At 40.2% G+C, this 71,329-nt stretch overlaps 3 protein-coding genes across 7 annotated transcripts; 2 read left to right on the forward strand and 1 right to left on the reverse strand.

The window, feature by feature from the left end:
* Positions 1–6,777: 6,777 nt before the first annotated feature.
* On the forward strand, positions 6,778–20,512 carry LOC127382975 (arylsulfatase D-like). The gene is made up of 11 exons (XM_051615239.1): positions 6,778–6,914; positions 8,226–8,347; positions 9,301–9,423; positions 11,160–11,583; positions 12,498–12,634; positions 12,842–12,976; positions 14,787–14,949; positions 15,608–15,729; positions 16,362–16,721; positions 18,043–18,164; positions 20,453–20,512. The coding sequence occupies exons 1-11, from the start codon at positions 6,778–6,780 to the stop codon at positions 20,510–20,512; spliced, it is 1,905 nt and encodes a 634-aa protein (XP_051471199.1).
* On the forward strand, positions 19,513–39,330 carry LOC127391258 (arylsulfatase H-like). Of its 3 annotated transcripts, XM_051633802.1 has the most exons (12): positions 19,513–19,626; positions 19,789–19,894; positions 22,048–22,117; positions 23,109–23,249; positions 24,093–24,214; positions 25,100–25,222; positions 26,758–27,181; positions 28,225–28,361; positions 30,429–30,563; positions 31,398–31,560; positions 32,655–32,776; positions 38,411–39,330. In XM_051633802.1, exons 3-12 carry the CDS (start codon positions 22,065–22,067, stop codon positions 38,779–38,781), a joined length of 1,791 nt encoding a protein of 596 aa, XP_051489762.1. In that variant the 5' UTR covers positions 19,513–19,626; positions 19,789–19,894; positions 22,048–22,064; the 3' UTR covers positions 38,782–39,330. The 3 variants fall into 3 exon arrangements, with proteins under 3 accessions (XP_051489762.1, XP_051489753.1, XP_051489769.1); XM_051633793.1 differs by lacking the exon at positions 19,789–19,894 and having other exon boundaries at positions 19,513–19,715; XM_051633809.1 differs by lacking the exon at positions 19,789–19,894.
* Positions 39,331–45,509: 6,179 nt separating this feature from the next.
* Positions 45,510–60,960, reverse strand: GYG2 (glycogenin 2). 3 transcript variants are annotated; one of them, XM_051633837.1, is made up of 9 exons: positions 60,916–60,960; positions 55,323–55,464; positions 53,767–53,941; positions 52,939–53,101; positions 52,244–52,370; positions 51,135–51,357; positions 49,887–50,027; positions 47,735–47,845; positions 45,510–45,916 (listed from the first exon to the last, which is right to left on the reverse strand). In XM_051633837.1, the coding sequence occupies exons 1-9, from the start codon at positions 60,920–60,922 to the stop codon at positions 45,755–45,757; spliced, it is 1,251 nt and encodes a 416-aa protein (XP_051489797.1). In that variant the 5' UTR covers positions 60,923–60,960; the 3' UTR covers positions 45,510–45,754. The 3 variants fall into 3 exon arrangements, with proteins under 3 accessions (XP_051489797.1, XP_051489806.1, XP_051489814.1); XM_051633854.1 differs by having other exon boundaries at positions 45,833–45,916; positions 47,735–47,859; XM_051633846.1 differs by lacking the exon at positions 47,735–47,845.
* Between the last annotated feature and the right edge of the window lie 10,369 nt (positions 60,961–71,329).

Consider the following 71,329-nt stretch of genomic DNA (forward strand, 5'->3'; position numbering starts at 1 on the left):
TGGGACTCTTCAAATACTGATACAACTAATAAATAAATGTCATTTCAACCTTATTAGTACCTGTGAGGCAGCAAAGACATGGCTAACAATGAGCTCCCTTCAGAAAGTACTTTTTCTTGGCACTTGCAGGCTTTTCCTGCAACTGAAAATAAAGCTCCTGCAAATACCAATGTTTAGGCTCTGTGCAACTGGCCCATCCATATCTTTTGGATGACTGTGGGTGCTGAATTTCAAGTTGGTCACTCTGCTCATACCTGAGTGTTGAGGATCCACATGACATTTAAAGTGATTATGTCAATCAGCTTGCCAAAAAAATTGGCTTGAAGGAATAACAATAAACAAATAAACCCCAAGCTAAAGGTATTAAAGTCACAAAAATGCCAAAATAACCTACCATGCTTTCATCCACAGGGTGGTTCTCCACATGACACCACGTAGCTCACAGTCTCATTGCCCATGATTTATGATCTTCCTCTCCGTTATCACTACAGCTCTTTCTATATTGGCCTTGGCTGCTCCAGGAGTTGTATTTCCAAAGTTCTTACTCAACACCTGCTACCCGGAGCAGCAGGTGGGATGAAAAGCCTTTGACCAGATTGTTAAAGGCAGCCGATACCCACTAATTACTCTTATACAAATACACAAACAGTGCTTTTGAAAACCCCTCTTTAGAAGCAAAGATCAGGAAGCCTGGGACGAAGAGGAAAGCAAGAGTAAAATTCCTCCAGTGAGTGAGCATGGAGTAAGTAAAAGATTAGTGTTTTTAGCAATAATAATAACAACAACAACAATTTTCTAAAAATGTTTTTCCTCGAGGAGGACTTTTTCCTCCCTCTCTTACACAAAGCTTTCAAGCAGGGGCTGAGTGAGCTGCTGCCCACCACGGAGCTCTGGTGTAAGGGGTGTTAGAGTATGTGGTGGGGGGAGGAGGATTATAGTAATTCACAGTCTGTTTTCCTTCCTTAGTTTTTCAAACCAAACACCCACTTTTCAGAAAAAGAGGTGGTGAATGGCAGGTATTCCGCTGCTATTATTGTTATTACTATTATAATTGTTGCATTACGACAGGATACAGAAAGCATAATTTGCCTCCAGACTGCTTCCATGTGATCATCACCATTTCTCTAGCAGCCGTGCTCCTAGTTGCCACTCTTTACCTTGTTTGTCTGCCTTGTTTCTTTCTTCAGTTTCCCACCGGTGTGCATTAGTCTTGTCCTGACTGGAAGGAAAGCTATATGTTTCTAGAGGAGTACTTTGAAGCCAGAAGGCACAATTAGATCATTTAGACCAGAGAGTGCTAATCATGATGAGAAAATGCCCTAGCCAAGGTAAAGCCTGAAGCCAGACCATCCCCTTCTGCTGTTGCTCTGAAGGCAGGGTGCTACTGAGCAGTAGCCAGCCCAGAACAGAGTAACTATAATAAATTTTAAAAATTAGAGTTGGCTGCCACAACAGTTTTGGTTACTGAAAATCATAGAATGGTTTGGGTTGGAAGGGACCTTAAAGATCCTCTAGTTCCAAGACCCCTGCCATGGGCAGGGACACTTTCCACTACACCAGGTTGCTCAACCCATGACACTAAATGGTAATACAGTGCTCTAACCATGGTAACAGATGCCAAGTACTAATATTATTCAGGTCAGTAAGAACTAAATCCCCCTAATGAACACTGTTGTTGATTCCCTGAGAGTGCAGAATGCATAAGGAAAAAGACAAACCACTGAGAATCTCCTGGTATTTGGCTTTTACCTTCCTTTCAAGGACATCCCATATTTTACTGTTGATGAACAACATCTGTCTTTGGCTCATCAGCTGCAAGTGCTGAGCAAGTGATTGTGTTCACACCAGCTGGGAGCTTTTTCTTCTTTGTTTCATTCCTTCTTAACTTGTTCTGTCTCTCCTCCTGAACGTCTGGATGTCTAGAAGCTATGGGAGAGAAGGAGGAAAGGGACAGCAAGGAGGAGCAGTATATTGTATATGGTATGTTGAATGTGTTTCTGCCAGAAAGCTGAAATTAGCATTTTTAATTACATTTTAATGTGTTGCATATGTATGTATAACCTGTTGTGTAGTATATTTTTATAGAAGGTGGAAAGCAAGTGTTTATTTTCAGCTAGCAGCTAAGCAGCAGCAATCCTCCACATGTTATTTGAAAACCCTTGTCTTATCACTTATAAATCCTTTTTGTTACATTTAAATAGGTTATAAAGGGTTTGGTTTTCGTTTTTGTGTTTTGTTTTCTTTGCTTCAGTGTGCAAATAATTTCAGTGTCTGAAGTTAGACAAATAAAACAAGAACAAAGCAAATTCTTTTGTGGCTGATTACTGACTTCTAGCTTAACTCATAATTGCCTATTACAATTTTTTTTCTTGGAGCTGTACCTCTCCTAACATTTTTAAGAATGCAAAGTTCCTTTCAACTTTGGTGGATTCTGAGAGCAAGTAGTGGTGTGGCTAGTCCTCTTGGGATGAGGTTGAAGCATGGGATACACTTGGCTTCAATAAATATTTTGGCCACAGGCAGATACTTTTGGAGTGGAAGTTTGTCTTTTTTTCTTCTGTGTAAGACTTCAAGAAGGATAGACTCTTATCTGGGAATGTATTCAATAAGTGAAATATTTGAAGGATGGGGGAACTGCCTGGAGCCAAGGGGGCAAGAAGGGGCTAATACTCTAGCAGTTTCAGGCTTGAGCTTGCTTTCTGTACATCAAAGCTGAAAAAAATATATGGGGTCTGCACAAGGCATCTGGCTAGAAAAATCTATATAATGCTATTTGGTGTTGTTACAGATCCATTTGAGCTAGGTCCACTTAAACCAAGCAAAAGCGTCTTTTGCTAAATCTCTTCAAGTGACTGTTGAGGCAGCTGCAGGCTTTGTGGCATTCCTGAAATGTTGAATGAATTGTATTGTGAGTTGATTAAGCTTTCATTAATGGCTTACAAATTAGGAGAAAGAAGGGGTAGTGCAGTCATGTGTAGAATCAGCTGCAGAAGACATTAAGTTTTGGATAAGGTTTACAGACAACTGAAATGGTTTAACTAAGGAGAATACATCCACATGAAGTTGTGCTGGCTGCTTCCTGCTGTTCATAGCTCTGAAGGATTTTGACCACGTTTTGCAGAACTGTTTAGACTGAATTATCATAGAGTCCTACGACTTTTTATGTGGACATACTAGGCTGAATAACTGATGCTGTGTGCTTCTGGTTGTAATTGAAGTAATAGTGTTTTTAGTTAATAATGACATTTGAGAACTCATTAGTTGTAATTAAGTAGTAGCAGTAGTGATAAGACTGTATTTACTACCAGCTTGAAAATAATACATTCAGACTTTGGGGAATTCACAGTTGCCTCCAGTGATGCTTTTTTCTGTTGAGAATAACTTAGTATCATCACATATTTTCAGAGTCCCCTTTGTCCATGCAAAGGCTACTCAGTATATAGAACTAGTATTTTAAGATTGCTTTGGTATTATATGAACCAGAAGAAATTTTATAGCGGGGAGGCTTATTAGTGTGAGAACTAAGCACCCTGAAAATTTAAAAGGAATCTTTTGATGAGAAGCAGTTTTTTAAGCTGAGGGTCATTTTCTTCAGGTTATTTGACTCTTTGGGTAAGAGTCTTAAAACTACCTTTAACTGAGTTCCTTTAGGTAGCTTAGAAAAGATGTCTCATGAAGTGGCTGCTGGGGAAGATACTGTGGAGTCTGTATCAGATTGTTGCTCTGATTGTGTCTACAGTGAACTGTTATATTTTATCTGACTGCCTGTTATGGAGAGTCCCAGAACTTGTGTTTCTTTATTATTCTTTTCTTTCTTCTTTTTAAGGCACACAACCATGGTTATATTGCACTATGCTTGGAATCGTGATTGAATAATAAATCAACTTACCTGCAGAAAATGTATGCTCTATTTGTATGACTTCATCTCCCAAATACTGCCTCTGTCTCAGGAAAACTGATAAGCTAACACCTGTGTTTTCTTCTTGTGAATTTATGCACTAACTAATCTTTTACTGTCTTGTTCTTGATAGAGATCTTGTTCTCTCAAAATAAAACATCTTTTCCTATTCTTGAATAATTTACATGTGGTTTTCTGCTCCCTCTCCAATTCTTAAACTTCACTTTGAAAACAGTTCAGTTCTCCTCAGTACACAGTTTGATCCCATCAAAACTCATGTATTTGAGGTAAAATAATCTCACTAGTCTCTCCTTTGTAAAGAGCCATAGGGAGTGATTGAGTTCTTCCTCTCTTCCAGAGTCACACTGGTGAACATGCTCAATTTGTTGCTTACTACAAACTTAACTTCTTTGCAGGATCCCTGCCTGCCAGGAGATGGTTGCACCACTACCTTGCGCAGCCGTTGCTGCTGTTCTATTCAGGTCAACAGATATCTGGCTCCTCCCTGCACATGCTTGTTTTTACTTGACAGAATTTAAATGGCTTTGTTTGAATCAGCTCACCCTTTTTTTCCCAAGCAATCCTGGGCCCAAGTTAATTACTTTTTCTGATCGCTTATATCTTTGTATATATCTATACAGTTTTGTATCTTCATCACTCCCTTCTTTACTGCAATGTAGGAAATTCAACACCATTTAGAATAATGTTTATCATTGTTCTCCCTCCCCCCCTTTTTTTTTTTTTTTTTTTATTCTCCAAGACTGTGAGTCCCATGCTGTTCTACAGTTGTGGCTCCCTTTGTACATGCTCTTGGAGAAGTAGTCTAAAGTGCCAGACATTAACACAGATATAACTTAACTGTGAAATCATGTCGAAAGAGCAGATTTCTTGAATGGAAGAGGGCTCAACTATGGTGCAAAACCTTCTTAAGTCTTGTAAATGAAAGTTACATTCATTAGGCAGACATAAAAGAATTTTATAATAGTAGCTGCTAAATTATTTCTAGGACCATTTTAGCTGCATACTTATTTAATGTCTTTATGTTTATAGACGGTGGCATCACTCTCCCAAGTGGAAGTTTCTGGCATCATTTAGCATTATAATTTCCAGAAATAGCTTTCTAGGTAATTCAGAAAAGGTTTATGTGTGTACGTATGTATGTACCTTTAAGCATGTTTTATGTTCTACTTTCTTTCAACCCTATTGCTTTCAAGATTTATTGGTGTTCAGTTACTATTCTTTCAGTCTTCCTCCATGTATTGCTGAAAGATGATAATTTTGAGTTCTAAGCATGGCTGGTTTATAATGTACAGTAATGCTACATAACAACTTAGGATATGGACTTGGAACTATAAGCAGTAGTTTACCTGATATGGAATTTGTCCTTGACCCTATCTCAATCCACAAGCAGGATTAAAACAGGGATCAGCAAATATGCAACACTTTACCACCACGAGGAAACAAAGTGCTAGGATGGGGCTGCAAACATTAGTAAAAACAGGTTTCAGATTTTTTCTTTTTCTTCTCCTTTTCTTAATGTAGCAGAAAGAGGTGGTGAGCACTCCTCTTGTCCCCAGCTTGGAAAGAAGAGTGCCTGAGTGACTGAGATAGGCTACTGGGTGCTGCTTATTACCAGGCTCTTTTAGAGACCTCCCCTCTTCAGCTCTAAATGGATGCGTTAGTGCTCTGAAAGGATTCATTATACCAGTCTAATGCTCAGTAACCCCTAGAAGGTATAACATTGTCAAACAGAAAATTATCCTTTACTTAAAATGAGCAATCCAAGTGTTGAGATGGAAATTGCCTACAGTGCTCCTAAAGCTAGGCTTCACCACAGTGCTGTAAATCACTGTTGTAACCCAGCAGTAGAAGATACAAACAAAACCCCAGCTGGAACTTTGTTCTTGGATGATTAAGTTCCTGTAACCGCAGGTTACTTATTTACAACTGGGAGTTTACAGTCATGTTTACAGAAAGTCCCGTGTGTTGTGTTTGCCTGTTAGATGTGTTGGTTACTTGTTCATTCAACGATGTGGTTTTGTACACAAGATCTTCACACAGAAACTGCAAATACTGAAATTTGCAGCAGCTTTCTCAGCAAGTGCTAGAGGCTTGATGCTGCCCGATGTCCTGCAAAATTAGTACATGTTGCAGTAATAACTCTGTCCAAGTGAAAAAGTCAATCCAGATTAAATTTGAACACTACTGGCTGGCAATAATTAATTGGAAGAACATGCATTTTCAAATGTTGTAGATATATACGTAAAAAGTATGGTACGTATGTGTAAAAATGTAATTTCTGTTTCCTTCAGGTATTAAATACAGTTGTTGCTGGTATGGGGCCTGGTTGGCATTTTAGAATGCCAGAAGACAGGATGGCTTCAAGTTAAAGTATACTTGAGTTGGAGGGGACAATTTAAGCTTTTCCACTTCTGTTCCAAGTGTAATTAAAAGCTTTATTCACTGGTGACAAGAGTTATTTTGGAACATAACCTGAATTTTCATAGAATTTATGGAATTTAGAAACACTAATTTTTCTCAGCTCTTTGAAGTTTTTGATACATTTTGAAATCTGTGCAGCTGATTCAAGATGAGAATTCCTGGGAAAATAAATATCAGCCCTCACTTATGTCCTTGCCTCTTGGGATGTGGAAAGGCTACTACAGCCTCTTTGACTACATTGATCTGGATGGTAAAGACAAAATAAATTAAACCAGTAATACTGTTCTTCCAGCTAAACGTGGGACTGAGAAAGGACTTTTCCCCTATTTTGTGTTTCATGCTTCAGATCTGCTGCCCGAGAGTTCCCATCGCTGCCTAACCCTTACAAGTCCAATGTGTAAAAGGATATTTTGTTGTCTTTCAGAACATACCTCTTAATGGCACTGACATCGTATTTATTCTGGAACATGTTTGCCTCAAGTGCAGCTGTGGACTCTAAACCAAACATACTTCTGTTTCTGGCTGATGATCTTGGCATTGGAGATATAGGTTGTTATGGAAACAATACCATAAGGTAAAAGATCTCTCAGTACAGCACTTATAATGTTGTAGAACACTTATCCTCAGTAATTTAGCCTAATTATAAAATAAGAAATGTTCTTAATCTAAGGCTCCATTAATTGTGCATTTAAGTATTTGTTTGTATATATATATATATGCATATAGGATTGGGACCTAAGAAACAGTGTCCAGTGACAGAAAAAAAAAAACACCTGTATTTTAATTTGGGGTTTTTAAAATTTCTTTCTGGGAATTCGTGTGTCCCCCTCCATGTGCTAACTCTCCAGCCACTTGTTTTAGTCTTAAAGTAACTGTTTTCCCTCCTTCTCGTGCACAAATGCTTCAATTCCTTTCCATGCACAGTAAAGTCTTGCTCTGTCCACACAGTGCTCTTCCAGGATCTCTCATCCACTTGCTTGTCATATCCTCCAAAACACTCCGATCCAGACTGGTGAACTAACCCACATAATTTATTATAGGGTTATGTTCCTTCAAATATTAGTGATTACATTCCTTCAAAACTAAAAGGACAAAGCAGAACTGAATGGGCACTGGGAACACATCTTACAAGCCTCAACTTGTGTTCTCCAAGGGAAGCATAGAGATTTTGTCAGCATGCTCTGGGTGAATCTCCCTCACATGATGTTGGTGGGATTGTACAGAGAAATGTGAATGTGCTTGTGGAACTCCCCTGTCCTCTGCTGGTGGTGAAGATGGAAGGGAAGCCTCTTTCAATTTTTGTGGTGTTGTAGTCCATTATTCTGGGAGAGCTAGACTCCCATACAAATGTAACTATGTAAAAATAACACTATAGCGTTATTATTATATTATAATAGCATTATTATATTATTATATTTCATAATACATTATGAAATACACGGGATGTGTTAAAAACATGGAACAGAAAGTCTTGGTTAAAAGAGCTTCAGATAACCTCTGAGATTCACTGGCTCAATGAATTTTGAAATTCAGGGGCTAAATGTGTTGGCAAAGTGATCTCTTGTCAGTTTTAGAATTCTTTCAATTTCAGGTTTGTTTGGGTTTGTTTGTTGTTTTTTGGTTTTGTTTTTTTTTTTTCAACCTAAACAGTACAAACAACAACTAGGTTTCTTATATGGCTTTGTCCTGAGAGATGGATTCTCCAGTGACTACAACCCCCTTCACCTGCTGTGTCAAACTTGTTACTATATCAGTCCTGGAGCATGTAAAGTAGGCATTTTTAAATATTTTGAGGGGCTGTGCAAAAGATTTAACTCTTCTTGGCAATTTCTTAAGAACAGTTTCAGATTACCTCGCTTCTATTAAACTTGGAAATGTTTTTTAGGACCCCAAACATTGACCGCCTGGCAAGAGAAGGGGTGAAACTTACTCAGCACATCGCTGCAGCATCTCTTTGCACTCCAAGCAGAGCGGCTTTCCTCACTGGCAGATATCCCATCAGATCAGGTTGGGTCCACTTTGAATTACAAATTTCTGTGCATGATGCTGAGGTACTACAATAGCCCATGAATATTGGAATAAGAGAATTCAGTTATTTCCTCAGCCTGAGACAGGAAATACATTGCTAAAGGTTCAAATTTTCTGTAAATAACTTCTGAAGGGGAAGCACTGCCTTGCCAGCTGACAGAGCTTTAGCCTGACTTTATAGGATTTGGGAGTTGTATACGATGAAAATATGTATGTAGAAGTGCCAACAGCACTGATATCTGTCACTTCCTTAGAGCAATGCAGGCTGGGGTAAACGGATGGAATTTCTCTTGGTGATAGTTAGAGATAAGGGGTTGAAACAGGGCTGCCAAGAGAAATGAGCAAGTTCAATGTCAACATAGTGCAGAAAGTCACAACACTCTGGTGAAAATGGATTGCTGGATCCATTCCCCACCTACCTAAGGTGCCTTTGGGAGGACCTTATAGATGTCCATCTCTCATCAGGCATTCTATAGGAAAATTAGGTGCCTACTTTGAAAGTTAACTGCAAAATCAGTGTGTATGCTGGGTGAATTGTACTTCGCCTAACATGATGCAACATTCCTGTGATGCAGGGCAATGCAACTGTCATCACGCAGTTTAGATGAAGACAGGAGAGGCTAAATTACCAGTTACTCAGAAAGGCAGGAAATAAAACCTACTATGTGCTGTCACCAGTGATTTATTATCGGTTTGATGGTAAAACTGGTGTCAGGCAGTATTCTTTTGGAAAAATAACTCTTGACTACTTGGAGTCCTTAAGACACACTATTGATAATGTGATGTGACTGCCTACAAGATATGCTCAGTTTTGTGTCTTGTGAGAAACTCTAGCTTCAGGCTGAACTCCTGAGGCAGAGGATGGCAGAAACAGTCTGTCCTCTGCTGGCAGAGAGCAAAAAGCCCACAGGAATGACTGGTGTTTCTTTCAGGGATGGCATCCAGCAACAGGTACCGGGCACTGCAGTGGATTGCTGGGTCAGGAGGGCTCCCTGCTAATGAAACAACGTTCGCCAGGCTGCTGCAGCAACAAGGCTACACCACTGGACTGATCGGTGAGGGAAGGTGTTTTAGCATGACCTTGCAGGATAAACTAGTTATATGAAGAGAGTTTAGTGATTGTGTTTGCCCAGAATGGTCTGATAATCATAGGAATGGATCTTCTCCAAAACATTGAAATTGGGGGGAGGGGCAGAAATCCTCATATTTACAAGATTATATAAAATACTACAATCTAAAGATTCTTACGGCAATGGCAATACCTGCACCCAAACCAGGAAGAATTAAAACCTGTCTCATGATTATAATGGGTGAGCATTTATTTTACTTGGCCTAAGATTTTACAGTGGTTGGTCCACTGTGAGAGTTTTGTTAACATAGAGATTGTTCCAAAAAAACAATATATTTAAGTATTTAATCTGCCTCTAGGAGGCAAGGGACAGGGAAAAAAGAATACAGGGAAAGAAAGGAATAAAGTTTGCATCTATGGAGAAGATGATTAAACACAAGCATCTCACAGATGGGATGGTGAGGTCCCACAGATGCATGAAACAGTGGCTGTTTCCTCAGATTAAGCCAAAAATACAAAGGTGTCAGGGAAACACTGCCCCAGACCAGCTTCCTGTCTGTGACTTTGATCAGGCCTCAACATTTTTAACATTCATCATTCTTTTGCCAAATATCTCTAAAATCAATTGGTAAAGTCTCTCTTTTTCACTTCTATTTGGTTTTATTACTGTCAAGTGACAGGCACTCCTGCAGTGGATCCCTTCACATAAATGGGTCAGCACTGTGTACCCTTAAAGTCAGGGGGCTAGGACTAGGTCTACCAAATACATTGCCATCTCCAAATACTGGAAAGAGATGAGACTGCACTGTATCACAAGATTACAAAGTGTAGTCTTCCTGGCTGAGTCTGTAATTATTTCACAATTACATAACCTGACAAACCTCAGGGTCCTTTGATCCAGCCTGTGTTCTAAGCACTCAGAAGCTTCTGTCTATTTGCTCTATTTTGGGCAGCAATAGAGTGGAAGTTTGGTTTACAGTCTCTTCTCCTTTTCCTATGAAGTAGGGATGTGCCTAAGAAATCATCTCCCTGAGTCTGCTGATCAAGGTATCTGTTAATGTTGGCCAAAAGTGTACTGGATCTTCCAGTAAATTTGTAATGTTATGTTAAAATGAAGTTGCAAGTAAACAACTGAAAGCTAGGAAGGTAATGTATTAAAGTAGTCAGTGAGATAGAGTACTTTAATTCCCTGATCCTCATGGAAAGGTAATGGAATCCCATCCTTATGTGACCCTTAGCTGCGTAGCTCAGCATTTTGCTAGTTTCTTTGTTTATCCCATGACCATTTGGGGAGCACCCATTACACGTTCACCTGATCAGGTATTGGCTTCACCCAGCATGGTTGTGCATGAGGAGAATGGGTCGTTACTCTGTTGAAAAGTTGGAGTAACTCACCTAATTCCCAAACAGATGGTGCTTATGGTTTAGGTTAGATGTTAGGAAGAAATTCTTTACCGTGAGGGTGGTGAGACACTGGAACAGATTGCCCAGAGAAGCTGCGAATGCCCAATCCCTGAAAGTGTTTAAAGACAGGTTGGACGGGGCTTGGAGCAACCTGATCTAGTGGGAGGTGTCCCTGCCCATGGCAGGGGTTGGAACTAAGTGATCTTTAAGGTCCCTTCCAACCCAAGTCATTCTATGTTTCTATGATACTATCTTGGGGTCCTATTGAATTGTTTACCTTTTAATGTTCTTCTTTCTTTCACGCTTTAAAACCTTCAGGAAAGTGGCATCAAGGTGTGAATTGTGAATCCTTCAATGATCACTGTCACCATCCTCTGAATCATGGATTTGACTATTTTTACGGTATGCCTTTGACACTTCGAAACAACTGTCAAGTAAACAAACCTCCAGGGCTGGATGCTGCCCTTGAAGCTAAGCTTTGGCTTTACAGTCAGGTTATTACCCTTGCTGTGCTTACTCTCACTGCTGGAAAACTAACTGGTTTGATTTCCATCTCCTGGAAGATAATTGCCTGTTTTACTTTGGTGGGTGCCCTTCTCTTAATTTCTTGGTACTCCAGTTATGGCTTTGTGCGGTATTGGGACTGTCTCCTGATGAGGAACCACGATGTCACCGAGCAGCCGATGTGCTTAGAGAGGACTGCTTCCCTCATGCTGAAGGAGGCAGTGTCATTTATCAAAAGGTAAACGATTGTCTCTAGTTTTCTTTAAAGGAATCAGGATGTTCTGAACACTTGGAATAGAGTATTTTTCTTCAGTGTCTATGGCTGTATCATGCTTTGAAACTGATATCCAAGTTCCCTATTTAGAGACTCGATGCACTTACACTTTAATTGCAACTGTTTCACATTGGAAGATACAGTAAATAAGACAGATTTTAACCAAATGACATGACTATTTCACTGTCTACTGTAATCTGTAATCACCATATTTACTCCAAGATGAACCAGCTAATTTTTACACTTCAGTCTAAAAGCCTCATTTGTGGTCTTTTTCATAAGCCCTAGAAAACACCTAGAAAAAACATGTGATGCACAGAATTATTTCATGTGAAAATATCAGAAAGCTTTATATAACATCTTTTTTTTATTGAGAGGGATGCAAAAAAGATAATTAATTTTCTATAATCAAGTTCTGCCTGCACAGCCTTGTATAATATTTCTGTGCACCAAGTGCCTTTCCATAAAACAGGGAAAGTAACTATTCTTTTTTTATAGTTTGTGAAAACTAATATACTGAAATTTTAAGTGGACATCTTAGAAAACCTACATGAATATTCAAGTAAATATGAGACTCTATTTAGTTATTAGCATTTAGTTAAAAAAGCATCAGAATTAAGCATCTTGATTAGCTTAAGCAATGTGAAAATCCTATACCTGTTTACATGTTGGAATTTGAAAATAATCTGTCTTAAAAGGATTTTTCTTGCTCATAATTAATAAAAAAAAAAACAACCTACCAATTGTGATAATTGGGGATGCACTGGATGTGGCTACAGTTTAGACCCAATGTGTGTGTCTGTGCATTGATGAATATGAAACTTTCCAAAATTCCAAGCACACAACAAAAAATTGAATTAATTTGGTTTCTTTTTAAGAAACAGGCATGGGCCATTCCTCCTCTTTGTTTCCTTTTTACATGTTCACACGCCCCTCTTTACTACGGCAAAATTTCTTGGTAAGAGCCATCATGGTTTATATGGAGACAATGTAGAAGAAATGGACTGGATGGTGGGTAAGTATTCTTCATAAAGGATTTGTTTCAGACACATACACCTGTGTATTTTAAAGCAGGAAAACTAAAAAGGCCAAAATACCCACAGGAATGTAAGCTATTAAAAACTTCCTATAGGACATTGTAAAATATTATTGAAACATCACAAATGTGGCTTCATCTTTCTAATCGGTTAATAGAAGCCTTGTCCCTCTTCTTAAATTTAAGGCAAAATTCTGGATTCGCTTGACAAAGAAGGTTTGAAAAATCATACATTAACCTACTTTGCCTCTGATCATGGAGGACACTTGGAGGCTCAGGATGGATCTGCCCAGCTAGGTGGCTGGAATGGTATTTATAAAGGTAGGAAAAGGACTATGACTTTACATGAATGTTAGATTTAGAAACAATGAATTTGCCTGGCTGAAGCTATCAAGGCTGGAATGAGTTATATTTTCAGCTTATAATATAGGTGACATACAGAGGTGCTTTAATCTTAAAGTCACCCTTTCTTTCAGTGAAGTGCAAGCATTATTACACATCTCCTTGACAAAGGTATTGTCTAGCTTGATACCTGTAAATTGTTTGGTGTTTTCAAGTAAAAGGCAATGGAAAAAAAAATGTGATAGTTCCCTATATTGAGTTTTTTCTCTTTCAGGCTTTTTTTCTCTCTCCACAATAGGACTGTTTCCTGATGCACCTGGAGATTTTTTTTCTCATTATATTCCACAAATCATTGCTGCCCAGCTAATCAATATAGAATAGAGTAAGGGCACAGTGTATCGTGACTTGCATCAACAATTTATTTCCTGAATGTTTTATATTCCATGCAAAATCAGTAATAAAATCCAAATAGCCTTGGTGGCCTAAATAGGATCTTGCTCTTTACCTTCCTCTTGTTCCTTTCTTCTGTGAATAATTTTTCAACCTGCTGAGCAGTGTAGTGGCTTTTTTCAGGCCAAAATAATATGTATCCATTGCATTTTCTCTCATATACCCGAAGAGCCCTGTGTCATCAGACCACTTCATCCTGTGACCTGTCATGAACATGTGACAGTATGTGTCAAGGCTTGGTCTCTGTTATCACCAGTGAACCATCCACCTCTTGTACAAACTTTTTCTGTTTTTATTTTCCTAAAACAGGTTTCTTCCATTTCAAAACCTTCTTGAGCTGTTCCACAGGGTATAGTAGAAGTCAAAGACATGGAATTTGGCTCCCGTGAGGTGGATGCTCCACTGCTGAGCAATGGAGGTTGCTGACCCTTATGAAAGGGAAGGGCTCTTGGCTAGTCTATTCATCCTCTATCTCACTCCCTGCTTTTTCTTGCATCTGTTTGTGAATGATAACTGATCTAACAAAGACAATGGTTTTTTCCATATTGAATATATGAATAAAACATGTTTCTGCTCAGGGAGTTAGGTAAATATTTTCTTCATACACATGGCACCAGGATTCTTCATTAGTTTAGTTTCTGTTAGTAGCAAGTTGAGAAAAGATGTTTTCCTGCCATTTGAAGTAAAAGGTATATGGTACAATTTCATATGTTCAGATTTTCTGCTTTCGAGTTAAGGGATGTTGCATTGAGCATCGGGAGAGTCAGGTCCAAATCTCAATCTCAGAAAAGGAAAAGATGCACAAGTCATAAGGAAATATAAGTGTTAAGGACTCAGATTTTGAAGGGACCCCATGGCTATAAAGAGAATATTTTTCTTCTGTATACTAAAATGGGATTCTAATTAGTAAGTCTTGCCTACTTTTAAAGAACCTCACAAGACTCACAGTCTCATGAGTTCTTGCAATTTCCATTTCCAATTTCCTACTACGTTCCTTTGCTAGGAAGCTCTTCAGTAACACAGGTGAATGCAGACAACTCATAAAATGAAGAATAAGAAAAGGTTGAAGCTGCTTTATTGTTGCTAAATATAGGTTTTCAAAGGTAGACTTGCTATTCCTAGCCTCACTTGCGTTAAAATAGAGATTGCCTCCTCCTAGCTTTCTAGGTTTGGATGAGTTGTATGTAATATTTTGAGGCCTTCTAAAGTATGCAAATGAAGAGTCTAATGTGTTGGATAAGCAGTGTATTACTGCATCTTTTTCTGTACATTTGAATGCAACAAGCCAATGAAGAGTGTTTGCCGCTGAACTGCCGTATGTCGATTCATTTCACTGCAGGGGGAAAAGGCATGGGAGGCTGGGAAGGAGGAATCCGTGTGCCAGGAGTATTTAGGTGGCCAGGAGTGTTGCCTGCAGGCACAGTCATTGATGAGCCTACGAGTCTTATGGATATTTATCCCACACTTGTACATTTGGCTGGAGGAATATTGCCACGGGACAGGTATGGAGATGTTTTCTACAACAGAGATTGCTAGGAGAGCTAAACACTAAAAATGCACTGTGTATCTTACAATCCTTGGAGATCCCACAAATATTTCTTAGTCTTAAGCCTTCTCTGAGACTTTAAACTAGTGACCAAACACTCTCAGAGGTGCTCATGGCCGTAGGTGTTGTTCCTGCCAAAGACCAGGTGCTAGTTTGAAAACCAGGTTCAGCCTCATTCAGGAAAGGCAGTTTGAAGTGATTTTGGTACTGACTGACTTGACTTATGGACACTTACAAACACCTCCTGAAGTCCCATAAATAAACTCATCTTTGCTCAGCAGATTTCTTTATGGTACTTTGAAAATTGCAAAATGTAAACAACTACGAGATTGGTATTGATTACCTGAATAAATTACTTTTATCCACTAGGCCAAGCTCTAGATAGTGTTTATGTATTGCTAAGTGGAGTGAGTTGACCCAGCTATTGAAAAAATTTAATAATTATCTCGGGATTTAAATATTGGCTTGGCAATCTCCTGGCTGCTCTAAATTATGACCAAATTATTCTATATGCTGTCTCAGGCACTGGTACAGCCAATGCAAAGGCAGTGATAAGTATGCAGTTCACTGTCATGTTTTCTCCTGCCTGAATATGCTTCTCTCTATTACACTAGGGTGATTGATGGGCGAAACCTGGTGCCTTTACTGCAAGGAAGAGCTCAAAAGTCAGAGCACGAGTTCCTGTTTCACTACTGTGGGTCCTACTTGCATGCAGTGCGGTGGCACCAAAAGGACAGTAAGTCTAAATATTTGTTCTGTGGCAACTGCAAGACATGATTGTTCTCCTCTTGATAGCTGTCTTGCTAACTGACAAAATTCTTGCATGATGGGTGTTTATCAGTACTGATTTCTGAGACTCTTGAAATCATTGTGCATGACATACCAGTGACTTTGGCTAGCTGGAGGTGTATTACAGCAGGTAAATATTTGTAACAAAGTGAATACATTATAGGAAGGGAAGTGGGAATAAAAGCTGTCTACTGCTACACTGGACATTTCAACACAGAATCATTTAAGTTGGAAAAAACCCTTAAGATTATGAAGTCAAACCATAGGCTTAACACTGGCAGCTCCACTACTAAACCATGTCGCTAAGAACCACGATTATATAATTTTTAAATATCTCAAACACTTCCCTGGGCAGCCTGTTCCAATGCTTGATAATCATGTGTTTTTCTTCATATTCCTATTGTTTTATATGTTCAGAGTTAGTACTACACATAGAGAATCAAATTTGTGGTGATGGGGCTGTCAGGGTGTGTGAGAAGAGGTCTCCTTAGTAAACAGCTGTATTCCTATTGCTTGAAGGCAATTTCCATTTTTCCTTTATTGTCTTGTAGTTGTGCCATAAGATTTCTTTCCTGCCAGGTGGAGCCATCTGGAAAGCTCATTATGTCACCCCTGTCTTTCAACCCCCTGGGGCTGGGGCTTGTTATGGAAAAGGAATTTGCCCATGTTTTGGGGAGGGTGTGACCCATCATGAGCCTCCATTGCTGTTCGATCTCTCGCAAGACCCTTCGGAAGCCAAACCTCTGTCGGCTGACACCGAGCCCCGCTTTGACATGGTGATAAGGAAGATTGGAAGAGCCATAGAAGAGCATCGCAGGACACTGGCCCCTGTCCCAGAGCAGCTCTCCTTCTACAATGTGGTGTGGAAGCCGTGGCTGCAGCCATGCTGTGGGACGTTCCCATTCTGTTGGTGTGATAAGGAAAATTACAGTGCACAAAGTTTGTGAGATGGATGTCTACTAACATGTCCCGTGGCACTGAGTCCTCTGCTGACAAAGCTTTCAGAACATAATTGTGCCCTTTCTCTCTCTGGGAAGGAAAGTGGACAAAAATAATAATAAAAAAAAATGTCGATCAGATTTTTTCCCCTTCATTCTTCACTACTCGACAAAGGTCTGAGGAAATCCTGCCTGACATGGCAAAGGGCTTCCATGGAGACTGGTTTTGCAGATTTGTGTGTAAGAGACAGCTGTAAACTGCCTAAACTCTGCCTAATTTATGCCTGCTCAATGAACACAGCTGGAGAACTCTGCAGACAGCCTAGTGGATGGTGCTGAGCAGGTAGCGGTAAGAAATACCAGACTTAGGTAGAATTCTAGGTATGTGTAGTTGTGCCCCTATTAGTTCCCAAATCATAGTTGTGCTCTATCCAAACATAGTAGTTTGTGTCATTATTACTTCCTGTACTTCTCTGTTATCACTGCAGTAATCTTGTTGAGAGTTGAGCAGTACCTGAGACAGAGTTAATCTGATTTAGTGAGGGATTGTCTTCAAGTTGTGAAAAGCTTTTTGAGTAGATCTGCAGCTTTAGCTGCATAATAACATGTGTCACAGACAGTATGAAGTACAAAATGTTCAAGTCCAGTAAAGCTCTGCAATGGTTACAAAGGAGAGAGAAGCATTCTGCTTTTCAGAAAGAGGTTGTGGTGTATGCTAATTTAGCAAAAGCAGTTTTATTGAATATAAGATGCTAATAAAAAGTGTTTAATTTTCACTGCTTCAATTTCAGTTCTAGAAAAACAAGACTCATTTGACAGTCACAGTGGAATTAATGCTCAAAAATATTTTGTAGCAGTATATGTAGGTTTAAAAATTACAACTTGTAAAAAGAGATCTTGCCAATATTAGTTTGAAAAAACAAAATCCAGCCAAACAAAACAACCTGCAGCGGTATGACCCTAGGCAGACTTTCTAAAGAGACATGACTTTGCACTAAAAATTTTCTGAGATTTTAGGGCTTTCAACTGTATAAATGGCTATAGTTTTACAGGAGTAGTTAAAGTCAGAGTTTAGTATAAGCTGGCTGCTCTAAAGAAATTGGGGGTTGAATTTCATAAATGGAAGATTATTCTAGTTTGGTTTTGTTGGGTTTTTTCCATTCCCTGAATACCTCTGCAAACATTTTACTTGCTCAAACAGTTTAACTGATTAATGCTTTTCTTCTTATATCTTTAGTGTTTTTTCCAAGTGGGACATAGGAACAATTTTACAAAATTTTGTTTGTGTCATTTCAATGTTTATGTTCTTCACTGCTATAAAGGTCACTCAGAAAACTTGACAAAGGTAGAAGGGACAATTGGGATGCCAGTGTTTGCTTTTAGTACTCAGACATGTGCGAAAAGCCAGATAGAAGAGGCAGCAGAAAACAAACTAACTAAAAAGGTAAGTTTTTGCTGGCTGAGAGTCTGCCAGTATGCAGCAGGGGGCAAAGAACAACATCCTGTGCTCAGGCACAATGAAAAATAGGTTAGTTGAAGAGGAGGAAAAGTTGCAGGGTTCAAAGTGCAGAGATAAAAATAAAAATAATCTCCTTTCTGCTCAATTGTTACAAATCTCTCTTAGAAAATAAATAAATCTTGGTTTAAAGCTTAGTTCTGTTGAAGACAATAAGTAATCACAGCTATTATCTCTGTACTGTGTCATTAATGTAGTGGTGAGGAAAAGGATACAAGGTCTGTATTAGCAGAATGCCTCCTCTGCTTCTGCACATCTTCAGTAGTGAGAAAGTTGTGAGAAAGATGTAAACAGTCTAGAAAGGCTGAAAGAAAGGTTTAGTTGTAATCTGGACCAAAGACAGATGGAAATCAATAGTTACTTTACTGGCAACTTCTAAGGATCCACCTTTCTCAAAGCATGATGTACATTTTGAAAAACAGATTTTTTCCAATAAAAATCTTTGCACTAGAAGCATAATAAGCTGTTAAGTATTATAGTAAAAAGGGTATGAATAAAAGTATCCCAATTTGACAACTTATATCTTATAAAAAAAACCTGAATATAGATACAAGTGCAAGGAGGTGAATAAAAAAAAAAGAACACACCAAAAAAACAACTGCCTCCAACCCTGGTTATTATGTGAATATGATCGTTTAAGCTGCTTCACCTTTCTACCTCACTGACTCCCTAGAGAACAGAGTTAAATTCAGCACTCAGTATATTCAAGGAACTCTGAGAACATAAATGTCAGCAAATGGGTAGATGAGAGCTCCTCCAAGTAATTTCTCATGATCTTTTGAAAGGTAAAATGCATTAGAATGGAGTTCTGAAGGACGTGTGAAGGGATGGGGGAATACTGAACTTTCAGTTCTTGGGGTTGGGGGAAGAAAGTGCAGTAATATCTTCAGCACAAGTAGGTCTGCTTTCTCTGAAAATGAAATAAAGACAACATGACAGAAGAAAAGCAGAGGACAAACTAGTCCTATTATCCTGCCTGGAAGGATGGAAAAGCAGGGTGGTAGAAAAAAAAAGCCCCAGAGCTATTATTGTTATTTCTAGCATCTCTTTGGAGTCTCTGAAATAGAGCAGTGTCAGGCTTTATACAAATCTGCACCTGATTAACTGGGTAGGGAATCTAGAAAAGGCAGTAGCCACGTTGTGCCAGTAGTTCAAGAATACAGACTTTGTACTCAGCCCGGAATTCATGTAAAACCTGTACAGCAGTTCCAGTTTTCTGGCTGTTGCTGGCAGGGATCCCAGGCAGAGTCTGTGCTGGAGAGAGGGGGATGGGAGAGGGAGAGGAGAAGGAACAATTTCCAGCCTGCTTCCTCCCACACATGGCTTAGAGGATCAGGACAGCTCTGCACACACAGGGATTTACAGAGCAAGAAGAATAACTGAGACGAGGGTTTGTTTTCCACACTGTTAAAAGGGGTTGACCTTTCTTATTTGTCTTGATGATCATTTCTTGTGGTGTACTGGCTTTCTCAGATTTCTGTAAGTAACCCTGCTGATTTCTAGAGGCCAATGTTAGATTTATGAATTAAAATGTGTTTTTTTCATTTAACAGCTAAGGAAACTGGACAAGCCCTAGGGCCCTGTACTGGGTTCATCACATTCTGCTGATGTCAGTGAGAGCTCTGCTTTCAGAAGGAATCAGCCTCTAACAGAGAAATGTGAATATCTGTATTTAAATTGTTTTATTAACAAGTCCTTCTGTAACGGTAGGGCTTCTAAAATGGCTTGCAGTAAATCAGTTTTAATCATGCCACGACCTGCAGCATTAAGACCTAAATATCTTTTACTTTCACCATGCACCTCACTGATTTGAATTCACAGCTTTCCCGAGGGGTTGTACAAAGTCTCTGCCTAAATACCAACATGCCTGCTGGTGCTGTGCTGCATCAGCCTGCAGGGAGAAAGTGAAAGGCAGTAGAGCTGTTGCACCAGCTTGGAAAGCTTAACAATGCCCACTGGAAATCAAGGGATTTCTTAGGTGTCCAGACTGATCTGCTTTACTGCAGCTCACAAGGGCTGATGATCCTCAGTTACTCAGCGTAGGCTGCGAATGTTTTCATTGCAATAGTTTGAGCTTAATGTCCAAGCTCTCTCACCACAATGTTGCCCTACCAGTTGCTGGGAGGGCAGAGCTCTGCCTCCATTGTTGAAGCAGCATAAAGAAATTCCCGTCATAGATAAAGACCAGAGGCATTGCTAATTCTTCTTTCTAACAGGTAAATTGCCTTCGTGCGCTTGCTCGATCGTCACCTCGGCTCTGTCCTATGGGGCCATAGTTCATCAGGTCTTCAGGGGAATAGTTGCCAGGCTGTGATTCTGAGGCACCACTGCCTTATCAAAAACTATTTGAGTTCCTAGTAATAAGTCCTTTGCTTCACATTAATACAGCCTGGTTTTTACAGTCTGATGTTAGACTTCTGGCATCTGCATTCGCAGCAAGGTCCTGCTTCAACAGCCAATGCATTGGGCCAGAGGAATTTTCCTGCTCCTCCATTAAACTCCAGCTCAGCCGGTGGGCAGGGAGGATGAGCTCTCAGTGCTGCCTTTCAGGATCTTGCCAACAGAGAGGGGTAGTGTCATCAACCCAGTGGAAAATTCCATGCTTAATAGTGGTCAAGCTTTTTATTTATTTTCTTTCATATTTTTTTTAATTATTATTTTATTTTATATATTGTCTCAAGCAAACAAGCACCTAGATGTTATTTGGAAAAATAATCAATGGACCCCAGGTTCTGTCATTTTTATACTATTTTTCTGGTCAGAATAACAGCATCTGCATTTTTTTTTATCTTATGGCTTATTCTTTGAAATGCATAGGGCAGGTTTATCCTCTGTTCTGGCCAGGTTATTATTCCTCAGACATTCAAGGTAACTATTACACTCCTACGTACCAAAAAAGCAGAAAAAAGTTATCTCAGAAAATGTTGTATTTTTTTCCTCAAGAGAACATGCTGATTTGGGGGGAAAAAAGCCCACAGTCATTTTTGAGTCAAGACAAAACTTTAATTTCTCTGTGTTAAGAAGTTACTTTATGTTTACAAAGGTGTTTTCAGTTCTTAAGAAAGTAAGTATCCTTCTTAGTGTTAGTCTGTTCCTTAACAGAGCTGACAACATCTTTGTTCTTGTGCTTGTTTGAAATGGAAAGAAGTGTGGAAAAGTAGGGATTTCACATGGACAGGGCATTTTGGATTTGTTTCTCTTTCCACAGCGAAGGAATGAATGTCATCCCTAATTTATTTTGGTGTACACCACAAAAATTAGCATACAGAGTCCCTGTGGAGCTGTGCTTCTGCATGACTGCACAATTCCATTGTAACATTTCTGCAGCTCCCCCAGTCTGTGGCCACTCACAAGGAAAAAAAGCGCATTTCCCAAGCCATTCTTTGTCTAAAGTCACTAGTTGTGCTCTCTGTTTTGGCAAGCATAGGAAATTCCTCCCACTCAAAAATTGCCTTGTCAGAGAAGAATAAATATTGAGAAACTGAAAAGTTTTTTTTCTAGGTGTTTCCAGGTTGAGTTAACAGAATTGGCAAGTAGAAAACCTGACTTGTTAAATTTATAAATGGCATTAAGCTTTTAAGTCCTTTAAGAATTTTTTTTTTTTTTTCTGGACCGTTTTTAGCAACATTCAAATAAAACACCTCCTTGAATGTACTAGATGGCATCTGAACCAAGTACCGTTATAGTCTCTTCCCTAATTCCCTAAGAATTACACTGCACATCTTAATTTCCAGGGGTACTTTTCTTTGAGGCATTTGTAGTTTCTAAGCTCACAGCGATATTTAGATTATTTTCCTTTTTTTCCCACCAGACTTTATGTAAGCAGCTATGTACCTGTTTCACACATGGGGAAGCCAAGAAGATTACCAAGGAAAACAGTGGTAAGAAAAGACATTTGTTGAGGGTCTTCTCTGGTTTTTACATGCTGTGCTTAAGCAAACTTAAAACAGATCCCTATTCCTTCCCTCCTTCCCGAGAGTAGTTAATACAGGCTTGAAAGTATTGGTCTTCTAAGGCTTTTTATCCTACTTTTATAAGACAAGTAGGTTTGGGAGTATGTATAATATGTGATATTTATACACGGTACAAATATATAGTAAAATGGCTATGCATTTATCACATTGCAGTATTTAGCAGTCTGTAGATACATTCTAGCATATATACCACACAGGAAGTTCCACCTCAACATGAGGAAAAACTTCTTTACTGTGAAGGTGATAGAGCACTCGAACACGCTGCCCAGTGAGGTTGTGGAGTCTCCTTCTCTGGACACCTCCAAGACATGTCTGGATGTGTTCCTGTGTGATCTGCCCTAGGTGTTGCTACTGCAGCCCGGGGGTTGGACTTGATGATCTTCAGAGGTCCCTTCCAACCCCTATGATTCTACCATTTTACTTCAGGTGAACACCTGTAATCTGCCTCTTTCAAACACTTCGAGCAACTAAGACCTGCTGAGATATTCTTAGGGTCTTCTGGGAGACAACCAAATGTAACCCTGTTGCTGCCTTCACACCAACCACCTCCGTGCTCCTGTCATTATTCCAGGAGCCTTAATAGGAGAACAAGGGGTGCCTCCAGAAACTTGCAAGCATCCAACCACTCATTCTGCTGGAAACATCTGCCGAGATCAGTGCAGATCTCAATAAACAAATGCACACGCAAAATCTATGTGCTAATAAAAACAAGTATTAGTGGTTTTACACAAGTCAAGTTTTTGTACATACTCAGGCACTCCATCAGCTGGCAGTGTTTGGTAGATGTTTGCATCTACACTGAGTTCCTCATAAAACTTTAAGGATAATAGTTGAAACTCTGTTGCAAAGCTTATTAGTATTTCTTTTTTAGCATTACCTTCTTACTTTTTAACTTCAGGACCTGCCTAAAAATGTGGCTAATTTTAGGCTTGTTTCCAAGAACCTGTGTATCAAATCCTTCGAAACCCAATTTTTTACTGATACTGGCTGATGATCTTGGTATTGGAGATGTGGGTTGCTATGGTAATGATACAATAAGGTAAGAATATATCCTATTAAATAAGTTAGCCTTCCTTGTGAATATCAGTGGAAAAAAACACTGATGACGCTTAATATTAGAAAATTCATTACTCTGGATTAGTTTATTTAGATGCTTTTCTTTTCCAATCTTGCACAAAATAAATGTTCTACAGCAATTCATACTGCAGTAATAATTATACAGACATGCATGAACAACTTTCTCTGACTTTTAATTTACAGCATATGCAGTCAGCACTTTGCAAATATGTTCATGCACTGTGTTTGTCAGGCATGTACATATTTTATAAGTTTCCACAACTCCAGGGATGAAATACCAAGGACTGAGATTATGATTTAGTGTTAGAGAACAGCTCTAGTAGGCTTGTTATGAAATGACAGCTCAGTCTATGTGGTATATTTATTCCTAGTGCAGTTATCAGTCTATGTATAGATTGATTGGTTAACAGAATGATTGTGTATACATGTAAATGTCCTGTGTTTAAGTTTTGGAAATTGTGTTGTCCTGTATCTATTAATCAAATCTATGCTGCATGACCTTTTGGTATGGGATAGACCTGAAATACTTTTTTCTTTTTTCTTTTTCTTTTTTTTTTTTTTTGGGAGGGGGCTTTGTTGTGGGTTTTTTTTTTCTTTCTAGTTATTAATAAACACATGTTTCCATGGAAAAAATCATTTCTAAGCAGTCAAAATATCTCAAAAAATATATAACAGAAAGCTTTCCTAGTTGAGCTGTAGAGAAATAGAGTTTTGTGAATTTGATGGTTATGTCCTCAACAGAATTAGGAGGAGCAAGATATTCTGTGTAACGTATTTTTATCAGAGGTGGGATTTTTCTCTTTAGGACCCCGAACATTGACCGCCTGGCAAAGGAAGGAGTGAGACTTACTCAACACATTGCTGCAGCTGCTGTCTGTACTCCAAGCAGAGCAGCTTTCCTCACTGGCAGATACCCCATCAGATCAGGTTGGGCCTCCCTCCAGTGGTTCACTGCAGTTTGTCTAGCCATTGTTGCTATTGAAAATCCACTTAAATAAACCATTTTAAAGACTAGTTAATCTAAGGATTTGGGGTATTGGTGAGATGGTCAAAAATAAAGATGACTAGATTTAATGATTGATTCTATGGGAAAACCTCCACATAAAGTGTATTTAATGTGGCTAAATGACAGCACAGAAATGGGTGAAAATCCAAATAGCACAAAGCATCCAGAGGTAGAAAGATGAAGGAGAAAACTGTGTGAACACTGTATGTTCAGTGGTATTATGATTAGAAAAGTTTAATATTACAAATATCTTGGCAAACTTTTTCATAGTGAAATGTGTCTGTGGAACAGTTTTAAAACATATTTACTTCAGCTGTGTAAATTCATGACAGAAAACTTCAGCCACCACATATGGCAATAACAATCAGTGTAGCTCCCCTGATGAGATTCTGACTTGCTAAAGGAGAGATGTAATAATGAACTGTACATTTCAGAGTCTGTACCCCTGATGCTGTAAGCCTTTTGTTCTATATAAAACTTGCTTTCTTTTTCCCCATTTTATTTTTTTAACGTTATACGTTGACAGAACTTTGGTTGTAAGAGGTTGACTAATGTCTACAAACAGGCATCTTAGTGCCATTTGTAGACACCCCAAGTATCTGCATTGGACTAGCAGATGATCACATGGGATTTGGAGGAAACATCATGCTGGGGGGTCAATCAGAATATCCCAGGGCATACTTTTGACTTACAAAAAGGCACTAGGTGTAAGCAGCTGAGTGCCACTCCTTAGAAAGACCAATGGGAGAAGACTGAAAATCTGAAATCTGGCTTGTTTTATTTTAAAGACTGTTGTTCTTCTCTAGGCATGGCATCCAGCACTCAACGGCAGGTTCTCTTTTGGAATGGGTGTTCTGGTGGGCTCCCACCAAATGAAACTACTTTTGCCAGAATACTGCACCAGCAAGGTTATTCTACAGCACTCATAGGTATGAGACATAGCAACTTGCTGACTTTTCATTGCTTGTTATTCAAATGAGGCTGCTACTCTAAATATTTTTCTTTGCCTAAATGTCTAGGATCAGATAAACCAGAGTTTCTTGTATGCATAACTGTCAAAATCAGCAGGGTTTTTCAAATGTCATCCACAAGCTCCAGTGTCAGCCCAGCACACCCGAAAATCCAAAATGAGGATGTATGGAAGACACAGATCAGATGTACACTGTGAACAGAAGTAAATGCAAAGGCAATAATCTTGTTTGTCCAGTACAGATTGCTTTAGGAAGAACCAACAGAGGTATTCACTGATCTACTAAAACACAAAAATGGTGTCTGCCAGCTGGTATCCAGACACCACAGTGGTCTTGATTATATCTGGTGGGTAGAACTTCTTTTATTTATGCTTCCTGCTTATTATCACAGTTGAGACTCTAAAAGTGCCTTCATTTTCTGCAGAAGCAACTCTGCAAAACAGCTGAGAGAATCCCCTTTACTTCAGTGGGCTTGGGGTCAGAATATATGTTCAAGAAAGAAGATCTTAATAACTCTGCTAGTTTTTCCTGAACAGTGTTTAAAGGATGTGTTTTTCAAGCAGCTCTCATTTTTTTTAAACTATATTTTATGTAGTTAAAGGCATCATGTGCTTAATTGCAATTACTGTGGTTTTCACACCTCTGCTTGGCTCAGGCACACTGAGGTGTTGTATAGTTCTTAAATTTAAGTAAGTCTTAGTGATGTACTCACTGCACACAAGATTGTGCAAAGAGGTGAACATTCCTGAGCTCACTGCAGCCTGGCACAGATTATACTGTGAACAACAGTCCCATGCACAAGCACAAAGCTGGTTAGCAGTTCTCAGAAATTATCTGTCTATCTAATAGCTCCTGGGCCCTTGGTTATAGGTTGGCTGTCCTTCAATGTCAGGTTAATTACACTGCTCTGTAATATGACTTCATTAAGGTTCATTATCAGTGTATGACATATTCTGGTATGTTCAGTTGTATTGGATAACTGGAATGGCTAATTTTTGCTACTCATTTTAGAATTAATACATAGACACCAGAGCCAATATGTACACCTTCTTCCTGAAATTTGTTCTTGGACTGTGAAAGTCGGGTAGAACTTGTGTATAAATTAGTTTGTATTTTTGCACTTAGCTGTTTCTTTTGGCACAAGGGTTTCTCTGGTTTCTCCCCATCAGAATATCCATTAATGAATGGCTACTTTGTCATGTGAAAAATAATAAGCACCAACTATTGCAACCATATTTGTTCTTATTCAGGGAGATGTCTGAGCTGGACCCTTGCCCTACATAGAATTTTAACAGATAGGTGAAGAAAACAAGCTGTTCTAGGCAGATAAAGCACCAATGCAAAATTGCTCCCTGAGAATCTGTCCCAAGTACACAGCAGCTCCTCCCTTGGCTGCACCTTAACTGAGGAGTGCAGCCATCATATTAGAAATACAGGTAGACACTGCCAAGAGTAACAATTTTTTATTTAAGAATTTTGTTTTATATTTTCAGGGAAGTGGCATATGGGTGTGAACTGCAAATCCCGCCATGATCACTGCCACCATCCTTTAAATCATGGGTTTGATTATTTTTATGGCATGCCTTTTACCCTTCTGAATGAGTGTCAAGGCACAGATGACCCTGAACTGGCCAAGTCTTTGCAAGATACATATTGGCTTTACACACAAGTGATTATCCTTACAGTGCTTACTCTGTTGATTGGAAAACTTACTAATTTATTCTCAGTAAAATGGAAAATAATAATATGTCTGGCCATCTGTGGTCTCCTGTATTTCATCACCTGGTTCTCCAGCTATGGTTTCACCAAATACTGGAACTGTATCCTGATGAGAAATCATGATATCCTTGAACAACCAATGAACCTAGAAAAAACTACTTCTAATATGCTGAAGGAGGCAGTTTCATTCATTGAAAAGTAAGAACAAAAATTCTTTTGTACTTTAAGGGTTCTTAAAAATAATGTGATCACTGTCATATGTCACTAGGTTAGGCAGCTGGCATGTTGAACTACCTGTCCTGATGCTGGCCAGTAATTTTTTGTTTTCTGGCATCCCTCTACCTGTCAGTATCCAACTGCTGTCCTTCATCTTACACATAGCTTGTCAGCTCTTCAGGAAAAAGAAGGGTTTTTTATTTATTTTTTTTTCATTTATGTTGTGTTCAACTAATATAAAGGGGTCCTGGCCAAGGCCTGGGCCTTCTGCCAGTAGGAAAAGAAAAGTTATATTAGCCTGATGAATGGGCTATCATAGAAATTGTCATATGAAGTTAATATTTTATTAACAGGAGGGTGATAGTGAGTTTTGTTTTGTTCTCCAAGGGTGTTCTTTATTTACAATACTATCAGTATCCTCAACTAGCATTGAACAAGCCACAGGGTATTTAAAACTATTAATGTGTCACGTCTGGGTATATCTCTGGATAAGAATTTACTATTTCTGTCTGTTTTTAAGGGAAATGTGGGGTAGGATAAATCTGTTCTGTAAAACTTGAGCGTAGATAACCTCATGTTCCTGGGGTATCCTGCCTGGCCTTGATGTTAAAGGGGTGTGGTTCCTCTGTGAGTGCAGTGTCAGATCTGCCGCTTCCATGAGGATGTCTCTGGTATCAGTGACATCCATGCTAATTTTAAGCCACAGAGTACCATCCTCCTTGCCTCTGAGACTGTGTCAGCCTTTTGGCTGTGAACTTCCTTAGTTATTTAATGTTTTACATGTTTATAGTTTGGAACCAGAAATCACTCATTACTATTTTGGTCTTAATACAGAACCAAAGTCTTTGAGGGTTTTATTAATCCTCTCTATCTCCTAAAATCTCAAAAATGCAAAGATGTCAAAAAAAAAATATTTTAGACCCCTGTAGTAATTTTTATTGAGATAGTCACTTCCATGTCTCTCTTATGTTTTGGGTTGAGAGACAGTTTGCACAGAAATTACTATTGTTTTCTTTTTATTTCAGAAACAAGCACAGGCCGTTCCTTCTCTTTCTTTCCCTTTTACATGTTCACACTCCTCTCATTACCTCGGAGAAGTTTCAGGGAAGAAGCAGCCATGGCCTATATGGAGACAATGTAGAGGAGATGGACTGGATGGCAGGTAAGTGCTTGTCTTGATGAAAAACCTTCATTTATTAGAATGTGGAAAAGAATTTAAAGGGATGGTCACAGAACTCCCTTTTTGCATATGTCAAAAACCAGAAAAGTTGCCTTGGGTACACAGCTTCAGAGATTGCTATTCTATTACCTCAGCTTTTTTTTCTTTCTTAAGATAAAAGCCCAATTTTTTCTTGTGAGGGTTTCTTTTTTTTTTTAATTGACACATTTCTGTGATGCAGTGATAAATGCAGACAAATAATCAGACATGCACTTGATCATGTTGTTAATCAAAATATATGACTGTTGTCCAGCTCTGTCTTGTCTCAGAAGATTTTGCTTGATAGTGTGCAGCCTGATCTCAGAGTCCCTGTTCAGTTCTTGGCAAGACACAGCAAATTTCTATGGTTAGGAATCTAGGCAGCACTATTATTTATGATTTTAAAGACAGTTGATGCTACACAATGGAGACAATCTTTCACTCAGAGAATTTACAACATAAATGTGAGAGAATATTCTGAGTAGCTTGAATAAAAAGATAATTAGTGTAAATTATTTTCCATTGGGCTTTATTTTTTATTTTCCTGTTTTTATAGAAAACAGAAGCAAATCTGGGACACATTCAACAGCTTGCCATTGGGCTCTTTTAATTTCTGTAATGCAGGATTACTCTCTGCATTGCTTGTGGTACTTCATAGCAGAACTCGTTCAGGTAAATGTGAAGACTTGATCTTCACTGAATTGTGAATCAAGGCCTAAAAAATCTGACTGCATCTCCAGATATAGTTAGAGTCATGGAGTCGTAGAATTGTAAGGGTTGAAAGGGACCTCAAAGATCATCTAGTTCCCACCCTGCTGCCATGGGCAGGGACACCTCCCGCTAGATCAGGTTGCTCAGAGCCCCATCCAGCCTGGCCTTGAAAACTTCCAGGGATGGGGCTTCCACCACCTCTCTGGGCAACCTGTTCATGTCTCACCACCCTCATGGTGAAGAACTTCTTTATAATGTCTCTACCCACCTTTAGCTTTGATCCATTCCCCTAGTCCTATCAGTACCTGACATCCTAAAAAGTACCTTATCAGCTTTCTTGTAGGCCACATACTGGAAGGCCACAATAAGGTCTCCTGAGAGCCTTCTCTTCTCCAGAATTAATAACCCCAACTCTCTCAGCCTGTCTTCATAGGAGAGGCTCTTCAGCCCTCTCTGATAATCTTTGTGGCCCTTCTCTGGACAAGTTCCAACATTTCCATGTCTTTCTTGTAATAGGGGCTCCAGAACTGGATGCAGTACTCCAGATGGGCTCTCACAAGTGTGGAGTAGAGGAGGAGAATCACCTCACTTGACCTGCTGGCCACAATTCTTTTGATGCAGCCCAGGATACAATTGGCTTTCTGGGTTGCAAGTGCACATTGATGGCTCATGTTGAGCCTCGTACACCAGTACCCCACCCACCAGTTTTCTTCTGGCCTGCTCTCAAACCAGTCACTGCCCAGCCTGTATTGGTGCTTGAGATTGCCCTGACCGAGATGCAGGACCTTGCACTTGGCCTTGCTGAACTTCATGAGATTAGCATTGGCCCACCTCTCCAGCCTGTCAAGGTCTCTCTGGATGGCATCCCTTCCCTCCAACATGTCCTTCTCCCCACACAGCTTGGTGTCATCAGCAAACTTGCTGCAGGTATATTCAAATCATAGCTGTGATGGAAATTTCTTACTGCTTTTGAGTTTGTCTACAGAACAAGTTCTACTTCTGTCTTCCTTTTTAACATTATTGGTCATGGAAAGAGTCTTTTTATTCTAGTGACAACTAGTCAAATAAGTTTATTCTATTAAAACAAAACAAAACACATTTTGACCATAATTTCCCCTTCAAAATAATTTATGAAGCAATACCTCTTGGCCTTTTATTTGTATAAATTATACAACTATAGGGCTTTTTAGACAATGAGATGACTCTGTATTTAGTACTCCAATCATCATTCTCAGGGTAGGAAAAGTCTCTGATACTGATGGTAGGCTCTTGTAAGAAGGTGAAAGAAGGCTTAGTTGTGATGATTTGCTTTGTTTACAGGCAGACTTCTGGATGTCATTGATAAAGAAGGCTTGAATAATGCCACATTCATTTATTTTGCATCTGATCATGGAGGATCCCTAGAGGCACACAGAGGAAATGCTCAGTTGGGTGGATGGAATGGTATCTATAAAGGTAAAATTTTATTAGTGGGTACATAGAATCATAGAATGGTTTGGGTTGGAAAGAATCTTAAAGATCTCCTAGTTCCAAAACCCCTACCATGGGCAGGGACTCATCCAATTGGACCAGACTGCTCAATATCCCATCCAACCTGTCCTTAAACAAGAGAAACAAAGTTAAGAAAGACTCTCTGGATTACCTCAAGACAAGTTCAGCAAAGATGCAGGTGGAAAGTCTTCATCACTGCAGCATATTCAGAGCACTCTCCTACTTATTGCACCCTTCTGTTTGGGATCAACTCAGAGCATCCCTGGGACTGTGAACTCCTGGAGGGCAATCAAACATTAGCCTAATTCCCCTCACTGCTGTCCAGGACTGCAAATAATTTTGAATGTTCCTCCTGCCTCTGTGAACTGTCTGACAACCAAACTTGCCCTATCTTAATCCCCCTTCCTTGGGCATCAGGTGGAGTTGCAGCCCAAAACTTTTTTCTTAGGATGTTAGTAGAGAGTGCAGAGATTATTCTCACATATAAGACTCAATTAAAATTATGGGTCAGAATGTCTTCTCAGGCATCAGAGAAGATCCTCTGCTTCTCTTCTGCCAAACATGTTGCTTAGTAGTGGGTTGTTTTATGTGCCACTCAAGAAAGCTGTGTAAAATAAAGATGTTAATGAGTTACTTTTTAAAAACAGGATTTGCAGTGTAGTTATTCTACTGTTCTCCAAGATTTAGCATGTTTGAAGTTTTAAAACTTTTAATTATACATGCATAAGACAAATCTAATAGATATCTAATGTTTGTTTTGGTTTGGTTTTTTTTGTATTTTTCCAATTTCTCTAACAGGTGGAAAAGGCATGGGAGGCTGGGAAGGAGGGATCCGTGTCCCAGGAGTAGTTAGATGGCCAGGAGTGTTGCCTGCAGGGACAGTTACCAATGAACTGACAAGCCTTATGGACATTTTCCCAACAGTGGTTCACCTGGCTGGAGGGACAGTGCCTCAGGACAGGTAAAAATGTGGCTTCATGAGTCATATTTGCTCCCTTTTCTTGATTTAGATAGAAGCTGACTATGCATGTCATAACAGTCACAGGTTACATTCTGTTTGCTTCTTAAGCAGGTAATTCTCTAGCTTTCTTTCTGTAGCTTTCTCCATCTTGTTGCTTATATGGGAAAAGGCAAAGAAAAACCATATGTTTTATCAAGGGTCATTTAGCTAATTCAGTTTTCTAATCACTAAAAGGCAACCAGGTTGATATGGGACACTGGGGTGACTGAAAAAAAATAAAATTATAAACAACAAAAAAAAATCTTTGTCATTTTTTCATAAAAATTAAGATGAAGATATTCAGAAAGCCTGTTGGTCCTATTAAAGGACTAGGACAGGCCCTTTCTAAGAGTAGAAAGCCTCACTCTTTATGAGCAGAAAAGGTGGAGAAAATGGCAAAACACCTGCACTTGGCTGGCTGCCAGTACCAGAAAAGTAGTTTCCTCAACAGTAAACAATTTGTAGCTTCCATATTAGAGTCCTCTAATGAACACAGGAAAGTGTGGCTGGCTAAGCCATTTGAGAAAAGCACATAAAATTACCAGTGGGATGTAACGAAACCCACTGTTAGTCAATGCAGTAAGTAGCTGGGGTGGGTTGGTTTGTTTGTGTTCTTGTTTGGGATTTTTTGGGCATTTTGGGAGGGGTTGTTTGTCATTGTTTTGTTTGGTTTTTTTTAAACAAACTTCCTGATCACAGAGCGAGCAGTGACTTCAGTGACTTCCACTTCAGGGAGGAAAATTAAAAGCTGTGAACCATGCCTTCACTATGGTTATCACTTACTCCCAGGAAAATTATAGTAAGGGTAACTTATCTCCCCAGGCAGGATGTGTGAACAAGCTGCAATTGCAAAAACTGCTAGTAACTGCTAATCACTGGTCTCCACCTATCCACACAACCAAAAGTCTCTCGGAGCTCATTAGCTAAACAGTGGCTTGGTTTAGAAATGACACCTGAAGTCTTCCTGCTGCACAGATGGAGAGCGAGCACTGCTCACGCTCCAGCTGCAGACTGAAATTCTTCAGCAGTTTGGTAACTCTCCTCCTCTCTGCCAGGGTGATTGATGGGCGCACCTTGCTGCCCTTGCTGCGAGGGACAGCTCAGCACTCTGGGCACGAGTTCCTGTTTCACTACTGTGGGGCGTTTCTGCATGCAGCGCGGTGGCACCAGAAGGACAGTGAGTATAAACATTTCCCTTCCTGCTGGTAAGAGGGGATGCAGTGATCTCTAGCTTCCAACAGAGTATCACATAAAAACAGACATACATGTGTCTGGAGTAAGTTTATTGCTCCCAGCTCTCAGTTCTGCAAGATGCAGGAAGGTTTCACTGTTACCTGTCTCGCCTTGCCTGCGATATGACGGGTTTCACTCCCTGGCTAGTACAGTCTCAAGAATCTCCCTGCTGGTTTAGTGTTTCTACCGCTTTTGCTGGGAAAGCATTTAGGATCAGCTTTAGTGCAAGACTGAAGAAACTGCGTGCATGTTTGAACTTTAGCTTAAGCAGCAGTTTGATTGAATTCAATAGCCTTATCTTTTTCGTTTCATTTTTTCACCTGTGGCGTTAAACACGATCCCTGCAGCTCTAATGCTCCCCTGGGCTTTCAATAGCCACTCAAGCTTTGCTGATGCCACCCTCCATTAGAGTGTGGAAGAGAACAGTCACTGGTAGCTGTCTCCTTACTCCTGCTCAGAACAGAGGATGGCATGCAAGTTAATGCAGGTGCCTGGGTCTGAGCTTTTTGTTTTATAGACACTGAAGCGATGCAGATGTTTACAGGATGTGATTCACCTCCTTCTGATCAGCACATCCGGCCTAGGTCAATTACACCTGTTTCTCTCCACTGACTAAAAAGGGAGCTGAGACTGACCATTATCAGGTATAAAAATCACCCTCATAGTAATGTTAGCTGAGTTGAACTGCACCTTCTGGATGATGTCACAGTCAGTGACAACACGACAGTACTGAAAAATTAATGGGGATGCCATACTTAGGGTTTTTTTTTTTTCATTCTGCACAGCTGTAGAAATGCAAAAACCAATTAAGCACTATGGCTAGTCATTTTGTTTTACTTTCCCTATTTGTGAAGTGAAAGAATAACAACAGAGCTCTTGAGAGCCTGCAACTAGACAGCAGTTACAAATGCTAGGGAATTCAGAGGGCTGGAACACCTCTCCTTTGAAGATGGGCTGAGAAAGTTGGGGTTGCTCAGCCTGGAGAAGGCTCTGGGGAGACTTTATAGCAGCCTTCCCGTACCTGAAGGGGCTGACAGAAAAGCTGCAGAGGAACTGTTCACAAGGGCTTGTAGTAAGAGGACAAGAGGTAGTGGATTAAAACGGGAAGAGAGGAGATTTCGGCTAGACATGAGGAAGAAATTCTTTAGTGTGAGGGTGGTGAGACCCTGGCACAGGTTGCCCAGGGAAGCTGTGGCTGCCCCATCCCTGGAAGTGTTCAAGGCCAGGTTGGATGGGGCTTGGAGCAACCTGGGCTAGTGGGAGGTGTCCCTGCCCATGGCAGGGGGGTTGGAACTAGAGGATCGTTAAGGTCCATTCTATGATTCTATGACATGAATCTATGACCTCTGCAACACCCCACTCCGCTGTTGCTGTCACAGCCCCTTTCTTATTAAGCACGTTACCATGATTGAAGCACAGAAACAACGCCGGCGGTGGGATTCCCAGCCCCCACCTCCCCGGCGCCCCCTCCTCGCCGCAGCAGCGGCGGCAGCAGCAGCAGCAGCAGCGGCGGCGGCAGCAGCGGCAGCAGCATCAGCATCAGCAGGAGCAGCAGGAGCAGCAGCGGCCCGGGAGCGCAGCCAGCAGGCTCGGGTTCTGGGGAGCCCCGCGGGGGCAGCTGCCGCCAGGGGGCAGCGCGGCTCCGCCAAGCGCCGCAGCGGCCGCCCGGCGGGAGGGGAGCGCCGCTGGGGAGGCGGTGGTTCGGCTGGAAGGAGGGGAAACCAAGCGTGCCCTGTGCTCCGGCGCAGCCGGCTGCCCCTCTCGCACCGCCGGGTGCCCCGGGCGAAAGGCCGCTCGCAGCTGGTGGAGGCCGGCGCCTTGCGGGCTGAGGGCTGCGCCTCCCGCCCCGGACAGGCGCCCGGCGGCCCCGCCAGCCGCTCGTGGGCAGTGGCTGCATTTCCCAAGCGCTGCCGCCACTCGTGCCCCCCTGAAGCACAGGCCGAGCTCCAGCCCGAAGGTTTGAGCTAACACAACCAACCAGGGCGGGTTAGGGCCTGTACCCCAAGGGAGCAGCTGCACCCTTGTGCGCGAAGCCAAGACCAGCCTCTGCGTGGCAGAAACGGGGGAGTTACCGCTTTGAATCTCCCCCTGTGCCAGTACTCGGAAGAGTTAGAGACTGACCATGACAGTCCAGCTCTTAGAGCTGCCCCTAGAGATGTGAGAGACCCCAGGTCACCTGGTGCAGACAGGTTCTAAGCTAGTCCAACCTCAGAAGTGGCAGCAGCTCCAGGCTTGACCACATCCAACCTTGAGCCCATTCACGTGTTCCCGTTATATAAAGCAGAGCAGCAGTCAGAAAATTAAATCGCCTGTGCCTCTAAAGCCATCACTATTCTAAGAGATCTCTGTTAATTTCTTTTTAATACGTATTTTCTGTGAGCAGAGAAAGCTTTGTCTAACTGCAGAGACTCCTGGAGAAAATTCCTGCTGGAAGGACCATGCTGCAGTTCACCAGTGAAAGGCTAAATCAAGGGATGAGTTTGAACTGCATTTTAGGTTAAAGGGCTGTTGTTTTCCTTACCACATTTTCAGCTCTTTTTTTTTCCTAGGCTATGTAAAATTTGTCTATGTCACAATTTCAGATCAGACGTGTGCATTTGAAGCAAACCCCTCCCGAGTATACCCGCTCACTGTGCTTTTGTTTGCGTTGTGGAATGGTCTTGGAGATCGTTACTTTAGATGAAACTGAATGGTAAAATAGGCTCTAGGATCATACCTAATATGAACTCATCAGTAAAAGATGCTGTATAGATGGGACCAGACGAGTTTGCCCACAACATGGATGTCAAACCATCAATAATTTTTCTGCTCTACGGCTCAGTTTCTAATAGGCCCAACTACCTGTAACAAACACAGATACAATATGCAGGTGCAAGGTGTGTTCTATGTTCCGATGAAGCCACACGCACAACTTGATCTCCTGTGCATGCCTTTTTCCCATTGAACCACAACTGCTTATGTCAAGAGGGTTGAAAACAATAGGATGTTCTGCATATGAAAGACTGGTTCATCTAGTCTTATTATGTGGCTCAGCTTTCAGCCAGTCCTGAAATTCTGATTGTTTGCTACTTCTGCCTGGGCTGGCAAGACTTTTTAGAGCCTGTTTTAGCTCATTTACAAGTGTATCACGTTCATATTACATATTTATTGTCTGTTTATTCTATCTGTTGGACAAGCCTTGATGTCACCCAGGCAGGACTCATCAATTAAGCCCTTCACTGAAGCCAGAAGAATCCTTTGTCTGTATGTTAAAGAGCCCTTTCCTCTACCACAACACAATAAGGCTTATTAGTGACAGGCCATTTCTTTCTGCTCGTTAAATTGATTGATTGTTACCAGATGGGTTTCAGAAATGTTTGGATTGAAGAAGCAGGTTTCCTTTTCCTTGGACATATTATATTAACACATTGCTCTAAAATTCATACACATCCTTCAAATTCTGTCAGAGCCTCTTCAGTAGCAAATTGCATATCCCTCTTTGCCTCTCATAGATAACTGAAACCCCTGCTGCTTCCAACAGCACTGAATTCTACCACCTTTTTTTGGTGGTTTTTTCTTTTGTCTTTTTCTTTTATCCTTCTGTAATACAGCTGTCTACTCAGCTCACCAGCACAGGTTAATTAAAATCAGCCTCACTGCATCCTTCCAAGTGAATGAAAAAGGATCTGGCCTTCTCCCACTCTGCAACACCAGTAATTATTTGCAGCTGTGAAAAGTAAACGTTAAAAATTCAACAGAATCTGAACAATTCTCCTGAGACACTCTATGCTTGCTACTCCAAATTGCCATGCAGTGTATAAGCTATGAAGAATTCAGCTCAACTATTTATGGAAAAGATTGACTACCTAGTTGTTGTTTTTTTTTCTGAACACTGATCACTTAAGTTCCTACATATAGCAAGGGAAGTCTACCTGTCCATCTCGTATTTATCTATTAAATGGTCATTTTAGCAATATCACAATAGCACCCTGACTACCACCTGCTAAATACTAGTGGCCCAGAGAGTACTTAACTCCTTCTAACAAGTGTCTACGCTACCTGACCAACAGATTGGAACCCAAATCCCATGCTGGGAGAACCCCGATATAACAGAAGACCCGTGCATTTTTGTCATGAAACAAATGGTCTTTTTGACACAAGACAGGGAAAAGTAGAAGGACATGGAGCACATTCCTGCCAGTAGCAAAGCACACACCCAAACAGAGCTAAGGAAGACCTGTCCTTAGTAAGCCGCCAGAAAGTGAGACCATATACTTTAAGAAATCCACCTTCTGCCTCCTTTCTCTCTCAATTTCAGAAATGGAAACATGTAAAATCTGTAATATTTCTAAATGTATTATGCCAAAACATTTCAAAGCCATTGAGACATCATCCATCACTGAAGTGGAGAAGCATAACTTAGCAGGTTGAGGAAACCATGGGATGGAAATAAATAGTCTGGCACAGTCAGCCAGCCAATCAGCCAGCAGCTGGAGATTTTAAGCTAAAAGATTATCTGAGCCTGTTATTTGTTCCCCTCACTGTTTAAGAAGTTTTGAATCTTGTTTTTTTTAACAAAATATGTTCTAGCAGTAGTGACATGACAAAGATAGAAGAATAAAGCTGCAGACTCCCAGTCCCAGCTCTGGGGACAATCGAAGGAAGGAGAATTCATCTGATTCCATTGAACCAAAAAGAAAATGCCATGTAGGGACAATGCAGTTGTCAGCTGTTTGTGCTCAATGCATTACAGAAGTGGCTCCAAGTGTTGTATGTCCCTTTTCTTCCCCTCTCCCTTTTTCAAACATAGTGTCTAATTGCTGTTTGCTTGCGGAGCACATCCTTGCCTCCAAGTTCAATGTAGTGCTTTTTAAATGCAGGGTGAGGAACAGGGGAAGAGAGGGAGTGAGAAGGAAAGGGAGGAAAAGCTCCTGTTGAACTGCATTCAGATTTAGTCCTAGTCATTTGTCATTTCTTCATTACCAGTTACAGACCTGCAGTTATCCAGTGGTCAGTGCAAGAGCTTAATGAAGTACAAGCTCTGAAGCTGCAAACTAGTTGCCTTCATCATGTTAACTTAAAAACTATACTGCATGTTTTGCACTGTTTTCATGGTCTGCAATTATCACCCTGTTTGAAAGCATGCTGGAAAGTGAGTGTGGAAATGTGCCGTGACTGGCTTCTGCTCTGGTGGTCTTCTTGACTCAGAGGTAGAGCCAACAGAAGAACCACCTACCAATACCTGCACCCAGAAATCAGGGGCTACATTCTCCAGTTTCCACCACACACACCCAAACCAGCATATACATGTTGTAAGGAGACACAAAGAAGTGACAAGAGAATTCTCCTCTGCACCCAAAATATTAGACCCAGCTATCCACATACTGTATATGGCCCCTGCATGTACCCAGAGCCTGAGTGTGTTCGTGAACAACAAAACCCATCCTGAATCCCTACTAGCTCCCAAAATAGCCTCTCACCTATATATGACAAGCCCGAGGAACAACAGAGCAGGTAACAAAACGTGAACCAATCTTTCAGGAACCTCCTCCAATTCCCAATGCCATGAAGCTGTTCAAATGTGCTTCTTCTGTGACAGGTGGCACCGTCTGGAAAGCTCATTATGCTACTCCAGTATTCCAACCAGAAGCCTCTGGGGCCTGTTTTGGAAGAGGAATCTGCCCATGTTTCGGGGATGGTGTAACCCATCATGACCCTCCACTGCTGTTTGATCTCTCCCAGGATCCTTCTGAGGCAAATCCTCTATCAGCTGACACTGAGCCATTGTTCAATACTGTAATAAGGAGAATAGGAGAAGCTGTAGAAGAGCATCGCAGGACGCTGACTCCAGTCCCACAGCAGCTGTCTCCTCACAATAATATATGGAAGCCATGGCTGCAGCCATGCTGTGGCACATTTCCATTCTGTTGGTGTAATGAAGAAGACAACAAAGCAGATAGCATAGTTTAATACTAAAATCAAAGTACACTTAGCTTAGAAAAAGATAGTAGATTTCACTTTCACATGACTACAGTCACACAGAGACATGGGTCAAATTACACTGGAATAACTGAACGGGATGTTATTGATGCTTTTTATTCAACCTTTCTCTTACCCACAAAAATTCAGTAAGCCTGCAGTTAAAAAAGAATTAAAAAACCTATTCCAAACATATTCCACTTCTCGCTCACTTGTAAAATCTATCCCTCAAGTGCATAATTCTGGATCAAATACCCAAATGAATAAAACACTATTTCTTTCCTTACTGATTTTCAATTCAGCTAAATTATGAATGATGAGAGAGCAAACTTTAATTGTAGGTGTTTTTATGGGTAATGTGCTTAAAGCAAAACGACTGAGCCCAAGAGGGCATCTATGTTCAGGCCTTATCTTTTTAACGAAAAAAAAACCAACCCAAACAAACAACTGTCCTGCATTTAAAAGCACAACTGTGTATTTAATTTTGAAACATAATAAAACACATCAGCCTCTAAGAAGTAAACACTAATTTACAGCAAATTTTTGCCTCCTGTACATTCATTTCTTTACCATGTAAGAATTCCTAGGAAAAAATGAACTGACAAGTATGTTTTAAAAATTAGATAGCTAAAGTTATCATCCCAAGTTCAGCAGCGAGGTATCTAGCTATTCTGAAATGTGAAATCACAACTTCTACTGACATACGCTTTCCACATTGTTAAAGTCATCTCCCTTGCAACAGCGATGAAAATCACCACCCGGCTGCCTTGACAAGATAGGTCCTAAATGTCATGATCTGTGAGAGCAATTCATAAGCTGCATGTCCCACTTGAGATCACTCCTGACTGTAAGAGCACTAACATAACCCATGAAAAACACACTTCCTTTTGTGAGACAGCAGTTCGTTTGCAGTAAAAGGTGTTAAAAAATTAACAGCACACACTAATCACTTCAGCATACAGGTCATCTTCTCCAAGCCAAACAAGTGTCAGCACTCTGTACAGTCATTAAGAAAACAGTGGGAATTAAAATACCTAATCCTCTCCTGCAGCTCTCAGGTTAAACAAATTCATGTCTTGACAAATAATCCTAACCCTGCTCTTGTAGGGTTTTTGCATGAAATCCAATTTTTAAGCAGAGATTCCTGCATTTTCTGCTTCCAAAAAAGTAGATTACGTGCCAGAAACTCATATTTCTAAGCCTTCCTGAACACTGTATATTCACTGCTACCACATTGCTAAAGGTCACTAAGGTTTTAAAAGTAACAAGGGATGGTAGAAGCAGCACAGCAGGTGCTTCAGGGGATTGTTTCCTCAAAGCTAGCTGCAGCTCTGTTCAGTACCAAGGCTGTCTGTGTGTCATTTTTTGCCTTTTAGAACCAGGAGGAGATAAGAAGGCCCAAGGAGCTGATAATCCCAGAGCAGTGCTCTGCTCTTGGGCTCCAAAAGTGGTTCGCAGCTCTTTCACCAGCCTCAGGAAAAAAAGATTATGTGTGCCTGGACTACATGCACCTCTTGCAGTGTTTTCAAGCAAACTCCTGACTTACACCTCCAATGTGGTGTGTTGCCTCATTTTGCTCCAAACAGCACAGGTCATGACCATGATGCAGCATCAAACACGTCTCCAAAAAAGCTGACCTGGCATTTCTTCAGGTTATTTACGGGTTTACCTTTCCTCTTAAAGGTCACCAAGCAAGTTATGTGGCAATTATTCCACAAAAATCAAAGGACTAACCTGACAATGAACTGATGGAACAACACATCAGTGTCAGACTTGACAGACATGTCTGAAAATACATGTATCGATAACACATGTATTTTTTATAAACACTATTTGATAATATTTAAATTCACATCATTGCTAAGAACTTGTCAGAAGATTTGACATTTTCCCATGGCTGGCAGGGATTGAAATCCCTGCAGTGGCAATTTGCTGGATTCACAGAGAAAGAAAAGAACATAAAAGACCATGCATTTTAAAGCCATTTTGGCCAATTCAGAGATGGAAGAGAAATCTTATTGCTCAGTGGAGAACAAACTCAAAAGCTGCTCTCTGGAGTCAAGCCAGTCAGTTCAGTTACATCTACATTGTAAGTTATGCATGAGGATAAACTTCTCAGTTCATCTCACTTCCCTCCCCACCCCGCAACTCGTTTATACACAAGAACATGCCCTATCACAGACAAGGCCATGATCAGAGCATTTACCAGGGGATGGGAAGGTGCTCAAGCACCCACGCAGCATGTAAGCACAGGTCCAAGCTCCTGTTGACAGACTGAGAAACCCAGTACCTCAGCAAAATCCCTGAATTTAAAGCACTGTATGAATGCTTTCAACCCAAATTTAAAGGCACGCCAAGAGTTACCAACTTGAGCATAGTGCATTTTGATTGCCTCATACCACGTCCATCATGCAAGCTTACCCTACACCTCACTGGAAAAAAAAACACCCCTTCTAAAAGTACACATTAGACATTTACAAGGGCATGTAGTAAGGGGTAATGGCTTTAAACTGGAAGAGGGGATATTTAGATTAGAAATTAGGATTAAATTCTTCACTATGAGAGCAGTGAGACACTGGCACAGGTTGCCCAGGGAAGCTGTGGCTGCCTCCTCCTTGGAAGTGTTGAAGGCCAGGTTGGATGGGACTCTGAGCAACCTGGGCTAGTGGGAGGTGTCCCTGCCCATGCAGGGGGGTTGGAACTATCTAGTTCCATTCTACGATATGATTCTGTGATTTTTGCAACACCTCACTCTTCTGAGAGGTAAATTTGCTCAACTGCCATAGAGTCAGACACTAGAGACTCACACCTACCTTCCTGACATCCAAACACAGGGAATTTTATCTTGGCTGGTGCCTGTGGAAAGCCAGGGGAGCTTTCAGGCAGATGGTGTGTAAAATAGGTCTGACAACGTAAAACTGTTTTTTTGTCAAGTACCTATTTGGAGACCTCAACCAGGCACAGAGAAATGGGTTCTCCCTGCACAGAGAAATGGGCTCTCTCTGCACAGAGAGGGAGGAACAGGGCAGACAGTGCACACAGAGACAATCCACAGGTGAGAAGGCAAACAAAGCAATGAGAAATCACTGAACACCATTATCACTTAAAAAAATGGTGGGGGAGGAAGAAGGAAAGGCTATTTTAAATCCTAAACTCCTTTCACTGTCCAAAGGCAATGTGTGTTAAAGGTGCAAATTTTGAGGAGGAAGTGGTAAGCAGGGGAAGGAGGTAAATTATTTTGCCTGTTTCCTGCAGATCCAAGTCATGGAGTGATTGTTGAGCTCTTCACCTGTATAGACTCTAACCAGAACAGGCAAGCTCTGCACAAGCTATTTTTTTGATCTCCTACAAAATGTATATTCCCCATAAAGCAGGTGAACCCAACATCACACTTAAGAGTTATCCTCATTCAGAGTTCCCCATAAACTGCATTAACAGGTAAAAAGCTGTTAAAAAAACATGCTTACATTTAAATAACACTGAAAGAAATAAACTCTTCAGTCAGTTACCTAGGTTTGATTGAAAAATAATCTGTAATGCTCTTTTGCAAAATATGTAAGAATAAAAGATAAATTATATGCTTTTTCCTTTATTTTCTCATGGTCTCCCCCTCTGTAGAAGGGAGCAAGCCCCACATAAAATGGCCTGTTTGGAAAACCTGAGACAATTGGCAAATCTCCAAGCCAATGTTAACCACAGGAGAATGTGCCTATCCATGGTTAAATATAGACACCATAGAGAGGGAAGCGTTAGTTACTCTGTAACAAATAAAGTTTGTTTTTACTGAAAGAGCAGTGGCTGAACTGTATAAATGTTTGACATTCATGTTGTATGAAGCTGACTTGCATCTAAATAGTTTGGTCATTATTCAATGACAGTTGGAACTCCTGCATTAGACTGACTCAACAAAGTAATTGTTGAGTCTCACAGTAGTGAGAAAAATAACTTTTTAAGAGACCTCACTTCCCCATGTTTAAATATCAGACATGTGACTTTGTTCTCTGCTGGGGCCCAAGGGAATGCCAGCACATGGACCACATGAACTCATCATTGAGGATGCAAAATAACTGTGTGACAGATAAACTGACAAAAGCAATTTGAGCGCAAAGTTTACCCAGCTTGAAATTCTTGAGCCTATTTTAGGAACATTTACATAAATGGCCAAAAACGAGGAGTAAATTTAAAACAAACAAACAAACAAACTTTCACTCATTGCACTTTCCTAGACTACAGGAAAAAGATGTTTTTCTTGAAATATCACTTTACTTAAAGTAAATTAAATATCACTGTAATTTTTTTTAACTAATTTTGCTACGATTATGTTATGTTTTTTTACAACAAGTTGAAAGTCTATACCAGGATGCAATGTATTGCTTGAGTGTTACTCCTTTTCATTCTCAGCACTGAGGAAACTATTACTTATAAGCCAGACAACTGAAGATGAAGAGAATTTCAGCTGAAGCCTTTTGCAACCAATAGACTGAAAATGCAGAATATTTAGTGACTAGTATTAACTGACGTGTAGTTTTGCGGACTAAGAATTTTATCTCAGGTATAGGGCTGATTTTAGGAAAAAAACCCCCCACACTACAGAAATAAAATCCCCAAATTATGAAAACAGGGGGGAAGAAATCAAGTATATAAAACATTTTTTCCATAGACTATCCTAAATGCCTTTACACAAAGGTAAACATATTGGCAATGTGATACAAGAAGATGGGCCCATTTTATGTTATTTTCAAAGTCATATGAGTCAAAACAATTTAGATTATTAAAACAGAATCAGACCCATTAAGGAAGAAATAGGCATGCTGCAGACTTGTTTCTGTTGAACAAGTAGGTGTGCAAATGTATAAAGCCACCTGCTACTAACCCAGCCCCCATTCAGAAAAAGCAAGGTAAGAAAATAACTAAGCATTTTTTCAAATACCAGCCTTACAAAACAACTTCTGGGAGCTGACTGAACTAGAGAGACAAAGAAAGAACTTATTTCCCATGATCAACAAAGTTGGAAAGGACCTCACAAGACACTAAGCAGTAAGTAAAGTGGTATTTCAAGAACAACAGTCTCCTTTTCCTGTGGGCTAGGAAAGTGCATTATCCCACACGTCTAAAATTTTCAAATATTTTACTTGTGGCACACCCACACTATCTCCTGTTTCTACATGAAGGGCACCCAATAAAATTGTCGTATGGCAAAAAAAAAAAAAAAAAAAAGAGAGAATTAACCTCTAAGTCTAGTTGTTAATTACTCTAAGCACATGACAGAAGAAGAATCAGCATGTTTTGTTTTAAACACAAGCTGTCCTCTTAAAATACAGGGTCTGCCACACAGCAATAGTTCAAAGCTTGGCCTCTCAAAATCTTTACAGCTGCTTCTCAGGTCACTAGGGCTTAAACAATACTGACAAAACTCTCAGTCACACACACACACACACACACAGGCTGGTAAAAGATGTTCAGTGGTTCCCATTTTACCATGCCTCTTTTTCCCTTTACATTCCCTTACATTACATACATTCTACAGTGTCTTCCAAATTGCCAAAGTGAAAATACATCTTGTTTATGGTGCTGCCAAAAAAAGCCAACATTTATTAAGTTTCTGTACTCTAAAAATAGTAAGGGCTATACCACATTTTCATGTGGAATAAATTCTAGGTGAAGGCTGGTTAATTTTTTTTTCCAAGCACTTAGCAAACCTCACCTTGTGGTTCATGGCAACACACAGCCTGTAACACACCCAAGATGTGCTTGTGGCCCCAAGATTTCAAAATTGTATCAATAAGAACAAAGAATGCTGCCCAAAGCACAACCCTTGCAAATTCTAAATTCACTCCCAAGATTCTCCTTTCTCATGCCCTGGTGACAACAGTGCTGTGTGAGAATCCACTACAACAGTGCATTACTCATAACCAATTCCACATTTTTGACTGTACACAAAAACTCAGGCAGGGTTTTTAACTACAGCTATACTTTTCCATTAAATACTATAAACCCACTACTGTTAATTCAAGAGATCCTAATGCTTATAATTATGTATGTCTATAGAAATAACTATAACTCACAACTTTTAATTCTGCCCAGCAGGTAGTGCTAATGTCTCCAAAGCAATTTAACAAAATTTAAAAAAACATATTAAAGAAATGAGTCGATCACAAATAATACTTTCTGGTACGACACAAACAACCTGTAACTCTGCATCATCTGTTAAGCACACAACTTCATATGTCATTTCCATTTCCATTTTATTTCCATGGCATTAATGTACTACAGTTCTTTGCAAAATGTTGCATAATCCACACACAGTACCATTTTACATATTAGCACTTTCAAATGTATTCCATGACAGCTCCTTTTACCACATTCATATGACCATTTAAAAACCTTTCAGTTACTGATTTCATATCATTAATTTTTCTCCCCTAATCTAATCAACATGCCCAGTAAAATCTAGTAGTTCCTGTAAGATCTAGTAGTTACTGTAAAAAGTACAGCTCCATGAAGCATATGTTCACATTGTTTGGTATAGTTTTATATTTTTCAAAAACTGTTCAATTATATCAGCAATAATGCTTACAAAACAGAGAACTTTCTAGTTTTATACCATCTTCTAAAAGTACTTTTGAAATAATCTCAACTTCCAGCTCACAAATGTTTCTGCAGAATGCTAAAGGGAGGAGCAGGGAAGAGCTATAAATACAAGCTTCATTCATTCATTCATTGTTCTTCAGAAGGCACTATGGGAGAAAAATGAAGATGAGACACACATAATAATAAAGATGAGGCACATTTAACATTTATAAAACAAGAGCCCGTATCTGTTAATCTTCCTCCAAAATATATGAGGATGCATATCTCCCTCTTTAACTTTGGTTTCAAACAAACTATGGAGATAGCCAAGGACTCAAGGACTGCATTTATAGAAGAAACACAGATCATAATGGCCATTACAGTACACTTCATCTTAATGCAAAAATGCATCCAGTTTCTTTTTGATATGTTCAAAAGCATCTTTCCCCATATAGTCCATACGTCCCTCCTCCCATTTTCTCCGTTCATCTTCTGGACTTCGTTCTTCTGGTTTGAAGTGAATAGACAGCTCTGAAACAGAATGTGTGACCTCGTTCTGTGGGAAGAAGCACAACAGTGAGAAAACAAGTCATTTGGTTGTTCTCATTTCAGTGCTGTAAAGTTAAACCTTAAATGTCAAACTTCTGCTTTGTACAGTCCCAGTTAAAACCATGAAACAGTATTCAAACATTCATTCTCCTCTTGGTAATGTGGGTCTTATTTTCCCCACGCTTATATGACTTGTCATAGCATCTTTGAACATCCCAAATATTGATTTTACTTGTCTTAACTCAGACTTTGGCATATTCAGCAACGATACGATAAGAGTATCACAAATATATCACAAATACTGGTTAGTACAGAATATCTCAAACAATAAAATGTAACCTGTATTTGTGCTAATTTGAGTTTCAACAGGTTTTCACTTGGTCTTTCTTTTTATCTGTTCTCCAGTGAGATCAGTATTAATTAGCAGATATGAGTCACATTAACCACATAAATTAATTCAAAAGCTTAACTCCATTAATTATACCAATAACTAGTTCATTTTGAACGATGGTCCAGAACTGTGAATCCTGGTTCATAAGTGCACAATTGGAAGATGCATTATTAGTGTCAACTGGAACATACCAACAATTATAACCAGCAATAAAGATGAAATATAATAAAGACTAATCAAGGTAAAACCTGCTTTCAGCACTACTTCATGAGGCTCTAAGGCAAGCAACTCATCTCATCTTATAAACAAAATTTAAATCAACCAGAACGGCCTTCCAGTAAAGCCCTCACAAATTCGATATAAAAATATTTCAGAATAGAACTTAATGGACAGTAATCAACAGCTTAAACTGCTTAAATGCCCTGGAATATCCATTATGTCTGCTGATTTGGAGCAGATAAGGCAGAGGACTTGTGCAAGCCCTGTACCTGCAGGTAAGATAATTCAAACAGCCACATAATACTATATGCTTAGGCAACTGCATCCTTCCCTATGTACCTCCAACTCTGTACATGACTTAAAACATTAATAAATACCCTGAGGAGCAGGCTTGCTCCCTATGTATGCAAATAGGCAACAATACTTTGTATTTAATTTTCAGGCTTTGTATGCACGTAACTGCAGCAATACAGGAAGATTCCTTTTTTCATTATTGGCAATCCTTATCAACAGCTTTGGATGCCATTAACAACAAGACAGGAATCATCATGATTTTTTAGAAATGAAGAATTTTAGCTAGGGCCCAAAACCCTTGTCTGCACAGGAGCTACAGTTTCACCGACAATTTGGTTTCTCAGTCTGAAAGTATTTCAGTGTAGTGCTTCACAATCATAAAAAGGCCTCATTAAGAAAATGGCTGTGCTGCTTACCTTCAAAGATACAACTCCCCGAAACCCTGTCACCCCCATCAATGCCAAGTCTGGCACTGCTATCACACTGCCCACAGATAAATGCAGTGCAGGATCACAAGGAAAACCTAGTAGCCTAGGCTCCATGCCTGACTCAATGTACATTCATTTTCTACCTGCCTGGAGACAACACTTCAGCAGGTGAAAAAATAACAAAATACAAAAAGGGCAAAACAGAACAACAAATTAAAAAAACAAACAGCTTGGTTTGTATTAGTATCACAGAGCTAAATTAACATCATGCATTTATTACTTGGGAACTACCACAGGAAAATATACATTTAAAACTAGAAGTTTTTAAGAGAAAACTAGTATTGGAAGCAGTTAAGGAATTACATAGCTAAAAGATTAAAATTACTTATTTGCACACTGCATCATAATTAGTTGAGATTTCTCAAAATTATGTTGGCAGCAAAGACATGCATGCAGTGATCAACAGGTGTACAATGCAAAAAGCTACATGTACCAGTTCTGAGGTTTCCTGAAACGCAGGATGAAATACAAGTTGTTCTGAAGGTCTGTCAGGCTCAGAGAGATGGACGTTAGAATCACTTTGTTCAACTTCACATACAGGTTGCTAAAATACAGCCACTGAGCTTTTATTAGGAACACATATTTTTCATAGTTTCCTTATAATGAGAATTCATACAATACAAATCAATTTCAGTCTTGGGGTAGAGGATGGCGGTGGATGAGAGGAAAAGGAACAAAATACATCATCACCAAGGCCAAAATTCATCTCACCTCACTTCAGCTATCAAAATGGCACTGAATATAAGCTCCTACTATAATCAATCTAGGATAAGGTATCTCCAGGGGGCAATTTTTCTCATCCTAAAATAAGTTCAAGAGTGGTGCTCATTCTTGAGTTACTACAGAAACAGCCTGGAAAGCTACCTTACAGTAGATGCCTACCATTTATGAGGCCAAATTTCAACAAGACAAAAATCACATTTTTGGATAATGCTGGACAACTCAGGAGCTTTCTATATGTATAGAATAAGAACACAAAAATTAATTCCAAAATGGAGGTAAAATCGATTGTTCAAAACATACTACCCCAAATATTTGCTTTTGCCAGATATCAAAATGTAAATTGGTAGACAGACCCCATACTGAAGTCTCTTCTGACAAAACCAAAACAATCCCACGAGACTACTGAAGCTAAGCAGAATGATGGTGTTCCTAAGCAAGGACATAATAAGGCTATTAATTTCTAATTAATATGATCTTCTGATAAATCAATCCTAGTAATTAAAAGATAAAAGTGATTTGAATTTGAATGACACTACTTTAAGTGAACCTTATGATTTTTTTTACCCTGAACAAACATCTTGAAAATGTGTCCATATTTGTTCTGAGTATTTCCAAATGAGTCAGATGTATGAGGCATACAAGATAACACATCCTTTGCAAATAAATAAGTCTGAAGTCATAGAGCTGGAAGATTTGCAGTTTTCTTTCAGCCCCTTCACACTCAGAGTGGAAAAGGAAGGAAGGAATGTTTACAAATATGTAAAGGGTGAGTGTCAGGATGATGGAGCCAGGCTTTTTTCAGTGATGACCAGTGATAGGACAACGGGCAATGGATACAAACTGGAACATAGGAGGTTCCATGTGAATATCAGGAAGAACTTCTTTACTGTGAGAGTGCCAGAGCACTGGGACAGGCTGCCCAGAGAGGTTATGGAGCCTCCTTCTCTGGAGACATTCAAAACCCTCCTGGACATGTTCCTGTGTGATGTGCTCTGGGTGATCCTGCTCTGGCAGGGGGGTTGGACTAGATGATCTTTTGAGGTCTCTTCCAACACCTAAGATTCTGTGATTCTGTGAAGGAAGACTATGGTTTTAATATAGAGCAACTGTAGTCTTAAGGGATGGAACACTGAACTTAATAAAAACAGTCCTCATCTTACTAAATCAGTCCACAAGTTAAAACAGCAGATGACATTAGAAAATTCTTTCCTCCCAGTTACACTATGCTGGAACATGGCTTATCATACAGCATGCAATGACTTACACCTGCAGAAACACTGTACTACTATGTCCAGCTTAATTCCTGCACAAAATAAGGGGAGTCAGTGCAACAGAAACTCCTAAATGCAAACACCAAGATACAAGAAGAGTGACAAAAGAACCAGGACCCCTGCAATGTTCATCAGTGGATTCTTATAAGAAACTCCTTGTTGACCAAATGACAAGAATTTAAGAAACAGTTTTCAAGTTAACAGTTCTGGGGGGAGGAATCTACAGAAGAGTGATTGAAAGAATTCTTGTTTTAAATATATTAATTCACAGTATTACTATTCAAAATGTAACATTGGTAACAGATATTTATATATTCCTTTTTATTAAGTACTTAACAACTTCCAGTAAGTTGTTTCTTTGTAAAATTAAATGCATACGGTTTCAGTCTCCAGAGACAAAATGCATACTTGACTAAAGATTAAAGAAAATAAATACTATTTAGACTATTTCTGATGCTAGTGAAAAAATTCAGTAGCTGAAGCTAAACTGAAAAAGATACAATCTCCCATATCAGAAGGGTAATTTTAAAATCTCATTTTAGTATATCATTTCACTTTGTTACTGCATATAGTAACGTCAAACATACTTACAACTTTAGAAGTGAGTTCCTCGGGTGAACACACGGTGGGATATATTTCATATGTCTGTTCTGGAAGCCCAGGCATTTGCAGCGAATTGGGCACAGAAGGACTGGCCTTTTTCAGTGTAATTTCAACTCCATTGAAAGTGTGCTAACAGAAACAAGAACATTTCACCACTGAAATACAATTTAGCAGGAAATTTATCTTATTTATAACAGTTTCCCTTCCTTAAGGTGTATATAAAAGGAATAAGTTAATAAATTAAAAAATGTTCTGGTCCCAGATTCAGGGCATGTTGCAATTTAGATTACTGCACTTGTGAGCAGGCCAGCATCATCAAGAGGTAAGTCTAACAGGCATTTCTACCTTCATGTTACCATAGCTGAAATATTTCTTTACTTCACAATTTCTTAAAAATTAAAGCATGTTGAAGTATGAGATAAAAAAACTACCCAATTCTGCTTTCCAATTCACCATGAGGTTAACAAATCAAATTCCTCTCTGGGGCTATGATGGCAATTGTCCAACTGATCTTATGCAATTAGTTCAATGATGGTAATAATCAAATATCTAAAAAAAATAATAATTATATATGCATAAGAGTGATCTAAATTATCATGTCTGGATACAAAATCAAAAATCATGCTTCTCCTATTCATTATTTTATGGTGCTGGTCTCTGAGAAATCATTATCCTCAGGGAAACCATACATTGCTGTACTTCCTTTGAAGGAAAAAGAAAGGCATAAAGAGCTCAGTAAATGACTGATGACATCTGAGTACTGTATATAACAGCCTAAGTGTGATGCCTTGGCAAATCTGACTTATTTGTTATGACCCTCATAAAACAAGTTACAAAGCAGTTCTGAAAAGGTAAATTTTACTATAGTTCAAGGGCTAGTTTGATGGCCTACATCAACTTGGCCTCAAAAAGTCAAAAGTTTGTTTCATAGCCAGGTTATCACCTCCTCTGGCTAATTCATATCACATTTGGTGTTTTGATTTGCAGAATTTATACATATACATCCCCATATAAATGCTTCCCCAGTTAAGAAGGGGGCTGGGGGAGATCTTTGAAAAGCCAATAGTATTAAAAATCCTTCCTAAAATGCTATTTTAGATACTTCCAGAAACAATCCCTGGTACTGCAAATCAACAGATACTAATTTTTCCCATGCAATTCCTTCTGCTAGCAAACACAATTTTCAGAATTTTTCTTGTGATTTCAGCCTGCTCCCATGAGCTCCATATTAATTACCTTGTATTCCTCAGATTCTGGTTCTTCCATCTTTTGAAGTTTTCCTAACAAAGGCAATATACTAGCACTGTATATATTCCACCAAAGGGCAAGAAATGGCAGCTGATTGAAAAATCCAGAGGTGGTGCCATCCTGCATAACTCTCTTTGTTTGAAGGTTGTATTTGTAGTTCCAGGGCTTTGTTGCTCCCAAGAAGTGAACAACTTTGGCATCTCTACCAAAACTGTAGAGATTAAACATACAGGCACATATATTAAATATTTTGGGGTTTTCAGCCTATATAAACTGGTAAAGAAACATGCTTACTCTCACTGGTGAGGTAATTTCCATATGTTGCAACAGCAACACATTCAGTATGAGTATATATATTAATATTTTTTCTGTCTTATTAGTTTAAGGTATCCTGTTTGGCACACAGAAAACAAAAGGTTGTATTGCTATTTGCTTCCATCTGCTGATTCTAGTAGAAAAGTTCATGAAGAAAAATGACAAGCTTATGCAGTACTATTTCCATTCCTCCTGCATATTCTCTTCCAAAACAAGTATCATTCAAAGACTGAATCAGTAAAATTGGCCATTACTGATCCCATATTCAAAATGACCAACTAACAAATCAACCTAAGTTCACTTTCCAGTGTTTTGTACAACTGGAACAGTAATTTATGAAACCCTAAATCCAACTTGCTGTCTGCCAGAAAAGTTACTCTGACTGCATTGTCTGAAGTCATATAATTACTACCACTAATTTTGTTTAATGGAAGAACCTAATACATTGTTAAAATAAAAATAAAAAGCCTCCAACGGCTTCTCATAGAAGGGACTGGAAAAGAAGAAAAACTTTCAAAGTAAAGTTGCCAGAATCTAATGCTAAAATAATCTACATCTTTTCAAATATGAGAAAAGCTTATCTGAAACAACATGTAAGACAGTTGGGACTCTCTGTGTTTGATATTGCATTTAAGCTTCTATTGCATGTCTTTTATATAACATCATTTGTAACTAACATAATTTATAATCACCAGAATATGCCATTATTAGTCTCTCTCATACTAGAATGCTTGTGAACAAATTACAGAGGTTTACAGTTGGTCAGAAGTGTTACTACTTACTGATTGAAAGCTGGAACGTAGGTGTATACAGCACTGCTGCTTAAGTTATAGAGGAAGGGCAAATGCTTGCCAATATCTGCTGTTGCCCAGCTGCTGAAGAAGCTATTCAACAAGCCTTGATCACCTCCTAAAGAATATATTGAAAATATTATTACCATAATTACACATACACTCACATTTACATCAAAATTTCACGTTCAAGGATGGGAGTGAGACTGGTGTGTTCATGGGACTGCAGCTTGGACTTGACATTATGGTCACACGAGCAGATACAAGTGAGTAATACCTGATCCACTCCGATGCAAGTTCAGAGTAAATGGAGTCCTAGTGTAATATATGAAGAAAGGAGTAGGAAAGGGTTTTGATCTCCCTCAGAGCAGAAGACTGAAGATCAGCTGTATTTCTCTCTCCTAAACCAGACAGCAAAATTAAAACTTACTGAGCAAGACTCAGACATAATGTCCCTTCATTGTACTTTTCTGGGAAGCACAGTTCCAAATAAGTCAATGGGTCTTAAGTACAGCTCAAGAGGCAAAGGTCTGCACCTTAGATTTTTGTGGGGACGCAATTACATAAAGTCCAGGGTACTCCTGCCTTCCTCCATTCTGCCAGGTAGCATGGATGCTATGGAAGAAACAGCTTACTGAGAAGGAATCTCATGTCTTGCACTTAATCCCTTATGCTTTGCCCCTTACCATCAAAGCTGCCATGTTCAGCAGCAAACTGGAGCAGTAGGTTGTAAGTTTTCAAAGAAGGTCGGAACACAAATACACCACTGTTAAAGCAGTCAGGCCAGCCAGAATCAGGAGCTGCTGAAAACTCCTCTCGATCAAACAATTCATCAACATTGCAAAGCACCTTAGAGATAGTAGGAAAAGAAAAAAAAAAAAAAAATATATATATATATATAAATTGTTAGAGCAAATATCCTTCTAGAATAGGAGTAGCCAAATCAGTACCAATGGAGTAAATTGCTAGTTTGGCCATGTATAGAGTTTCAGAGCATAAAAGCAGTAGCTCTGCAAAAAAAAGCTTAGGGTTAGAGCATTTATTTTTAATATAATAAAGTAACATTAATTGTGGTTCTCCACAATTTCTCTGATAAAAGTACAAGCCCTGGCAAATTACTTCATGATCCTCAGAGAACTTCCAGAGGGTCCCTTGAAATATTTAAACATACCATACTTCCATTTTAAAATTGGCCTGCCTTCCAGACCAGGGTAAGTCCAAATGAAAGCATATGACCGGGAACTATTTTAAACATCTGTCAGAAGCCCATGTGTGCTTGTGATCTCTTTTGAGGACAGTCCTGAGACTACTCTCAAACCAGCATTTATTTCTGTGCAGCCAGCAAAACTTTGAGCACTGCCAAAACATACCAGCTGGAGCTCCTGCAACATTGTGACCATTGGCAAATCTGGTCACTTGAGCAGTCAGCAGGCTGCCTGATGAAGAAGCATCCCACACTCAGAGTATCTCTTTAAGACAGACACAAACTTTTCCATGTCTCCTGATCTACTCACCAAAGTGTCTGCATCCATGAAGACACATTTGCTATACTGAGTAAGAGTCCAACAGTGAAGCTTAGTGAAGGTTACACCCAGTTCTGGCCTCTGCATCAGAGCCAAATGGACTGAGTCAGCACTGTCAAGCACATCCACCTCAGTTACTTCGTCAAACACGCTGCGGAGAACAGACCTTCCAGAGCCAGCAGTGAAGAGAAAGAAGGGAATTTAGTGAAGTTCATCAGAGTTCACTTCTGGCATGACACACAGCACAACATTTTTATGACAACACCAAAGGCTAGATTGATTGGTTAGAATGAGAAGTCAAAAGTCCTTGTAAACAATCTACTGAAGTGGCACCTATCAAGCCATAAACCATTGCCTCTTCCACTAGGAGGCCAGCACATCCCCAAAGCAACAGATGCTGTATGGAGGAGAAACCAATCCTTATTTTAGTTACTTAATCTCCTATGGAAACACCAAGATAAATTAAAGCAGCTTTCATCCTGCATAATTGTCTCTGAAGAACAGCACCATGCTGTGCTCCCTGTGCATTGTACAGGATGTGGCACGTACTGTCAGCACAGCCATTTGCACCTATTGTCCCCAAGTAAACACAGCTTCAAAACTGCACCTTTTGAAACAGGCAATACATGATTGCTCACTTCCACAAATAGTCTCACATGAGACTTTTAGGAAAACACCTTTTTTCTATGCATATCTTTCATGGGAATTTTACAGGTGATACTAAAGTATGCAGTTCTTCTTCAGTATTCCCTTACAGTGTTCTGACAAAATTCATACTTTAAAAAAAAACCTGTAAAAACAAATTTCTGTACACCTAATCACAGCAAAAATAGGAAAACGTTTCTTGAGCCAGATGCATTGCAAATGTTTTCACATGGCATACAGAAAACAGGAGTTTGCACTCTTCCTAAGCCATAGCAGAACTAAGAGTTTAAGTTGTTATGGAATGCCATGTTCCTTTTAACAAGCAACACAATCCTCCAAACAACAGGGCTTGAGCTCAATAGATCGAATGAGATTTCTATTCATGCAATTCTGTAGTGGCTGTAGAATCACAACCCAAGCTGGAAAGAGATTTATCACCAAAAAAAAAAAAAAAAAAATCATCCAGAAAGCCATGCATTAATATTTTAAGAATATTAGTCATTTGAAACTGAGCCCCTGAATTTTTCTGAGAGCTCTGATGCGACAGTTGGTTATGTATCTTGCTCTTTCTAAAAGAAAAACACTTGGGGGAAAAAAAGCAGTAGTGCCTTTATTTCAGCTCAAAAGCAAGACACTAAAACCTTAGCTCCCAGACTTTCAATTTATGTTCCCAATTATGTGCTTAAGACAACTTCCAGCCACAAGATGTACTTCTGCAAGTACATTCTTACTGAGCTTACAGTCTCATCATGGATGTTATTTGGGGCTCCTCGCAGAAACTGCTAGCCAAGGGGGAACTTCTAGACATATTATTGTGAAATCCACGGGAAGTCTATTAAAATATCTCATGCTGGTGTTTATTCTTGCACATTATCAGCCTCCAAAAACACACCAATCCTTACCTCATCCCACTGGAAACCTCTGGTGTAATTAGTACTGCCAGTTTTCTAGATGTTGTATGGTTCTTCAACGACTGCCCAAGAACCAAAGCGCCTTGACAGTACACATCATTGGTAGCAAGGGTCACAAAGGCCTGGTCTGTTACTGTAAGAAAACATTCAGAAGAGTTACTTTACAGCTCTAACATAAGCTCTTTTGTCAGGTTCCAACAATCCCCCTCCTTCAGCCAATCCACAGGCTTCAGCTTATAACAACCTGTTGCTCCTGTGATAAGCGCTTCTCTTCCCCAAACTCCCCCAGAAGGCACAACTCAATAGGAAATTCAGTAAAGGTTTGCAGAGTGTATGTTTCTGGATTTGTTACTTTTTGTTTCTTTGATTTACATAATAGCAGATACAAAGTTTCTGGAGGAGCCTTGAACAAATAATTCCCCAAGCTTTATTGCCTAAACATAATGTCAAACAAAAAGGCCAATATGTAAATGTTTACATTTTACATTTAACTAATATAGTTTATATATAACCGATAAGGAAAATGCTCCTAGTTTATATGGTGCCAAAAGCTAAGGAAAAAAACAGGATGTTAAGTACTAGCCAAAAGTGTCTGTCTTTCCATGACCTCACTGAACCAAGCTAACAGGCATTCTTTGATCTGTCCTCTTTGAATGGGAGTAACTAGTGCTGGCTGAACAAATGCAGAGAAATTGCTACTGAGATTGGTACATCTCCCAGAAGCTAAGGATCCCTACCTCAAGTAACTCCAAGACAATGAGGAATGTTTCTCATTTTCAAAAAACACTCGGGGGAAAAAAAGTTACAATAGAAGAGAAACCAAGCTGCATGGCTGCACAATAGCAGACATAATGTATTTTGTAGAGATACCAGGCTTGTGGCAGCTTCTCCAGGAGCTGCTTCTTCAGCTCTGCCCTGTGACAGAACTACTGTTATCAGGGTTCTCCGAGGGAGAGGCAGAAGCTACAATTCAGCAAGGTGAACAGCAGCCTCAGAGCAGAAGTAAATCCTCACCTTTCTAGGCTGCAAAATTACCAAAATGAGATGAGTGGGTCCCACAGATGAGGGGAAATCCACCGTGGTCTACAGACGTTCAATAAGCCCTTGTGTTGAACTACTTGTTTAATACCACCATCTTAAGGGACAAGCAATTACGTTAAATAAATTAAAACAAACAAACAATAACAACAAAAACATCCTGTTGTACAGTTTCCAGGCTCTGTGAGAGACACTGGGAAAGAATCTCACCAAACTAGTTGCAGAGAACCCAACAAATGACCTCATGGCTGCCTCAGCCAGAGGCTGCCAAATTGAATGATAACCAGGTTAGAGGTTTGAACTCATTGTGCCAGTGACAAGCACTCAGGTAGAAGTATTCTCAATTTTCATATTCTCCAAATCCAGAGCAAAGCACAGACCCACTGGTGTGCTGTCATCTTCCCCACTTTTTGCCCTACCTCCCACTCTTCTCAAGCCAGACCTGAGTTCAAATCAAGCACATACGCCTTATGTTTGCTGACACTGCACCTCAGGAGAAGCCCAGTAGCATTAAATTTGGCCAAAAAACCTGAACCATCCATCCAAAATTAAAACTTAAAATCTCTCAGATAAGGAAAGTCAATAGCACTTGTAATCACAATTTCTAGAAGAATCAAATGAAAAAAAGGAGATTTCAAATCTTCTGTTATCATAAGAGCTGAAGCGAGTGATGCGTGTTCCAGAAAACAACGAGTAAGGAGCTGCTTCCATGGAGTGGTTAAAAAGACAGATGTCCAAGTGAAGTGTTCCTACTTCAGTTTTCCAAAAGGTTAAATGGATAAATTTAAGCATACATTAAATATATATATATTAAAAAAATAATCAAACCAAGACAACAAAAAAACACCACAGAAGACTACTTTAGCCATAAAATTATTCTAAAAAGACACAAACAGTCAGCAAAGAAAAGCACTTTTGTGCTACACAACAGGCATCTTTAGCCAAAAAATAAAAAAGGTAATAAAACAACTACTGAGAGGAATGTGGGAGGTAGGTTAATAAAAAATGCAAACTGTGAAAAGAGTGAGAGTTTAAATAACAACCACAAAACTTAAAACATTATCTTCTTACTGTTTCTGCAAATTCTTTTAGCTACATAAGCTGAATCTTTATATAATTAATACATCTAAAAATACACAAGCCACTCATGCAATAGCTCAGCAAGTTGGTATGGCAAATTACCATATCCTACATATGTTTTCATGCCCTGTACCTCCCAGGCTAAAGCTGTGGCCAGAACCACAAGGAAGCAAACTGCCAAAGAAATACATCTTCTAAGAAACTCCTGCTAATACTCTGCACAGAAAATAAAGCCATTGTCTCTTTTGAGAATACGCTGTGGGATACATGTTTTGGCCTTCTTAATAGAGTGAGTCATCACTGAGATAATTAAATAGATAATTGACTAAAACTATGCAACATTAACATATTGCTGGTGCAAAGACAGAAGCACATCACAGGTATTTTAAAATCATACAGAGGCATCACTAATCCATTAAGGAACCACAGGAGTTTTAAAAAAAATCAAAAGATTCTATCATGACTTTATTTTTCCCTGTTTTCAAGGGAGAAGTGTTACTTGACTTGCCTCATGTAGAAAGCTCTGTGGAACGCTGTCCCTACAAGTAAATGTTTTATTTTTAAAACTGGAAACTAAGAATCAGATTTTAATATAAACATATGAAAGTAAACCTTTTGCCTGAAAATTCTCATTTCACAGAAACCAAGGGCAATGCTGCATTAAATCTAACATACACAGGGTTTCACCAACTCATTTTAAGCTGAAAAAGATTTAACCTTTAAAAAGTTTGAAGGCCAAAAGTGTAGGTATTTAAAATTCATTGAAACTGACTTATTTTTTTAAGTGTCACGCGCAGCTCTATACATAACTTTTGGTTTGTTGTGCTGAGCAACAGTATGAATTTCATGGAAAACACCTGGTGTGAACAGTGTTTTCAAGCAAATTGTTCTCAAGCTGTGGAACACTATGGCTAATACCACTGACTTTCACTGAATTATGAGGAAAGAAAGTGTATTATAAGAATCACATTAAAACCACATTGTATGAATTTTTTAACCTACTCATTTCTCTTGTCTGGATTACCACACAGTACATGAAGATGTAACTTTAGAAATCATTGTCAGCAATGGTCCCTCAGTTTTAACACCTAATGATAGTTTCTCAGAACAAACCAAGGATTTTCAAGCTAATAACTCTGGTAGGTTATTTTAAAGCCCACTCTGCAGCTACAGATAACAACACAGAAAAGACAGCAAAATTCACTACATCACATCACATCAGAGTGATTTTATGTGGAAACCTGTTGCAGTTTTTTAGCCAAGATGGCCAGCTTCGTATGCTACTTACTCATAGCAGAAGTACCTCTGACAACACTGCCAGAGGCCAAATTCAACAGGCTGAAAACTAGTTCTGGAGTAGCTAAAAACCTCGATTTGAATCCAAACCAGGAAGCAGACAGGGTGGTGTGCACTTTGATTTTCAAAGGAAAAAAAAAAAAAAAAATGAGTGAATGAATACCAAGTACCCCCTGAGAATCAGGAGTGTCTCATAATAACAGGCACTGAATGAACCACATGCACCTGACAGCTTCAAGACAAGTTTAAGTAGGCTGGATTATTTTTTTTTTTTCCCATAGTCCACTTTTTAAACATATTTCAGTTTTTCTTCTGGTAGACAGAGAAAGGATAAATGTGCTCCAGCTGTGGCTACTAGAATAACAACTCAAATTTGCCAAGTTGCCCACTGCAAAATTACAACAGGAGACCAAAGGCCCATATGTTAAAACTCTGAGAGGCTGGTTAGGTGTCTGCTATGTCCTGCCATTCATATGAACCACGGTTGTATCACTGCTTTCTTAAATTCCTCACTAGTACCGTCTGTTGCTCTTTTGTCACCTCCCCCTTCTACTTTCAGACACAATCTGCAGGACAAGCAAGCTGCAGCCTGGACCTGTGCCCACTGAGTCCAAAGCACCCTCCTGAAATCCCTCGCAACAATGACTTAACACTGCTCCAACTCACCTCACTTTTTCTAACAACAATTTTGTTACTCTCCCTCCTTCACATAGGTCCCTGTGCATCCTACCCTTGGGTAGGGATTACACTAGACTCCTGCAAAGATAAAGAAAGCTACAGGCCTTCTCAATTCTCTGACCTAGTAAAACCTAGTACCAGAAGCACTTGGAACAGAAAGCTCAGCCCCAGCAGACACCCTAAAAGCATCCCAGAAGTATTTTGTTATATGGAGGTAAAATGAAGCATGATGCCAGATAATAACCTATGTCAGCCCACCATCAGAAATTATTATGCAAGTTTTCAGCAGAAGCAGTTCATGTCCAAGTAAACAAATGACAGGGGCAATTCCAATTCCCATGCTTCTTTGGTCTGAGTCCAATAGCAGTAACATTAACATTGATAAAGACGGCACAACCAACACCTTTACAACAAACCTTTTTATAATGGCATATAAATTGACACTCGATGGCATACAATATTTCTCTTGGTCTAACAAAGTTCTGCCTGACCCAAAACCAGATTCTCTGTTACCCTTTATTTTAAAACAATACCGAATTTTAGCAGACAGGATTACAACTGTTATCTTGGAGGCTACAGAAAGAGGAAGTCTCATTTATTGTAGCTTTTACTATGTATCTCTTGGTTAAGAACAGTTACATTCTACATTCAACCCACAGTAAATGATAATTGTGAAAAATCAAATGCAACGATTTTATCTTATGCAAATAAGCATAACACATAGAACCCAAAGCTGGTCCCAAAATAGTAACACACCAGTATGAAAAAAAAAAAATTAGTAATAGTTGCTTAAGCAATCCGCACACAGTACGGAGAACTTGACCATTTAGGTGTCGCCAGTCTTTCCACAGTCCTTCCAAAACCAAAACAAAATCCACGATCCTCTAATCCTGTAATCTGCAGCCTCCCTTTCTGCATCTTCCCCCAGCACTGAGGTGCCACACACCTGAATTCAAACTTGCCATCCCCCAGGCCGAACGCCTGAAGAAGGGACATAGCACCTGCACCCGCCCCGTGCGTTAGCCCCAAGCCAGTCCCTCAGGCTTCAAGGACAACTTTGAACAAGCGACTGCCCTGCTAGGTAGGAAGAAACATCGGAAAGGTTTCTCTGAACCTGCCTGGGGGGCTGCGGGAGCCCACACACCTCTCCCTCAGCCTGCAGATCCACCAGGAAAGCGCGCAGAAGCCTGGGAAGGACCGATCTCTACCTAGAGGCAGCACGCATAAATGAGTTTAGCTCTGTCATCCCACCAGCCAGCCGGCTTAAATCCTAATCTGAGAGTGCTAATTACAGCGCAGCACTCTGTCGATAACGAAGCAGCGGAGACCCTCGCCCGCCCCGGAGTGCGAGGAGAGACAAGGCCCCGGGGAGAACCGGCCTGTGCAGCCCGGCCGCCCCCGAGAGGCGGCCGAGCACCGACGGAGCGGGGCGCTGCCCGCCGCGACAGCAGCGCCCCCGGCAGAGCGGGGCGGCCGGAGCCTCGGGACTCACCGGACATCCTGCGGCAGGCGGGGAGGACGGGGCGGGCAGCCGGGGCAGGAGCGCCGGCCCAGGGCACCCACCTCTGCCGCCGCCGACCGCTTCACCTGGTCGCGGCGGGCCCGGTAAATCGCCAAATAGGATTAGCCTCTTTCCTGCTGAAGGCGGTGGTGGGTGTCTTACACTCGCAGGAACTCCTGCGCAGCGGCAGAGCACAGGCATTAGCGGCAGAGACCATTTGGGAGGGTTGGCACGACCCACCCCGCCCCCCGTTCCCGGCGTTGCCTTTCCTGCGGGGCGGGGGGAGCCTCCCCTCGCCCCCTGCCCTGCCGTGCAGCCCCGAGGCAGGGCAGAGCCCGCAGCCCGGGCCCCGGCAGCCGCCGTCTGACAAGGGCTCCGCACCTGCCCGGCCCCCTGGGGCCCTCCCGTCATGGCGGGGGTGGGCGGCCTTCCTCTCCCCTCTCCTCCGCCCCTCTTCCACCTCGGCCCGGCCCCTCAGGGCTGTGGATTTCGGCGGGACCTCCAGAGACCCACCTCCAGAGACCCACCTCCCGGGCCATCCTTGGCGGGCTGCCTGCGCGCTGCCCGCGGGCGTCGGGGCAGGAGGAGGAGCCCCTCGCCACCGGCCCCGCTGTCGTTTCGAGGCTCTGAAGGGCAGAGCAAGCCCCGTGGGAGGGACCCGCACCCCTGGGGGTTCCGGCCCGGCCGCTGGCGTGGGGAGCTGGGGGGCCGGAGGGTGGCGGCGGCAGGGGGAGAGAGCGGATCCTGCCAGCCTCGCTCCTGCCGCTGCAACGCAGCCTGCCCACCACGCGCACTCCTGCGCAGAGACGGAGGGGAAGGAAGGTAAGATGGGGAAATAGAACTATAGGGTCGTCTTGCTTGGAAAAGACCTTTAAGGTTATCAAGTCCAACCACTGACCCAGCCCTGCCACATCCAACGCTAAACCATTAAGCACCGCATCTACACGGCTTTTAAATATTCCAAGGGGGCGTGACTCGATCATGGAGGCTCTACCGTGCAGCCCTTTGAGGAAGACAGCAATGTCTTTGCTGGTGAAGATTGCAGAGTGTGGAAAAATTAGATTAGCTTATCTTAGTATAGTGACTCCAGTATTATGACTCCAATAATGCGGGATTCGCCACGAGCTGCGGGAGTCTGCCCCAAAACTTCTCTGGAGTCACCATAACCCCTATGTATATAAACAGTTGGGTAACTTGTCACCCAGGAAAAGAAATTAGTATTTTCAGAGAGCTCGTACTATTCAGGGTGCTGCGTGTTATTTTCACAAATATGTACATGTGCGTTTATTGACACGGCGTGTTTTTGCCAGTAGTTTAGCAGTGAGGTAACCATTACACACAATGCTGTCTCCACAAGGTAGTTTTAGGCTGATGTGGTTCAGCCAAGGCATTTTTGCATCAAAGTGTTCTGTGAACATCAGTAACTCCTTAGCAGAGAGCACCAATTTACAACACTGTGCCACTGAAGAAACTGCACATACCACTCAACTTTTTAAACCTTTATTTCCAGCAAGTTGCAAGGAATCAGCTTTGCCATGACAAGGTGCAACCTTAGAGGTCCACTGCACAAGAAGATGCCATTGCTCTGGTAGTGCCAAGGTATTGAAGGAAGGACATAAACTAATAAGAAATCAAACTTTACTATCTAGTAGAAACAAAATTCCCAGGAAATGTGTTCATCATCTGCCTGTAGAGAATGATCAATTAAACAAAATGAGAGCAGGATCACTGTTATTTATATTTTTACTGGCAGATCTGTTTGAGTTGAGGGACTTTATAATCAACCGAAGTATTTTCTTGATAATAAAAGTAAGGCATTTAGATTATTTTCCTTTTTACTTGTGTGCCAGCAACTTTTTTACAGTATAGAATAGATTTTAAATGTCAGAGCCCATAGCACCAGTGAGAGTTCTGTTGGTCTAACAGTCAGTTTATATTCCTTCCCCTCTGGATTTAAGTATGTTAGAACTTCCTTACACAACCGCCCAATTATTTGAAATAATAATAATTATAATTACAATAATGATAAAATTATTATTATTATTCTCACCATCATCATACTAATTAAAAGGGAAATTAACACTGTAAAGTGTGCCTGACACTTTGGTCATATGTAGATGGAAGAGTATCAGAATGTTAAATACTTAGGTGAGTGGGGTTTACCAATTCAGGTTCATGGTTCTTGCTCAAATTCTTCATTAAAAAATCTGGGGTTTTTTGGCTAATAATATTAACACAGTTAAGAAAAGACTATTAACAAGTTCAAATAAATTCTCATCATATTTCAGAAGCAAAAATGCTAATAATGCACATAGATTCTGCTCTGGACACTGCTCCTGAAAAAATATTCTTCAGCTGTTTTCTTTTTTTCCCTAAAGTCCTTAATTTGAAGGGTGTCTTTCTCTTTCCTAGAGGGACATAGATGATTTTGTATACAAAAGGTACCTGCTGGCAAATGTCCCAGAAAGTAACTAACAAAACAAACAAAACTCGTATCATCTTAGATAAAACACAGTATGTGTTTATTTAAAATTTTCAAGAGAAAGAACTAATATATATCTATTTTTCTTTGTTAAACAAACAACGGAAGTGGTAACCAGAAACTGCTTTAAACATTTCATGAATTAAAACTGTATGTCTACCTGATAAAATATATATCAATCTCTTTTAACTATTAACATGGAAAATTATTATTTTTAAAGAAATATCAGGTGTCCTTGAAAACTGTTTATAAAATATGTGATCATTCATAAGTTGAAAGTGTTATCCACAAAGGTGCTCATTTGTTTGTGTGTTGTCAAGATGATTCAGTGCTTAAACTGTTGTACATTATAACCTTCTACTTTCAGGATCACTTCTATTTCCTCAGCTTTGTATATATATCCATTTCAAATATAATTTAGACAGAATAGTATTTTATTTTATGAAAATAATACTTTTTCAGATATTGTCTTTCTCTCAACTTAAACACAAATTCATGTTTTCTTCCAACTACATGGAACTTCAATAAGAAAAAGTATGCCTTATATATGTGGTGAAGACAAAAACAGGCTTCCTTTATGCTCTGAAGCATTATCTAAAATGGCTGTATTGCAGAATGTCAGTAAACTACCTGAACTACTTGTTTTTCCAGCTTTCATCTGTATTTCATTAATTTGCTAGTATTCATTAGCTAAATTAAGGCAGAGAGACTGGAAAAGTGTTAGGTTTTGCTGATAGATGTGTCTACATAAGAACAATTGTTAGCACAGCAAGGTTGGTCAGGAACAAGGGAAAAATATGGAGCAGCCTAGCAAAAGTGTATCAACCATACCTCTTCATATGTATGAAGTTTAAACATTAATGTTACAACATGGATTTTATAGAAAAAAAAAGGTAAAAGGTCACAGACTTGTTCTAAATTATTCTGAAAACTTTGTCCCTATTTTCCTTTACAAAAACTATGAATTATATACTTCTCAGAAAAGAAAACCAGCCTGCCAGATTAATGTCTTTAAAGGCTCCTAGAGCAGGACCTAGGTTTCCAACAAGAGAAACAAAGTTTACATCAAATTCCAATTCCTGAGAAGAGCTAAACAACATTTCCATAATAAATAAATAAATAAATAAAATCAGCATGTGTTCCTCTCGTTTTTATTTTTTAAACAGTTCTTCATCAATGTACATATTCTTTTCATGCTACATTTTTAAATTAAGAATGAGTGTTCCATCTACAACTCCTTTAACTTCACTAGAAGTAGACATAAATACAAAGTGAAGTTTTAAAAATTGTTAATCCTTTTGTACAATGTTGTTTTCCTTAAACCTTATAGACAATACAGAAATATACTAAAGGAACCCAACATGTGTGAATGAAAATGGAGGTTTCCGTATTCCTAATCGATTAGAAAGATGAAATATTTTGGCTAATTTTGAAAACAGAAAAAAATACATTTTTCAGTGGCTCAAAGGCTGACAACCCAAAATCTTTTCATTTTTGGCTTATATTAAATATGATTTATTCAATGTTTAAAATTGCTTCTGATAGTTTGACACCATCCCCAGATGTTTTAAGCACATCTTTGATGTTGTAAAGCCCAACGTGGCAGAGTGACATCAGGTAAAAGACAATAGGATAGCAATGTGTCAATAAAACATTCATTAGAGGAAGATCTTTTGTCAGAATGATAAAGTAGAAAAAAGTTGTCAGATCTGTGGACTGTGTGTCACCAACAAAAGGATCCTGGGATCAGAGGGTAACTCTTCTTTCAGCGGTTTACACTGCTGCTCCTCCTGAAAAATACAGATAGAACATTCAGCATTTCCACCCTGGATGCCCTTTGTCAGCTCTTCTGGGCTGTTTTGTTTTGCTCCAGTCCTTTTGAGGCAGCAGGTGGGAACCTTGTTTCCCCAGAGATGTATGGACAGCCTTCCCCATTTCTCTCCCCCCATATCCAGAAGGTTGCAGGATCAGTGACCTGACGCTTTAGTTACCCCCCAGCCATAGACATAGTGGAAAAGAAGTGACTGTCAGACCCTGAGGGTACAAGCAGCCTTCATTGCCCTGGCTGGCCTCCCCCAGGGCATTCCTGGCCGTGCTCCAGCTGGATCTCCCTGGTATAACCCTGCCCAAGCCTTACCCTGGCACCAGGCAAGCAGCAGTCACCCTGCAGCCCCGTATGGCAGCCCCTGGCCAAGGCTTTCTGAAGTGCTGGGGCATCCCAGATCTCTCAGACATGCCTGTGAAGCTTCTCCACACACCTCCTGCATTCCACTCATATCTTAGTTACTTCAGAGCAAGTCACAGCAATTAAATGTTTAAGTTGAGCTCTGTGGCATATCAGGGCAAGGGCCAGGCTGTTCCCAAAGAGCTGGATGCTGAGGGCAGCTGCAGAGAAGCCCAGGCCATCACCTCCCTGGTGGTAGGCAGGGACAGAGGGGTGGTGATGGCAAATTAGCCCCCATGGATGGGCCAGCCATTGTCAGACACAGACAAGGCAACCAGCCCACCCACGGCTAAGCCAGGAAACCCAGCAAACCAGCCAGGCTCATGGCCAGAGCAGCTGTGCCAGGGATGTGGTGCAGGACGGGGCAGGAGGCCCACAGGCTGGAGCTGAAATGGTGGCCACAGACAGAGGCTACATGGGGGTGGTCCAGGCGAGGCTGATCTGGGCTATGCAAACTGGTTTCCACACACAGAGCCACGACAATCAGCAGCAGAGACATCACATCATGTAATTCCCCTCACAAAGTGATATACATTCATATTATGGGCATGTTATGGCTTCCTATACTTGTCCTTGATGAAGAATATTAATTACCAGTATCTTGTACAGATCAGTGAGGTTGTTCAGGATGAGATTTTCAAATTACCTCATCCGTGACCTTTTTTCTGGCCCTGCTGAAATTGTTTGCAAAATTCCCATCTACTCCAGTGCTAAATCAACTCAGAAAGCTGGAAACCAGTTTGGTCTTACCCTGTGGTTTGAAACAAAGTTTCTTGTTCTTGTAAGCAGAGTAGGCCGCTATGGATCCAACAATTAATATTACAAAAGCAGAAATAATAGGAGATGTAACTCCAGCTATTAATCCTGAATCTGTGGAAGAAGAGAGGGTTTTTTTCAGAGGTGCTAAAACAGTGTGACTTAAGCATATTGTCTACTAAGGTGTGCTTTTGCCAAACTACGATCTTTTTTTGGTCAAATGCTGGAAATTCATTCAATAGAGTTAAGCAGAAGACTAGAGTTTATGTTGCATTACAGCAAGCATGAAAACAATGTCTTAAATCCTAATTTAGTACATGCACTACTTTAAAAAGGCTAATATTTTCTTACTATTCTATGATGATCAGAAACCAATTAAGAAATAAATTCTTTGCTATACCTGTGTTTCCTCCATAATTGAAGTTATGCTCCTCTTCTCCTGAAACAGAGAGAGAAGTTTCATCAAGAAAGGCTTTTAATCTTGTTTTGAGAACTGTCTTTACTAAGCAAAGTGTGATTTCATAGAGAAATTGAAAGGGTGTGGCTTGGCAGAACTTTGAGAGAGGAGCTTCCCTTCCACTCCTGACTGACAGCCATTATGGCTGGATGAGTAACTGTCTATCCTCCTGACCATACTTGGAGAAGACCATGATCTTTTGAAGAAAGGATAGTATTTAGCAGTCTACATCAAACTGATTTCACAGGGAGTGGGAGGCCCAAATCCTCTGGCTATTCTCCACTGCCAGTCAGAAAATTCATCAATAATTTAAGTCAAGATTATAGGTCTGGAGCATCTACTTTCAGTTCTCAGCACAAGGCTCTTGCTTTGGGACTGTCCTAGTGGAATTCAAAGGGAATAAACCTGCAGGGTTCTGGCATATGCCAGAATGGGACAAAATTATTAGAAATATGTTTCAAGGTTGAGCTTCAGGCTCAAAGCCATAGTTTGTGGAGAAGGATAGCTAATCTAAATAAAAATAACTGTCGTGTCCTATACCTTCAATGACAATCAGATTACTGCCAGAGCAACACCAGGCAGCTCCGAGAAAAAAGCTGCAAGAATTGACAAATACTACCTGCTATGCGAGGTGGTAAAGGCTTCCCATCAAGGAGATCAGAGTCATCAAAACCTGCAAGATAAGGGTTAGAATTTCTGTTGCAAAATTGTCTGATCAGTGGTAACCCCTTCATCATCCTTGTCCGGTCTTTTTGTAATGTACTAGGAAGGGGTGAGGGACCTTTGAAATCCCAGCTTTGATGGAAGATGGGTCAAGTGTCTTGCACTGAATGGTCACCAATTCAAATTCACCTGGAAGATGTAGTACTAAAACTGTTGGTGTCTGCCCATTCTGCCACTGTATTGGCACGTGTGGGCTGTGTGGGCTTGAGCTCTCAGTGGCACAAATCCTTCTATAATATGGACATTTCAAATCCCAGGGATTTCTGGAAAAGGAAGTCAGTGCATCCTTTCCAGAAAAGACTGCAGAAGGACTCCAGAAGGACCTGTCCACAGCTCACCACTACAATCATACCAGAAGTAAATACGGGATACATAGCGGTAGCTGAGATAGATGTGCCACTTCAATGTTATTTAAGTGGGTGTCTGGGATCACACTCAAAAGCAATACAAGCTTACATCCATCTCCCCAGTCCCATGTCTTGTATGCCCCAGGGCCACCTCAGATGGATTTGAATATAGACTTATCCATGCCCTGTGGCTAGATGTCCAGTCTGAACCTTAGGATGTTTCAGTGTGTAAATACCCAAAATGAAAAGGCAAACAAGTTGAGTGCCAGTTTCATGCCATTTAGGAGTCAACATCCCACATTTTGGGCAGACAGAAAAGCTTTATGATACCAACACTAAAACTCAGAAAATCTTTTCAAACACTGGGTCAGTAACAGTGATAAGAAAAGGCGGATAGAGGGAAGGAATGATAAAAACTATTAATAAAGATAGAAGAGAGTAAACTATCAAAAATATCTGCTTTGGACAGCTCATAGTGCTAGATTTCCACAGGAGAAAATTCTCTTACCAGAATTACCATAGCTTCCTGGTCGTGGCGGAAGAGGTGGGTATAAAGGCTTTCTTGGGATGTCACCTATTGATAATCAATATTGTTAGATGGCTGGACAGGCAAAACTGAGAAGTTTAAGTAAAGACTATATTAACCTGAGGTTTTCTGCCTGTTTCTAATTTGTCCTCTGGTGAACTAAAAGGACCTTGTAACTGGTTAAAAAGTCTCAAGCACTGTATTAGCACATAGCTAGGCACTAAAACTAATTAGGGAGTGAAAAGGGAATAGTTTCTAAATTAAAATGACAGAAAAATTCACAAGAATGTCAAAGGAAAATATTTCTTGTATTTCTGACAAGTACCAACATCATTTAATACTGACAGTGGGGGGGCAGTGTGTCACTGTAGGTGTCAGTGGTGCAGTTATGCAGAACTGACAGAGAAGCTGGTGTGGGCTGGACAGGAGGCTACAGGTTATCTCTGTGCCATCAGCAGTATTGCTAAAATCTGGAGATTGGTTTAATCTAACAGATGCTGAATTCATTGAACACATCAAGAGTTTTCTACTCTTGAACAGTGCAAAATGAACTCACACTTCAGCTTTGTTGTTTAGGACTTTGGGCTGGTGTTTGGCCTTAATATTTGGCAAAGTATTAGGAAGAGATGTATTGGATAGAGCAGCAGATCTGATGACTAATAGCAGTTTCCAACCTGCACGTACAGTGCTGGAGTAGCAAGGGCTGACTCAGGTAAAAATCTGCCAAGATTACCACCCAGTGCTGTTGCTCTACTTACGTAGAGTAGGTCCTCTCTTGCCATCCCTTATCCAACCAGTTCAGCTGCATATTTAACTGTTCTCAAACCAGAAAGTAAATTTAGCTCTGAATAAATCAAAGTTAGGTCACAGAAATAAATACTATTTTCCCTACCTCTCTGTAAATCTTGCCAGGTGCCCTTTTATCATGTTTTCTTCTTGCCTAGCTGTTAAATATAGTTCTTTTGTGTGTGAGTGATATCTAGGTCCTAATTCAGCAAATTATTTACATCTATGCTTAACTTCAGACGAGTTCAGCCTACTGCAGTCAATGCATTTTAGGTGGAATCTTAAAGCTTTGCTGAACCAAACTTTGCCCAATTAATTCTATTCAACAGAAAAAGAGACTTGTTCTGTTCCAGAACTGTGTGTAACAAACTAAGAGTCGCCATGGCATAAGAACAGAAAACTACCAATCCCATTGTTAATTTATATTATGATGCTACACTTTACTCGCTTCTCTCCAAGCATAAGCAGATATGTTCTATGTATCTTCCTATGGATATGTAAGATACTGAAAAAAATGAGCAACCTGGTCTAGTGGGTGGTGTCCCTGCCCATGGCAGGGGTGTTGGAACTATGCTTCTATGATTCTATGAAAAAATAATGTCTACAGAGGTGTTGATAATGGGTTACATATAGTTAATCCCATTACACAATACATGTCAATTAAGAACCTGAACTGAAAATGGAGCAAAGAAATAAAACCTGAGGGAAAGATAATTTGCCATCCTCTAAATGAAATGGGGGAGTTTGTGGAAGACACTTAAGGTATTCATTACTAAATTAATCAACATACTAAACACATTCTCTTGTAAAAATACCCATTAAAAAACTTACAGAAATGGAACAGTTAGTACAGGCAGGAAGAAGTGACAGTATAAAGATGAGGATTATGGGGAAAATGAGATTCAGCTTTATAAAATGTGGGCTAACGTGTCATTCAAACACAGGCACGAAATACCACAGCGGAACCTGGAAATGTGAAAAGTCCTGGAAATAAGAAGGATAATATGCAAGTTATGACTATCTAAGACTGAAACATGACTAAACAAGACCACTGCAACTGGAGTCATAATTCAGAGCTTCTGTGCAATGGGTTGAGAAGTAATTTTTTTCTTCTGTGTAGCGTTGATTGAAGTGGAATTTTAGGCTTTGGTTCAATAGTGCCTGCATTTTAGATAATTTCTGTGTCTTTTCTAGCGTAAATCACATTCTTTGTATACCTCTAAACATACTAAACAAAATGTGGTGCAAAAATTCCCAAAGTCAAGGATTTTGTGTGTCTACAGAGCTCAGAACAGGACAGTGAATATTTCCTGGGTCAGTTCTGGATGTTACAGAAACAACCAGAAGTTATAGCAGGTTGCAACAGCTTGATTTCTTCAAGCTTAAGCTGTATCTTGTCCATCAGTGCTCGCCTCTGAAACATTCCTTCCTGCATTTCTGATTTGAGATCAGTAGAGCTACAACAAACTCCCACCTCTCTCTATCCACTGTTACATCTGATTCCTAATCTTAGGCAGACCCATTTTTGGTAGCTGCAGAAACTACTGCCATTGCCTGTTGTCTTCAACCTTCTGCCAAAGGCCACCGCCCTGAACCATCACGGCTGAACATGCAGTACATCCTCTCTCCAGCCATGACATGGTAAAGTAAACCAGAGCTGAGTTAATTCAGGCAGGCAGGCCAACCTGCAAGCTCCTGTAGCTGGCAATCAGGCACAGCCCAACCTGCTATCCACCCTCTGAATCATGGCCTCTGGCAAAAGGGCTGCAACTTCATGAGTTGTAATGACTCCCCTTAGTACAGCTCTTCCTACAGTCTTGAAACATCTTCTCACAAATCAAGCAGTCTTCAGAAAAAGACTACAAAAACCCCCAATCATTATATTTAAGAAGAGAGTACTCACCCCCACCAAGAGCATCTCCTAAATGTAGATCATTGTCTGAAAGCAAAAAGGAGGAAGACACAGAGAAGTGAGCTACACACAGTTATTGAGGGAAGTAAGATGGTATTTCTAACAGGAAATGTACAACTAAAGGTTTAACAAGCAACTTTTTCAGGTCAGTCCCACAAATTCAGAAAAGCTATTACACTTTTCTTGAAAACT

The sequence above is a fragment of the Apus apus genome, chromosome 1 (genome assembly GCF_020740795.1).
Source record: "Apus apus isolate bApuApu2 chromosome 1, bApuApu2.pri.cur, whole genome shotgun sequence".
Classification (NCBI taxonomy): domain Eukaryota; kingdom Metazoa; phylum Chordata; class Aves; order Apodiformes; family Apodidae; genus Apus; species Apus apus.

What these genes read in the sequence shown, in the direction of transcription:
- LOC127391258 (XM_051633793.1), top strand. Translation starts at nt 22,065, where the DNA reads ATGTACCTGTTTCACACATGGGGAAGCCAAGAAGATTACCAAGGAAAA. An exon ending in TTATTCTACAGCACTCATAG is followed by an intron (nt 25,223 to 26,757) that starts GTATGAGACATA and finishes TTATATTTTCAG; the next exon opens with GGAAGTGGCATATGGGTGTG. An exon ending in GGGACAGTGCCTCAGGACAG is followed by an intron (nt 31,561 to 32,654) that starts GTAAAAATGTGG and finishes CCTCTCTGCCAG; the next exon opens with GGTGATTGATGGGCGCACCT.
- LOC127382975 (XM_051615239.1), top strand. Translation starts at nt 6,778, where the DNA reads ATGGCACTGACATCGTATTTATTCTGGAACATGTTTGCCTCAAGTGCA. An exon ending in TATGGAAACAATACCATAAG is followed by an intron (nt 6,915 to 8,225) that starts GTAAAAGATCTC and finishes AATGTTTTTTAG; the next exon opens with GACCCCAAACATTGACCGCC. An exon ending in GGAAAATTACAGTGCACAAA is followed by an intron (nt 16,722 to 18,042) that starts GTTTGTGAGATG and finishes ACTGCTATAAAG; the next exon opens with GTCACTCAGAAAACTTGACA.
- GYG2 (XM_051633837.1), bottom strand. An exon ending in TGAACATGGCAGCTTTGATG is followed by an intron (nt 52,371 to 52,938) that starts GTAAGGGGCAAA and finishes TATATTCTTTAG; the next exon opens with GAGGTGATCAAGGCTTGTTG. An exon ending in AGGAACTCACTTCTAAAGTT is followed by an intron (nt 47,846 to 49,886) that starts GTAAGTATGTTT and finishes GCTGTATTTTAG; the next exon opens with CAACCTGTATGTGAAGTTGA.